At 46.8% G+C, this 71,920-nt stretch overlaps 2 protein-coding genes across 5 annotated transcripts; one reads left to right on the plus strand and one right to left on the minus strand.

Moving 5' to 3' along the window:
- Positions 1-19,488: 19,488 nt before the first annotated feature.
- Positions 19,489-34,194, minus strand: CPSF4 (cleavage and polyadenylation specific factor 4). Its single transcript, XM_040439439.1, has 8 exons — positions 33,964-34,194; positions 32,065-32,115; positions 25,858-26,010; positions 25,591-25,686; positions 25,415-25,508; positions 20,956-21,028; positions 20,663-20,833; positions 19,489-19,822 (listed from the first exon to the last, which is right to left on the minus strand). Exons 1-8 carry the CDS (start codon positions 34,064-34,066, stop codon positions 19,754-19,756), a joined length of 810 nt encoding a protein of 269 aa, XP_040295373.1. The 5' UTR covers positions 34,067-34,194; the 3' UTR covers positions 19,489-19,753.
- PTCD1 (pentatricopeptide repeat domain 1) lies at positions 34,189-57,927 on the plus strand. Of its 4 annotated transcripts, XM_040439436.1 has the most exons (10): positions 34,189-34,229; positions 34,262-34,327; positions 38,185-38,615; positions 40,656-40,796; positions 49,229-49,447; positions 52,841-52,942; positions 53,508-54,188; positions 55,199-55,315; positions 55,413-55,595; positions 57,685-57,927. In XM_040439436.1, exons 3-10 carry the CDS (start codon positions 38,229-38,231, stop codon positions 57,829-57,831), a joined length of 1,977 nt encoding a protein of 658 aa, XP_040295370.1. In that variant the 5' UTR covers positions 34,189-34,229; positions 34,262-34,327; positions 38,185-38,228; the 3' UTR covers positions 57,832-57,927. The 4 variants fall into 4 exon arrangements, with proteins under 4 accessions (XP_040295370.1, XP_040295369.1, XP_040295372.1 ...); XM_040439435.1 differs by having other exon boundaries at positions 34,229-34,327; XM_040439438.1 differs by lacking the exon at positions 34,189-34,229 and having other exon boundaries at positions 34,232-34,312; positions 38,198-38,615.
- Positions 57,928-71,920: the final 13,993 nt, after the last annotated feature.

Consider the following 71,920-nt stretch of genomic DNA (forward strand, 5'->3'; position numbering starts at 1 on the left):
TTTAATGATGTTTCTAGTTCAATGGGGTATTTTTTATCCATAAATTGTGTTTTCATTTTCTCTGCTTCCTCCTCAAAATCGGATTCTGTTGTACAGTTTCTTTTGACCCTGCGGAACTGTCTCTGTGGAATATTTGTGAGCCATGATGGTAAATGGCAACTATCATATTGGATAAAACTATTTTTGGATGTTGGTTTATGGTAAGTAGTACATATAAGTTTGTCCTCTTCTATTGTGATTTGTAAGTCCAGAAATTCTATTTTGGACTTGCTGATAGATGAGGTCAATTTTAAGCCGTATGAGTTTGTGTTGATTGTTGTTAAAAAAAAATGTCCAAATTGTCCCTGCTATCTTGCCATATGAATATGATATCGTCAATATAACGTTGCCAGAGCACCAGATCCGACCCCAGTCTAGGCGCTATGATCTCGTCCTCCCACTGTGCCATAAATAGGTTTGCGTAGCTGGGGGCGAATCTGGTGCCCATGGCCGTCCCTTGAATCTGTAAATAAAAATCTGAGTTCCAATAGAAATAATTGTGGTTAAGTATAAATTCTATACCTCCTATTATATAGTCAATTTGTTCCGGTAATAAAGTGGCTTCTTTGATTAGTTGTTTTTTAACTGCTTCTGTTCCCTGTTGGTGGTTAATGCTGGTGTAAAGTGATAGGAACACTAGATGTACAATGTGCCAATGTGCTTCGAATTTTAGGTTTTCAACTATCTTGATAATTTGTGTAGTATCTTTAATGTATGAGTTAATCTTTTTGACTCTTGGTTGTAAAAGTGTATCTATGTATTGTGATAAATTACTTGTTAGTGATTGTATGCCCGAAATGATGGGGCGGCCAGGCGGATTATCTCTGTTTTTATGTATTTTCGGGAGGCAGTATAATGCTGGTAGTCTTTGAGGCGTATTCACTATGAAGTTGTATTCTGTTTCTGATATGATGCCTTTTTCTTTTCCTTTTTCGCAGTGTTGTACTAATTCTAGATAATATTGTTCCGTTGGATTATTTTTAAATTTTTTGTATGTGCTGATGTCTGCTAATTGTCTCATACACTCATTATTGTAGTCAGAGACATTTTGAATTATGATCACTCCTCCCTTATCTGCGGGATGTATTACTATGTCTTTTTATTTTTGCAATTGTTTTATCTCCTCTGTTTCCTTTCTAGATAGGTTGTTTAATTTTTTTGGGTGTTCTTTCATTTTACGTATGTCTCTCTCTACACATTGTTTGAATGCTGCCAATTCCTGTCCTATCTCTTGTCGCGGATATTTTTTGGAGGTACTTTTTAATGTGGTATGTTCATATGTTTTATTAATCATGCTTTCTTTTATTATGGGATTCTTCATGTGGTATTTCTTCAAGCAGAGTTTACGGATAAATTTTTCTATGCCTATAAAAGTGTCAAACTTATTGAGGGTGTTGGTGGGTGCAAATTTCAAACCTTTATTTAATAGGCTAATTTGGGCCTTATTTAAAGTGACATTACTTAAATTAATAATTGTGTCCTCATGGTGTTCTATCTGTTGTATTTTGGTCTTGTATCCCCTTGCTCTGCGTATCTTTTTCTTTCTCTTGCGTCGTATTGTCTTGTTTGGTATGTTTGGTGATTGTCTTTCCTTTGTGATTCTCTCCTGATTGTTGTTGTGCTCCTTTCCGGTGTTGTGGATTGTGTTGATGGCGTGTTCTGTATTCTAGTTCTTGTGATGGTTGTCTGTATCTTAGATTGTATCTGTGATTTTGAGGAGTGGGTGTTGGGGAGCGTGGTGGTCTCTGTCGAGTGTGGGGTCTGTGGTGTGGGGGGGTTCGGTCTAAAAAATGGTTTTGTTCTTCCAATATTCCAAATCTATTGGTTGTGGTTATTGGGTATTTGTTTATTCTTTGTGGTGCAGACTGTTGCGTGTTATCATTTCTTTCTCTGTGATTGTCATTTCTTTCTCTGTGATTGTCCGTCTCCCTATCTATGGGGTTACTATTTTGTTTTTCTCTCTGACTTTTTTTATTCATGATTTCTTGTTCTGCTTTGTCTAGATTACTACAAAGTTTTTGTTGCCAAGTGATATAGTCATCATTTTTTATGAACTTTTCCATTTTAATTTTAATTTCATCTAATTGTGCTGTGGTTTCTTTAAGTATAGTGGTTCTCCTTTTTATGAGGGGAGGGGGGGGGGGGGGGTAGCTGCCCCCTGCTGCCTGGCAGCCCCTGATCTCTTATAGGGGGCTATGATATGCACCTGAGGGGTAAATTGTGCGGATCACAGCCCCCTGTAAGAGATCAGGTGCTGCCAGGCAGCAGGGGGCAGTCATGTACACAGTTCACAGTTCTGAAAAAGCTTTTATGCAGACGGATCTTCGGCTCCGTCTGTATGAAAGTAACCTACGGCCACGGACGCCAATCTTGTGTGCATCCGTGTTCTTTCACGGACCCATTGACTTGAATGGGTCCGTGAACCGTTGTCCGTCAAAAAAATAGGACAGGTCATTTTTTTTGACGGACAGGAAACACGGATCACGGATGCGGCTGCAAAACGGTGCATTTTCCAATTTTTTCCACGGACCCATTGAAAGTCAATGGGTCCGCGAAAAAAAACGGAAAACGGCACAACGGCCACGGATGCACACAACGGTCGTGTGCATGAGGCCTAAGTATGGTTTCCATTAATTTCCCCACTATTTATGTCAGGCTTACTGGCCTATAGTTGCCCGATTCCTCCCTACTACCTTTCTTGTGAATGGGCACAACATTTGCTAATTTCCAATCTTCTGGGACGACTCCTGTTGCCAGTGATTGGTTAAATAAATCTGTTAATGGTTTTGCTAGTTCACCGCTGAGCTCTTTTAATAGCTTTGGGTGTATCCCATCAGGCCCCTGTGACTTATTTGTATTAATTTTAGACAGCTGACTTAGGGCTCTTTCACACTTGCGTTGTTCTGTTCCGGCATAGAGTTCCGTCGTCGGGGCTCTATGCCGGAAGAATCCTGATCAGGATTACCCCTATGCATTCTGAATGGAGAGAAATCCGTTCAGGATGCATCAGGATGTCTTCAGTTCCGGAACGGAACGTTTTTTGGCCGGAGAAAATACTGCAGCATGCTGCGCTTTTTGCTCCGGTCAAAAATCCTGAACACTTGCTGCAAGGCCGGATCCGGAATTAATGCCCATTGAAAGGCATTAATCCGGATCCGGCCTTAAGCTAAACGTCGTTTCGGCGCATTACCGGATCCGACGTTTAGCTTTTTCTGAATGGTTACCATGGCTCCCAGGACGCTAAAGTCCTGTTTGCCATGGTAAAGGGTAGTGGGGAGCGGGGGAGCAGTATACTTACCGTCCGTGCGGCTCCCGGGGCGCTTCAGAGTGACGTCAGGGCGCCCCACGCGCATGGATCAAGTCATCCATGCGCATGGGGCGCCCTGACATCATTCTGGAGCGCCCCGGGAGCCACACGGACGGTAAGTATACTGCTCCCCCGCTCCCCACTACTACTATGGCAACCAGGACTTTAATAGCATCCTGGGTGCCATAGTAACACTGAACGCATTTTGAAGACGGATCCGTCTTCAAATGCTTTCAGTTCACTTGAGGTGTTACGGATCCGGCTGGCACCTCCGGCAAATGGAGTACACGACGGATCCGGACAACGAAAGTGTGAAAGAGGCCTTAGAACCTCTTCCTCTGTAAAGACACATGCAGCAAAAGATTCATTAGTCTTCTTTCCTAACTGAGGTCCTTTTTCTTCATTTTCCTTTGTAAAAACTGAACAGAAGTATTCATTGAGGCAGTCAGCTAGTTCTTTATCTTCTTCCATATACCTTCCTTCTTTTGTTTTTAATTTAGTAATTCCTTGTTTTAGTTTACTTTTTTCATTTATTCTTATCTGAAGAATGCCTTATCGCCTTTTTTCACTGACTGAGCCAATTTCTCTTCTGCCTGTGCTTTAGAAGCTCTTATAACTCTCTCTGCCTAATCTTATAAATTTGCCTGTCATCCTCTTTTTTTTTTTTTTTTATGATTTTGGCCACTTCTGCTGAGTACCACAGTGGTCTCTTACTTTTTTTTGCTTTTACTGACAAGCCTAATGCAATTTTCTGTTGCCTTAATAGTGCCACTTTTAAGTAGTCCCATTTCTCCTGGACTCCATTGAAACTATTCCAATCTGATAGGGACTCGTACAGTGGCGTTCCCAGGGTGTTTGGCACCCGGGGCGGGTCATTTCTCTGTCACCCCCCCCCAATACTTGACCACATACGTCTTACATCCAGGGACATCTCCTGTCATGTAGACCTTCTCTTTCCTCTTCTCCTCCGTTAGACCGCCATGAGAAATTCTTTCAGCCGCATCTCGTCTCTACAGAGTTTGTAACACAGACGCGTTAGATTTCTAAATTTTTCCATCAACCTCTCCATCCTGGTGTCCCCACAGTGTCATCCTGCTGCCACCCCCAATACCTGTGCCTGTTGTGCCCCCCAATGCCCCAGGTACTATACTGCTGAAAAAATTGTGACCCTAATAGACATTATTGGAGTCCTTTATCAAACTGGTGTAAAGTAGAACTGGATTTCCAAGATTTGTCAAAAATGAAAGGTGGAATCTGATTGGTTGCTATGGGCAACTAAGCCAGTTCTACTTTACACCAGTTTGATAAATGACCCCAAATGTTCCTATAGTGTCTACAGCAGCTATAACGTCCCCAGTAATAATAATAACACCCTATATTGTGCTCCAGGTAATAATCCCTCTATAGTGTCCCCAGATATAATAGACTGGCCTCTACAGTGCCTCCCCAATAGCAGGCCCCCACACAGTAGTGCCCCCCTCACGCATGCCCCCCACACAGTAGTGTCCCCCACGCTGCCCCCCACACAGTAGTGTCCCCCACGCTGCCCCCCCCCCCCCAGTAGTGTCCCCCACACTGCCCCCCCCCACACAGTAGTGTCCCCCCACGCTGCCCCCCCACACAGTAGTGTCCCCCACGCATGCCCCCCACACAGTAGTGTCCCCCACGCATGCCCCCCACACAGTAGTGTCCCCCACGCATGCCCCCCACACAGTAGTGTCCCCCCACGCTGCCCCCTCCCACACAGTAGTGTCCCCCCACGCTGCCCCCTCCCACACAGTAGTGTCCCCCACGCTGCCCCCCCACACAGTAGTGTCCCCCACGCTGCCCCCACACACACACACACAGTAGTGTCCCCCACGCTGCCCCCCCACACAGTAGTGTCCCCCACGCTGCCCCCCCCACACAGTAGTGTCCCCCACGCTGCCCCCCCCACACGGTAGTGTCCCCCCACACAGTAGTGTCCCCCACGCTGCCCCCCCCCACACAGTAGTGTCCCCCCACACAGTAGTGTCCCCCACGCTGCCCCCCCCACACAGTAGTGTCCCCCACGCTGCCCCCCCCACACAGTAGTGTCCCCCCACGCTGCCCCCCCCAGACAGTAGTGTCCCCCCACGCTGCCCCCCCACACAGTATTGTCCCCCACACATGCCCCCCACACAGTAGTGTCCCCCCACGCTGCCCCCCCACACAGTAGTGTCCCCTACGCTGCCCCCCCACACAGTAGTGTCCACCACGCTGCCCCCCCACACAGTAGTGTCCACCACGCTGCCCCCCCACACAGTAGTGTCCCCCACGCTGCCCCCACACACACACACACAGTAGTGTCCCCCACGCTGCCCCCCCACACAGTAGTGTCCCCCACGCTGCCCCCCCCCACACAGTAGTGTCCCCCACGCTGCCCCCCCCCACACGGTAGTGTCCCCCCACACAGTAGTGTCCCCCACGCTGCCCCCCCCCACACAGTAGTGTCCCCCACGCTGCCCCCCCCCCACACAGTAGTGTCCCCCCACGCTGCCCCCCCCACACGGTAGTGTCCCCCCACACAGTAGTGTCCCCCCACGCTGCCCCCCCCACACAGTATTGTCCCCCACGCATGCCCCCCACACAGTAGTGTCCCCCTACGCTGCCCCCCCACACAGTAGTGTCCACCACGCTGCCCCCCCACACAGTAGTGTCCCCCCACGCTGCCCCCCCACACAGTAGTGTCCCCCACCACACAGTAGTGTCCCCCACCCTGCCCCCCCACACAGTAGTGTCCCCCCACGCTGCCCCCCCACACAGTAGACATTATTGGAGTCCTTTATCAAACTGGTGTAAAGTAGAACTGGATTTCCAAAAGAGCTGTCAAAAATTAAAGGTGGAATCTGATTGGTTGCTATGGGCAACTAAGCCAGTTCTACACTAAGCCAGTTCTACTTTACACCAGTTTGATAAATGACCCCAAATGTTCCTATAGTGTCTACAGCAGCTATAACGTCCCCAGTAATAATAATAACACCCTATATTGTGCTCCAGGTAATAATCCCTCTATAGTGTCCCCAGATATAATAGACTGGCCTCTACAGTGCCTCCCCAATAGCAGGCCCCCACACAGTAGTGCCCCCCTCACGCATGCCCCCCACACAGTAGTGTCCCCCACGCTGCCCCCCACACAGTAGTGTCCCCCACGCTGCCCCCCCCCCCCAGTAGTGTCCCCCACACTGCCCCCCCCCCACACAGTAGTGTCCCCCCACACAGTAGTGTCCCCCACGCATGCCCCCCACACGTTTTTTGGCCGGAGAAAATACTGCAGCATGCTGCGCTTTTTGCTCCGGTCAAAAATCCTGAACACTTGCCGCAAGGCCGGATCCGGAATTAATGCCCATTGAAAGGCATTAATCCGGATCCGGCCTTAAGCTAAACGTCGTTTCGGCGCATTACCGGATCCGACGTTTAGCTTTTTCTGAATGGTTACCATGGCTCCCAGGACGCTAAAGTCCTGTTTGCCATGGTAAAGGGTAGTGGGGAGCGGGGGAGCAGTATACTTACCGTCCGTGCGGCTCCCGGGGCGCTTCAGAGTGACGTCAGGGCGCCCCACGCGCATGGATCAAGTCATCCATGCGCATGGGGCGCCCTGACGTCATTCTGGAGCGCCCCGGGAGCCACACGGACGGTAAGTATACTGCTCCCCCGCTCCCCACTACTACTATGGCAACCAGGACTTTAATAGCATCCTGGGTGCCATAGTAACACTGAACGCATTTTGAAGACGGATCCGTCTTCAAATGCTTTCAGTTCACTTGCGGTGTTACGGATCCGGCTGGCACCTCCGGCAAATGGAGTACACGACGGATCCGGACAACGAAAGTGTGAAAGAGGCCTTAGAACCTCTTCCTCTGTAAAGACACATGCAGCAAAAGATTCATTAGTCTTCTTTCCTAACTGAGGTCCTTTTTCTTCATTTTCCTTTGTAAAAACTGAACAGAAGTATTCATTGAGGCAGTCAGCTAGTTCTTTATCTTCTTCCATATACCTTCCTTCTTTTGTTTTTAATTTGGTAATTTCTTGTTTTAGTTTACTTTTTTCATTTATTCTTATCTGAAGAATGCCTTATCGCCTTTTTTCACTGACTGAGCCAATTTCTCTTCTGCCTGTGCTTTAGAAGCTCTTATAACTTGTTTAGCCTCTCTCTGCCTAATCTTATAAATTTGCCTGTCATCCTCTTTTTTTTTTTTTTATGATTTTGGCCACTTCTGCTGAGTACCACAGTGGTCTCTTACTTTTTTTTGCTTTTACTGACAAGCCTAATGCAATTTTCTGTTGCCTTAATAGTGCCACTTTTAAGTAGTCCCATTTCTCCTGGACTCCATTGAAACTATTCCAATCTGATAGGGACTCGTACAGTGGCGTTCCCAGGGTGTTTGGCACCCGGGGCGGGTCATTTCTCTGTCACCCCCCCCCAATACTTGACCACATACGTCTTACATCCAGGGACATCTCCTGTCATGTAGACCTTCTCTTTCCTCTTCTCCTCCGTTAGACCGCCATGAGAAATTCTTTCAGCCGCATCTCGTCTCTACAGAGTTTGTAACACAGACGCGTTAGATTTCTAAATTTTTCCATCAACCTCTCCATCCTGGTGTCCCCACAGTATCATCCTGCTGCCACCCCCAATACCTGTGCCTGTTGTGCCCCCCAATGCCCCAGGTACTATACTGCTGAAAAAAATTGTGACCCTAATAGACATTATTGGAGTCCTTTATCAAACTGGTGTAAAGTAGAACTGGATTTCCAAGATTTGTCAAAAATGAAAGGTGGAATCTGATTGGTTGCTATGGGCAACTAAGCCAGTTCTACTTTACACCAGTTTGATAAATGACCCCAAATGTTCCTATAGTGTCTACAGCAGCTATAACGTCCCCAGTAATAATAATAACACCCTATATTGTGCTCCAGGTAATAATCCCTCTATAGTGTCCCCAGATATAATAGACTGGCCTCTACAGTGCCTCCCCAATAGCAGGCCCCCACACAGTAGTGCCCCCCTCACGCATGCCCCCCACACAGTAGTGTCCCCCACGCTGCCCCCCACACAGTAGTGTCCCCCACGCTGCCCCCCCCCCAGTAGTGTCCCCCACACTGCCCCCCCCCCCCACACAGTAGTGTCCCCCCACGCTGCCCCCCCACACAGTAGTGTCCCCCACGCATGCCCCCCACACAGTAGTGTCCCCCACGCATGCCCCCCACACAGTAGTGTCCCCCACGCATGCCCCCCACACAGTAGTGTCCCCCCACGCTGCCCCCTCCCACACAGTAGTGCCCCCCCACGCTGCCCCCCCCCACACAGTAGTGTCCCCCACGCTGCCCCCCCACACAGTAGTGTCCCCCACGCTGCCCCCACACACACACACACAGTAGTGTCCCCCACGCTGCCCCCCCACACAGTAGTGTCCCCCACGCTGCCCCCCCCACACAGTAGTGTCCCCCACGCTGCCCCCCCCCCCCACACAGTAGTGTCCCCCCACACAGTAGTGTCCCCCACGCTGCCCCCCCCACACAGTAGTGTCCCCCCACGCTGCCCCCCCCACACGGTAGTGTCCCCCCACACAGTAGTGTCCCCCACGCTGCCCCCCCCCCCACACAGTAGTGTCCCCCCACGCTGCCCCCCCCCCAGACAGTAGTGTCCCCCCACGCTGCCCCCCCCACACAGTATTGTCCCCCACGCATGCCCCCCACACAGTAGTGTCCCCCCACGCTGCCCCCCCACACAGTAGTGTCCCCTACGCTGCCCCCCCACACAGTAGTGTCCACCACGCTGCCCCCCCACACAGTAGTGTCCCCCATGCTGCCCCCACACACACACAAACAGTAGTGTCCCCCACGCTGCCCCCCCACACAGTAGTGTCCCCCACGCTGCCCCCCCCACACAGTAGTGTCCCCCACGCTGCCCCCCCACACGGTAGTGTCCCCCCACACAGTAGTGTCCCCCACGCTGCCCCCCCCCACACAGTAGTGTCCCCCCACACAGTAGTGTCCCCCACTCTGCCCCCCCCCCACACAGTAGTGTCCCCCCACGCTGCCCCCCCCACACGGTAGTGTCCCCCCACACAGTAGTGTCCCCCACGCTGCCCCCCCCCACACAGTAGTGTCCCCCCACGCTGCCCCCCCAGACAGTAGTGTCCCCCCACGCTGCCCCCCCCACACAGTATTGTCCCCCACGCATGCCCCCCACACAGTAGTGTCCCCCCACGCTGCCCCCCCACACAGTAGTGTCCCCTACGCTGCCCCCCCACACAGTAGTGTCCACCACGCTGCCCCCCCACACAGTAGTGTCCCCCCACGCTGCCCCCCCACACAGTAGTGTCCCCCACCACACAGTAGTGTCCCCCACCCTGCCCCCCCCCACACAGTAGTGTCCCCCCACGCTGCCCCCCCACACAGTAGACATTATTGGAGTCCTTTATCAAACTGGTGTAAAGTAGAACTGGATTTCCAAAAGAGCTGTCAAAAATTAAAGGTGGAATCTGATTGGTTGCTATGGGCAACTAAGCCAGTTCTACACTAAGCCAGTTCTACTTTACACCAGTTTGATAAATGACCCCAAATGTTCCTATAGTGTCTACAGCAGCTATAACGTCCCCAGTAATAATAATAACACCCTATATTGTGCTCCAGGTAATAATCCCTCTATAGTGTCCCCAGAAATAATAGACTGGCCTCTACAGTGCCTCCCCAATAGCAGGCCCCCATGCTGCCCCCCACACAGTAGTGTCCCCCACGCACAGTAGTGTCCCCCACGCTGTCCCCCCACACACAGTAGTGTCCCCCACGCTGCCCCCCCACACAGTAGTGTCCCCCACGCTGCCCCCCCCCACACACAGTAGTGTCCCCCACGCTGCAGTGTCCCCCACACAGTAGTTCCCCATACAGTAATTTCCCCCACGCTGCCCCCCCACGCAGTAGTGTACCCCACACAGTAGTGTACCCCACATTGCCATCCCTCCCATAATAAATTTCCCCCCCCCCACTGTGCCACACAGTATCCCACCATATTCCCCCCATGTCCTCCTGTGTGCACCACCCTCATGTCCCCCAAAGTTGCCACATTATAAAATAAAAGTTTGCCCCCACACGCCCTCTGTGCACCCCGGCCCCCTCATGTCCCCCCACATAAAAGAAGAAAAAAAGAAGGAAACACTAAAAGCTAAATACTTACCTGCGCTTGCCTGCCGAGTCCCGGCACTGTGCTGCCGAGTCCCGGCACTGTGCTGCCGAGTCCCGGCGGTGATTGGCGGCGGGGCAGGGAACTATGCACTCCGCTCCCTGCCGCAATATGTGGGACTGGTTCACGGGTGTCAGCGCTTCAGTAATGAGCGCTTCCATCTGTATTGATGGAAGTGCTCATTGCTTCTGAGCCGGCACCCGGGGCCGTATATCCTTTCCAAGTGTGTGAAAAGCTTCTTTCACCTTTGAAACCTCATTGCAAGCCAGATCATTTGTCCCAAGATGGACAATAACATCCACCTCCCTTTCCTGCTTTGCTTGCCTAACAATATTAAGGATCCATCGTCTATCCCTGCTAGCGGTAGCACCAGGGAGACATCTCACAACACCATTTTTCTCAAACTTCACACCTCTTATGATGGAATCGCCCACCAACAGCTGCTTACTATCAATCCTCACCTCCTCCTTTTTGTCTTTGGCTGCAGTATTGCATACCTTAGGCATAGATGATTGTTTCTCACCCACTGTGCCTGAGCCATCCTCCATGTTGCTGTTGCACTCTGAAAGTGCTGCAAATGAATTATGGAGAGCCACAGACTGTGGGACATGTCTTCTATCCACAACTCTGAGTCTACCAGAACCTGCAGTAACCCATCTTCCATTTCTAGGGGGGCTCTGTTGCAGGGGCATTGCAACGTTCTCAGCCCGAGTTTGTTTAATGGTTAATTTACAAATCTCATATTTCAAAAATGCCATTTCCTGCTGCATTATGGAGAGCTGTCTACAGATCAGACAGTATCCAAACCTCTGAAGAGTGGAACCTGAAATAAAAGCACAACAATTCCTGCACTGAACCAGGTCTGTCATTTTAAAGAGGGGAAAGATTTTAAACAAACAAATCTTACTTGTTTAGATTGTATCCACCTCCAGATTACATACTGAGTATCTACAATGCACTTATAAAATCAGCACTTGGAAAATTCAGCAAGCTATAATTAGGCAAGCTAATACTATGTTGCTATATATACACACACTCCCACAAAAGCTCCTCCCCCAACAGCACCCCGTGATCTCATTTGCAGAGTGCTGATGGGCTGCTGTGTAACTATTTACATGCGGTGGGCGCCATTGCCTGCAGCACGTAAGAGGTTAAACAGCCTGTATTGGCATTCCTGCTGGTCTAGGCTGTTAAAGCAGGAGCTTGGCTCTCATTAGAGAGCCAAGCCCCTGCTCCCCACGTTTGTGAAAAGGCAGCGGCCCAGCCTAAGGCCCCTTAGTGACCTCTGTAAAAAGGAATATTGGTAAGGGGTTAAAACAGCTAAACAATAGGTTAACAATGCACACTTTCATACCAAGTTTTCAAAACTGAGGTAGTGTAAAAATGCAAAAATGTCAAAAGAAATTTGCGCAAGAAAGCACAAAAAGCCACAAAGGCCTATTTTACAACTTTTTGAAGCTAGAATTATGGAGTGCTGGGTATGAAAAACTCTCCAAAGTAATTATACTGTGTCTCCTAGGCTCCCATATACAGTACATCAAAACTTCTAAGATGGAAAAGTGAAACATATGTCCGCAGTAACATTCAAATTCTAGCTCTCATTTTTAAGCAGTCTCTTAAATGAAAGCTGCTGCCTGATTGGTTGCTATATCTCTTATTTTGTTCTTTCTATGAAATAAAAGTGGAATTGCCTTATGAATCACACTATACAGAAGTTTTGGGTGCTTTTCATTTACAACTTGAAGTCAGGCCTAGTTCACACTTCAATGTTTGGTCAGCGATTTCCATTAGTGATTGTTAGCCAAATCCAGGATTGGAGCCTCCACAGAGAAAGTACACTGCGTGCAGAATTATTAGGCAAATGAGTATTTTGACCACATCATCCTCTTTATGCATGTTGTCTTACTCCAAGCTGTATAGGCTCGAAAGCCTACTACCAATTAAGCATATTAGATGATGTGCATCTCTGTAATGATAAGGGGTGTGGTCTAATGACATCAACACCCTATATTAGGTGTGCATAATTATTAGGCAATTTCCTTTCCTTTGGCAAAATGGGTCAAAAGAAGGACTTGACAGGCTCAGAAAAGTCAAAAATAGTGAGATATCTTGCAGAGGGATGCAGCACTCTTAAAATTGCAAAGCTTCTGAAGCGTGATCATCGAACAATCAAGCGTTTCATTCAAAATAGTCAACAGGGTCGCAAGAAGCGTGTGGAAAAACCAAGGCGCAAAATAACTGCCCATGAACTGAGAAAAGTCAAGCGTGCAGCTGCCAAGATGCCACTTGCCACCATGTTGGCCATATTTCAGAGCTGCAACATCACTGGAGTGCCCAAAAGCACAAGGTGTGCAATACTCAGAGACATGGCCAAGGTAAGAAAGGCTGAAAGACGACCACCACTGAACAAGACACACAAGCTGAAACGTCAAGACTGGGCCAAGAAATATCTCAAGACTGATTTTTCTAAGGTTTTATGGACTGATGAAATGAGAGTGAGTCTTGATGGGCCAGATGGATGGGCCCGTGGCTGGATTGGTAAAGGGCAGAGAGCTCCAGTCCGACTCAGACGCAAGCAAGGTGGAGGTGGAGTACTGGTTTGGGCTGGTATCATCAAAGATGAGCTTGTGGGGCCTTTTCGGGTTGAGGATGGAGTCAAGCTCAACTCCCAGTCCTACTGCCAGTTTCTGGAAGACACCTTCTTCAAGCAGTGGTACAGGAAGAAGTCTGCATCCTTCAAGAAAAACATGATTTTCATGCAGGACAATGCTCCATCACACGCGTCCAAGTACTCCACAGCGTGGCTGGCAAGAAAGGGTATAAAAGAAGAAAATCTAATGACATGGCCTCCTTGTTCACCTGATCTGAACCCCATTGAGAACCTGTGGTCCATCATCAAATGTGAGATTTACAAGGAGGGAAAACAGTACACCTCTCTGAACAGTGTCTGGGAGGCTGTTGTCATGGTCTTACCTTCTTGCTGTTCTCCTTCGTTTGACATGTGCTGGCGGCCATCTTGGTTTCTGGGTTTCTTGTAGCCTCCCACCCTGCGGCTCCTCCTTCCCACTGGGAGGAGCTGGATGCCCAGCTCATATATATAGGAGGTCTGTGGCTTCAGTTCCTTGCTTGGTCCTCCTGTGTTCACATGCTTCTAGACTGCTGCTGCTTCTGGTTCCTGATCCTAGTTTCGTCCGACTACCCTGCTGGTTCCTGATCCTGGTTTCGTCCGACTACCCTGCTGGTTCCTGATCCTGGCTTCGTCTGACTACCCTGCTGGTTCCTGATCCTGGCTTCGTCTGACTACCCTTCTGGTTCCTGACCTCTGGCTTCGCTAAGACTCTGCTTCGGTTTCGCCATCCGTTTGGACTTTTGCTTTACAGCTTTATTTTCAATAAAGCCTTCTTATTTTCACTCATCCCTTGTTGTACGTCTGGTTCATGGTTCCGTGACATTAGGACCAAGCCATGAATTCTGACGGTACAGGGCCATCCTCGCTACCCACGCTGGTTGCCAGACTTGATCAGCAGGATCACCTGTTGGGTCGGTTCGCTGTGGCGTTGCAAACCCTGCTTGAACGCACGGCTCATTTCGCTCCCGTTGCCGATGGGTCGGTTGTCGCTCCTGGGCCCGCTCCTACTGCCGCTCCGGTTGTTGCGCCAGAGTCTACCCCGACACCTGTTGTTGCACCTGCGGTGTTTCGGGGTATGACCGGTTCTGCCCCTCTTCCACAGCGCTTTGGGGGAGAGCCAACTCAGTGCCGAGGTTTCCTTAACCAGGTGGGCATTCATTTTGAGTTGCTGCCACATGCCTTTCCCACTGAGAGATCAAAGGTGGGCTTCTTGATCTCGCTGCTCTCGGACAAGGCCTTAGCCTGGGCCAGCCCTTTATGGGAGAACAACAATCCGGTGGTTGCTGAGTTTTCCGGTTTTGTTGCTTCTCTTCGGAAGGTATTCGATGTGCCGGCTCGTGCTGCCTCTGCTGCGAAGCTCCTTATGTCCATCAGACAGGGTTCACGATCCGTAGCTGAATACGCCATTGAGTTTCGTACCCTGGCAGCAGAGGTGGGCTGGAATAATGAGGCTCTGGTCGCTGCTTTCTCTCATGGTCTCTCGGATGCCTTGAAGGATGAGGTTGCAGCTAAGGACCTACCAGTGGAGCTCGAGTCTCTTATTTCTTTCCTGATTTTGATTGACACCAGACTCAGGGAGAGACCTTCCTTTAAGGAGAGCCTGCGGAGGTTTTCTAACAGATTGGCGCCTACGTTTGCTGTCCCACCCGTGCCTCCCTCTCCTCCCACGCCTCCTGGGGATGACTTGTCTGGGGGTGAACCCATGCAGCTGGGGTTTGCTCGCCTGTCCGAGGGGGAGAGGGTACTCTGGAGACGCGAGGGCCGATGCATGTACTGTGGTCTCGGTGGGCATTTTCGGTTGGCATGTCCGAACCGTCCGGGAAACGCTCGCACCTGAGATCCTGTCGGGGGCAGATCTTGGGTGGAGTCTCCTCGTCCCCGGTTTCCCGTGTTGACAAACCACTGATCACTGTTGTCCTCTCCTGGGTCGGGGGCTCGGTGACGACCCAGGCGTTGGTGGACTCTGGTGCTGGTGGTTTGTTCATTGATAATGGGTTCGCTGCCGCCAATTCCATTCCTCTGCAGGCTCGAGGTTCCCCACTGGCTCTTGAGGCGATAGACGGCAGACCCCTTCTGCCGCCACACGTGACTCATGAGACCCTTCCAGTGGGGATAGCCATTGGTGCCGTTCACAGAGAGTCGGTCTGCCTCCAGGTTATTTCGTCTCCACACTACTCGGTGGTCTTGGGGTACCCCTGGCTCCAGAAGCATAATCCGACTTTCGATTGGAGATCGGCCGAGATCCTCTCGTGGTCACCGCAGTGTGGGGCTAGTTGCATCCATGGGTCTGTCAAGTTGCTGTGTACTTCCTCGGACTCTCTGTTGCCTCCTGAATACGAGGAGTACCGGGATGTATTCGATAAGGTGCGCGCGGTTGCCCTACCTCCGCACCGCCCATACGATTGTGCCATAGAGTTACAATCTGGTGCCGTTCCTCCTCGTGGCAAAGTCTATCCACTGTCGGTAGCGGAGAATGAGGCCATGGAGGAGTACGTGAGGGAGGCGCTTTCACGCGGACACATTCGCAAATCCTCGTCCCCGGCAGGGGCTGGATTTTTCTTTGTGAAAAAGAAGGGCGGTGAGTTGAGGCCTTGCATCGATTACAGGGGTCTCAATCGCATCACGATCAAGAACGCTTACCCGATACCCTTGATTTCCGAGCTGTTCGATCGCCTTAAAGGGGCCACGGTCTTTACCAAACTCGACCTGAGGGCGGCATATAACCTGGTAAGGATCAAGGCGGGCGATGAGTGGAAGACCGCGTTTAACACCAGGACCGGTCATTATGAATCCTTGGTTATGCCCTTTGGGTTGTGCAATGCGCCCGCAGTCTTTCAGGAATTCATCAACGATGTTTTCCGTGACCTGTTGCAGCAGTGTGTGGTGGTCTATTTGGATGACATCTTGGTATATTCTGAATCCATGGAGGCCCACATTCTGGATGTCAGACGAGTGTTGCAACGGTTACGAGAGAACAAGCTGTTCGGTAAGCTTGAGAAATGCGAATTTCACCGATCCCAGGTAACCTTCTTAGGTTACATCATTTCCGCTGAGGGGTTCTCCATGGATCCTGAGAAGGTTTCGGCTGTCTTACAGTGGCCCCAGCCCAGTGGTCTTCGTTCCCTGCAGCGCTTTTTGGGCTTCGCCAATTATTATCGGAAGTTCATCAGGGACTTTTCCATGCTAGCCAAGCCTCTCACGGATCTGACCAGGAAGGGCAGTAATTCCCAGGTCTGGCCGCTCGAGGCCATCCGAGCTTTTGAGGCTCTAAAGTCCGCCTTTGTGTCGGCTCCGATTCTGTCGCATCCCAACCCTGGGTTGCCCTTTGTCCTCGAGGTGGACGCGTCTGAGACGGGAGTAGGCGCCCTTCTGTCTCAGCGTAGAACACCAGAGGGTCCTCTGCTTCCTTGTGGGTTTTACTCCCGGAAACTGTCTTCCGCGGAGTGCAACTATCAGATTGGTGACAGGGAGTTATTGGCCATCGTGCAGGCCCTTAAAGAATGGAGGCACTTGCTCGAGGGTTCGGTGGTTCCGGTCCTCATCCTGACGGACCACAAGAATCTGACCTACCTTTCTGAGGCCAAGAGATTGACACCACGTCAGGCCAGATGGGCTCTGTTCTTGTCACGTTTTAATTACGTGGTCTCCTACCTACCCGGTTCCAAGAACATCAGGGCGGATGCCTTATCACGGCAGTACTCCGAGCTGTCCAGCAAGGAGTCGATTCCGACTTCGGTCATACCTCCGAATCAGATCTTGGCCGCCATTCGCACCAGCCTGACCTCTCCCCTGGGTGAGCAGATTTTGGCGGCTCAATCTGGTGCTCCCTCTGGGAGACCCAACGGCAGATGTTTTGTGCCTGAGGAGTTGCGCACTCGGTTGTTGCGAACCTACCATAACTCCAAGACCGCGGGGCATCCTGGAAAGAATCAGCTGTCCTGGGCTGTTTCACGTCTGTTCTGGTGGCCTTCCCTACGTTCCGACATCGCCGCATATGTAGCGGCATGCTCCGTTTGTGCCCAGAGTAAGTCCCCTCGGCACCTTCCGTTGGGCCTTCTGCAACCCATAGCCACCGGGGAGCGCCCATGGTCACACCTGGGGATGGATTTCATTGTGGACCTCCCTGCATCCCGAGGCCATACGGTCATTCTCATGATTGTGGATCGGTTTTCCAAAATGTGCCACTGTGTTCCTCTCAAGAAGTTACCCTCTGCACAAGAGTTGGCCACGATTTTTGCCAGGGAGGTCTTCCGGTTGCACGGTTTGCCCAAGGAGATTGTGTCGGATCGGGGGAGTCAGTTTGTGTCCAGGTTCTGGCACGCCTTTTGCTCCCAGTTGGGGATTCATCTCTCCTTCTCCTCGGCCTACCACCCTCAGTCCAATGGGGCCGCAGAACGATCCAATCAGGCCTTGGAGCAATTCCTTCGTTGCTATGTCTCCGATCACCAAGACAATTGGGTTGACCTCCTGCCTTGGGCTGAGTTTGCCAGGAACACGGCGGTGAACTCTTCCTCTGGGACGTCTCCCTTCATGGCCAATTATGGGTTCCAACCTGCCGTGTTACCGGAGGTATTCTCTCCCCAGGATATTCCGGCTGTGGAGGATCACCTTTCCGTCCTACGTGCTTCTTGGGTACTGATCCAGAAGTCCCTTGAGGTCTCTGCGCAGCGCCAGAGACTCCAGGCTGATCGCAGACGAGCGCCTGCTCCTTCCTACCAGGTCGGAGACCGTGTATGGTTGTCCACCCGCAACCTCAACCTTCGAGTGCCCACTCCCAAGCTGGTGCCTCGCTTTGTTGGTCCCTTCCGAGTGCTTCGCAGGGTAAACCCGGTAGCCTATGCCCTTGCGCTTCCTCCTGGCATGCGGGTCTCCAACGTGTTTCATGTCTCCCTGTTGAAGCCACTGGTGTGTAATCGTTTCACTTCCTCGGCCTCGTCCGGTCCAAGTGGGTAATCGTGAGGAGTATGAGGTGAGCAATATCCTGGACTCACGCCTGGTCCGCGGTCGGGTGCAGTTTTTGGTCCATTGGCGTGGTTATGGTCCAGAGGAGCGTTCCTGGGTTCCCTCCGCAGATGTCCATGCTCCTGCCTTGCTCCGAGCCTTCCACGCACGCTTCCCTCAGAAACCGTTCTTTACTCCGCGGAGGAGGGGCCCTTGAGGGGGAGGTACTGTCATGGTCTTACCTTCTTGCTGTTCTCCTTTGTTTGACATGTGCTGGCGGCCATCTTGGTTTCTGGGTTTCTTGTAGCCTCCCACCCTGCGGCTCCTCCTTCCCACTGGGAGGAGCTGGATGCCCAGCTCATATATATAGGAGGTCTGTGGCTTCAGTTCCTTGCTTGGTCCTCCTGTGTTCACATGCTTCTAGACTGCTGCTGCTTCTGGTTCCTGATCCTAGTTTCGTCCGACTACCCTGCTGGTTCCTGATCCTGGTTTCGTCCGACTACCCTGCTGGTTCCTGATCCTGGCTTCGTCTGACTACCCTGCTGGTTCCTGATCCTGGCTTCGTCTGACTACCCTTCTGGTTCCTGACCTCTGGCTTCGCTAAGACTCTGCTTCGGTTTCGCCATCCGTTTGGACTTTTGCTTTACAGCTTTATTTTCAATAAAGCCTTCTTATTTTCACTCATCCCTTGTTGTACGTCTGGTTCATGGTTCCGTGACAGCTGTGGTTGCTGCTGCACGCAATGTTGATGGTGAACAGATCAAAACACTGACAGAATCCATGGATGGCAGGCTTTTGAGTGTCCTTGCAAAGAAAGGTGGCTATATTGGTCACTGATTTGTTTTTGTATGTCAGAAATGTATATTTGTGAATGTTGAGATGTTATATTGGTTTCACTGGTAAAAATAAATAATTGAACTGGGTATATATTTGTTTTTTGTTAAGTTGCCTAATAATTATGCACGGTAATAGTCACCTGCACACACAGATATCCCCCTAAAATAGCTAAAACTAAAAACAAACTAAAAACTACTTCCAAAAATATTCAGCTTTGATATTAATGAGTTTTTTGGGTTCATTGAGAACATGGTTGTTGTTCAATAATAAAATTAATCCTCAAAAATACAACTTGCCTAATAATTCTGCACTCCCTGTATAATGGAAAAATTTTCTCCTGTTCTGTGTTGTTGAGCAGCACCTGGTTTTGGATCAATAAATAATAAAATAAAAACTGATAAAAATCACTGAAGTGTGAACTAAGCCTCATGGTGGGACCCTCTGCGATCGCCTAGCAGATTTATCAGATGGTCTTGTAAACTGTATGTGACATTATATAAACTGGCACTGATATACAAATGAATGCAGTAGAACAGTACAAATAAATGTACACTTTTTATTAAAAAAAATTAATTGCCAAAATATAATTTTGGGAAGTGACTGAAACAAGGGAAATGTTTCTTTAGAAATGGCAAACAAAATTTTAAGTTTGCCCAGTTATTTACAGAAGCGAAGAAACCTGACATTTGAAAAAGTTAAAATTATATATATAAAAAATAAAGCCCAGTGTCCTTTCATTTCTCCACCAAAAAACGTCTTTCATTTCACCGGATCCTCCACACACGTAGGGCTTCAGTCACTGTCCGCTCAGGAATGCCAAATGACCCTTTGTACATCTGTTGGCATAATGTCCCTTCTCACCGCACTGCAGACAAAATGTAGAACATTAATAGCATTCTTAGAACAGTAAAGAGGCCAGAAGTGTCAGAAAACGGTCCCATGTGGTAAAAGCCATGTTGAGCTGACGTGTGCCATGTTTTTGTATGTCAGGAGACATCATACAATGATTAGGATCGGAACCAAAAATATGGACCTGCCTACAACACAGGGCCAATTTTATATTTTTCACCCCATTTCAAGTTCCCAGTCGGTCCCTGCCCCCAGGATTAGGAAGTGGCTTAGTTCTGTGATCGCTGCAGCCAATCACAGGCCTCAGATGTCACCTCTGCTTGAACAGCATGTTGTCATGACATGGTGTTCAAGCACGTTACAGCTGAAGCTCATGAATGGCTGCAGCGGTCACAGGACTAAGCCATTTCCCGATCCTGCGGGGAATAGGGCAGCAGCGGCACAGTAGGACCAAGGACACATGACTTTTTTTTTGTTTTTCTAATGGAGCACAGGTGAGAACCATTTGGGGTAGTCGGCTCCTAGGCTGGACAACCCCTTTAATTAGACCCATCAGGCATATGAAATTTTAGTCGAGTACATGGGAGGGACAGGCTTGGTTGACTCCCACGATGTCCCCCTATTAAGGAAGGAAGGGGTGGCGGGTACCATCATTAGCTGTGGAAGGAATAGGATAGGTACACCAGGAAGGGCTGTGGCGATTAGTGCAGACCTGTCACTACTATAGGGGTCTGGAAACCATTGTATTTAATGAGCAGAGCTCCTATGCACTAACGTTCTCATCTAAGCTGTGCAGTATTAAGCACAATACAGAGTATAGGCCTAGTAGGAACACATCATGCACATAACAGCTTACCTTATAACAGGTGACCTGTTCGAGTGGTCGGGGCCCCCGATTTCCTATATTATTGTTTTGTGATTGCATGACACCGATAGTCTGTGGAGACCGTTGCTGGCCTAAAGGTGAACTCTGGCTTGTTAACTGGATGAGGGAGGACGATCTCTGTGACGACTGGCTGTTATTTTGCTGCAGGCATAAAAGAAAAAGTCATTTCACAGACCACAGCAAGTGCCATTATTAATACATCATGTCAGCCAATGGCATGCCACTTCACATTTACACCAAATTCTCATTACAAAGCTAATTACCTTTTGCTGGTTCTGGGTCTGTTGAGGTAGAGGAGGTTGTTCAGTAGCACCCATAGGCAATTCAAATCGGGGGCTGCAAAATTAACCAGAATTAATTCCACACTGCAAGAACCTTAGAAAATACAACATTACTCTCCTGTTTAATCCCTGGCTCTTCCAGTGGTTACCACTGCTCTTTGTCCATGTTCCTGGAGAAGTAACATGCAATGGATCCATCTGGCCGCTGCAGCCCAACCACAATGTCAGCATGGATGACACATGACTGAGGATGTACAGCATGTCTCCACACCAGGAATACACAAAGAGGGACTGATGAGGACCCCCAATATGTCAGTGCTGGAGCAGGAGCGGAATTAGCAGGTGAGTAAACTTTGTTTCTATATAACATTTAGTGCAGTTATTTTAATGTATTAAAAAGGCTATGGACATCTTTGCTGGCAATCTTTTTATCATTGCATTTTACTCCTTTGGGGCTAAAAATTTCTTTCAATTGGTCTGCATTTCAACAGTGTTTATAGCTTTCAGTTTTAGTGCATCTGCAGACTATTGCTCTCGAAATCCATCAGGGAGCTGCTCTGATGGCTTGATTTGTAGCCCTTATCTCTGAACTCCTGACAGCTCATAAACACTCTTTATAGCTACATTTTTATCAAACTTATAGGAATTTAATGCTGTAGAAGGGAAAAAAATAAAAATAATTATATATATATATTTTAGCCCAAAATGAACAGAATGCTATGATACAAAATAGTCCCCAAAGGTGTCCATAGCCTTTAAACTCTGGGGCAATTTCAGGGCCATTCAGTAATCCAATTTAACACCCTGCAGGTTCAGTCACTGCCAAATTAAAGAAATTTTACTGTAATTGCCAAATGCTTAAAGATTATCAATGATGCCCATAAACGCTGGACAAGAAAAGAAAAATGCTCAGCCAGTGAACAGAACCCATGTGCCAGAGTGGGCCTGATTCTGGGAGATAAAATGTTGTTATAATTCCAGAAAACCACTTTAGTGGTCAATTAAATCCCATAAAATATCATAAGCATGGCTGAGGAGACAGAACTATCAGTATTACTATAGGCAGCAGTCTTCTCTGTGCTTTATCTTACATATATATGTATATTAAGAAATGGAAGGATAAGCAGGCACACTCTTATTTCGGTCAATCTATTTTGATTTATTTATAATATTAAAAAATTGTTGTAGTTGTGGAGTCTTTTTTAATAGAAAATTATATATTAAAATATAAGATGAGTGCTAGTAGTAAAAGTCTTAGGATCAATGGTTCAAGGTTATGAGTCTATGAAAAAATGTCCTTTTTGATGAATAATAAAAATGTAGAAAAAATATAAATAAATTGTAATAGATGGGTGATCGCCACTGAATAGAGGATAATTAATCGCCACTGGATAGAGGATAAATGATGCCTCTATTTGTGGAATAGTCTTTCATAAGTCAATAGCGATACACATTGGAAATCTTTAAATCAAGACTTCAAGGTATGTGACAATATGTCTGTGGAACAAATCGCTGTATTCTTTGTACAATGCTGTGGGAAGAAGGGATGCTCTGTGCCTGAGTGCGGCGTCCCGCACTGTGTCTGGCTAGAGGTCACTTACCCTTCACCCGGCGCTGTTGTATCAGGTCCTCCAATGACGGTCGGCTGTTCCTGGGAGATTGTCTGGAGTCCAGCGCAGTTTGGAGAAGTCGTCAGCGTGCCTCGTGTTGCCTGGGACGTGTGGTTCGCGCGTCTGGAGTATGACGCGGGCGGTCACGTGATCGCGATCTTCTCAATGTTTTTCAGAGCGATCCTTTTGCTCTAGTCAGAATGATGCGCTGTAATTAGTGTTCTAGATAAGAAGCCGCGGATTGTTAGAACACTAATTACAGCGCATCATTCTGACTAGAGCAAAAGGATCGCTCTGAAAAACATTGAGAAGATCGCGATCACGTGACCGCCCGCGTCATACTCCAGACGCGCGAACCACACGTCCCAGGCAACACGAGGCACGCTGACGACTTCTCCAAACTGCGCTGGACTCCAGACACTCTCCCAGGAACAGCCGACCGTCATTGGAGGACCTGATACAACAGCACCGGGTGAAGGGTAAGTGACCTCTAGCCAGACACAGTGCGGGACGCCGCACTCAGGCACAGAGCATCCCTTCTTCCCACAGCATTGTACAAAGAATACAGCGATTTGTTCCACAGACATATTGTCACATACCTTGAAGTCTTGATTTAAAGATTTCCAATGTATATCACTATTGACTTATGAAAGACTATTCCACAAATAGAGGCATCATTTATCCTCTATCCAGTGGCGATTAATTATCCTCTATTCAGTGGCGATCACCCATCTATTACAATTTATTTTATTTTTTTTTAATTTTCTACATTTTTATTATTCATCAAAAAGGACATTTTTTCATAGACTCATAACCTTGAACCATTGATCCTATGACTTTTACTACTAGCACTCATTTTATATTTTAATATACACTGCTCAAAAAAATAAAGGGAACACAAAAATAACATCCTAGATCTGAATTAATAAAATATTTTTCTGAAATACTTTGTTCTTTACATAGTTGAATGTGCTGACAACAAAATCACAAAAATTAAAAAAATGGAAATCACATTTTTTAACCCATGGAGGTCTGGATTTGGAGTCACACTCAAAATTAAAGTGGAAAAACACACTACAGGCTGATCCAACTTTGATGTAATGTCCTTAAAACAAGTCAAAATGAGGCTCAGTAGTGAGGCTCAGTAGTGTGTGTGGCCTCCACGTGCCTGTATGACCTCCCTACAACGCCTGTGCATGCTCCTGATGAGGTGGCGGACGGTCTCCTGAGGGATCTCCTCCCAGACCTGGACTAAAGCATCTGCCAACTCCTGGACAGTCTGTGGTGCAACGTGACGTTGGTGGATAGAGCGAGACATGATGTCCCAGATGTGCTCAATTGGATTCAGGTCTGGGGAACGGGCGGGCCAGTCCATAGCATCAATGCCTTCGTCTTGCAGGAACTGCTAACACACTCCAGCCACATGAGGTCTAGCATTGTCTTGCATTAGGAGGAACCCAGGGCCAACCGCACCAACATATGGTCTCACAAGGGGTCTGAGGATCTCATCTCGGTACCTAATGGCAGTCAGGCTACCTCTGGCAAGCACATGGAGGGCTGTGCGGCCCTCCAAAGAAATGCCACCTCACACCATTACTGACCCAATGCCAAACCGGTCATGCTGGAGGATGTTGCAGGCAGCAGAATGTTCTCCACGGCGTCTCCAGACTCTGTCACATGTGCTCAGTGTGAACCTGCTTTCATCTGTGAAGAGCACAGGGCGCCAGTAGCGAATTTGCCAATCTTGGTGTTCTCTGGCAAATGCCAAACGTCCTGCACGGTGTTGGGCTGTAAGCACAACCCCCACCTGTGGAAATCAGGCCCTCATATCACCCTCATGGAGTCTGTTTCTGACCGTTTGAGCAGACACATGCACATTTGTGGCCTGCTGGAGGTCATTTTGCAGAGCTCTGGCAGTGTTCCTCCTTGCACAAAGGCGGAGGTAGTGGTCCTGCTGCTGGGTTGTTGCCCTCCTACGGCCTCCTCCATGTCTCCTGATGTACTGGCCTGTCTCCTGGTAGCGCCTCCATGCTCTGGACACTACGCTGACAGACACAGAAAACCTTCTTGCCACAGCTCGCATTGATGTGCCATCCTGGAAAAGCTGCACTACCTGAGCCACTTGTGTGGGTTGTAGACTCCGTCTCATGCTACCACTAGAGTGAAAGCACCGCCAGCATTCAAAAGTGACCAAAACATCAGCCAAGAAGCATAGGAACTGAGAAGTGGTCTGTGGTTACCACCTGCAGAACCACTCCTTTATTGGGGGTGTCTTGCTAATTGCCTATAATTTCCACCTGTTGTCTATCCCATTTGCACAACAGCATGTGAAATTGATTGTCACTCAGTGTTGCTTCCTAAGTGGACAGTTTGATTTCACAGAAGTGTGATTGACTTGGAGTTACATTGTGTTGTTTAAGTGTTCCCTTTATTTTTTTGAGCAGTGTATAATTTTCTATTAAAAAAGACTCTATAAATAAATCAAAATAGATTGACCCAAATAAGAGTGTGCCTGCTTATCTTTCCATTTCTTAATTTTACTCTTCTGACTGGGTGAGTCAGGCTTAGCAGTCTCTGCACCTCTACCATTTGCTTGAATAGTAGAGCCGTCTATCCCATTTATCTCTCCATATATATATATATATTCAGGGCTGTGGAGTCGATGCATTTATCTACCGACTCCACAGCCCTGTATATGTTGCAGGAAACCCTCAATCGCTTTGGTTTTAAGGTCTGTTGAATTGTAAGCTGCAGATAAAAGCTTTCTACCCAAAGTGTGAACATCCCTTGATAGTGGAGAGCAGAATACAGGACACTGAGATGATACTCACTGCATGAATTTACAGTTCGGGCCTTCAGGACAAAATCCAACTAGATAGTTGACACAAATGACTCTACGTGTATGCCGATGCCTGCATAGGGGACCTACAAGAAAAGCAAAGCTTTCAGACATCTACATCTGTGGCAGGCTCCAGGTTATCAGATTTCTATGATTTATATACCTTACCATGTTTACAGAAGCCTCTATCATACCAAGGACAGTCCTTTATCTTGGATTCTGGGTCAATATGTAAAAATGGGCACTCCTTGTTACTGCACTCGCCTACAAAAAGGGCAAAGGCGACATACAATGTAAATCTAAAAAGCCTATACTTTTAATGGGACACTTCTATCAACATTTTCAGTTGCAGAAATGGTTGCAAATTAATTAAATCTGCTGCAGGAAAATTCACCCCTCATATAGCAAACCATTGTAAAGAATAAAAGAACTCACCAAACTTTGAGTAGAAGTAGCACTCTGGCATTTTGGTCATGTCATATTCATGCAGGAACTCACACTGGTCCCCTTTCTTACAAAGCCCTCGTAACCAGTGCTTACAGACCACAGTCTTCTCCCCACTAATATGACGAAAAGGGCACATGCCCCCTAAAATCAAATCAAAAGAATCTTAAGCCACACAGTATAATGACAAGGAAAATATAAACTAGTATTGTATTTACGACGATTAGGTTATCCCGGGACCGCTTCTATATATTTCCTGCCACTACACACTGAGCCCTTATGACTCCTGAAGTGACCATGCTTCTTCTCTATGCTGGAGCAGCCACACTCAGGATCTTGCTTCAGTAGCTGGAACCAAAGCAGTCGTGTGGGGGAGGCAGGGGGTGCTGGGAAGACCAAAAAGTCCTACCTCTAAGGCTACTTTCACACTAGCGTTCGGGTGTCCGCTCGTGCGCTCCGTTTGAAGGGGCTCACGAGCGGCCCCGAACGCATCCGTCTGGCCCCAATGCATTCTCAGTGGAGGCGGATCCACTGAGAATGCATCCGCCTGCCAGCGTTCAGCCTCCGCTCAGTGAGCGGACACCTGAACGCTGCTTGCAGCGTTCGGGTGTCCGCCTGGCCGTGCGGAGGCGAGCGGATCCGTCCAGACTTACAATGTAAGTCAATGGGGACGGATCCGCTTGAAGATGACACTATATGGCTCAATCTTCAAGCGGATCCGTTCCCCATTGACTTACAATGTAAAGTCTGAACGGATCCGCTCAGGCTACTTTCATACTTAGAAAATTTTCTAAGTTTTAATGCAGACGGATCCGTTCTGAACGGATGCAAACGTCTGCATTATAGGAGCGGATCCGTCTGATGAAACATCAGACGGATCCGCTCCGAACGCTAGTGTGAAAGTAGCCTTACCCGGAAGTTGGGGAGAGCAATAGATCGCAGAGTGGGGTCATGTAGGAGATAATGTACGCAGGAAATATGATAAAAAATGTTATAAAACTATTGCTAACAATGCAGTGAAGGGACTGGAAGCTTTCCCCCCCCCCCCCCTCCTCCTTCCTTCCCCCGGATAACACCTTTAAAGAGGACTTTTCACCATGAAATGCAGTGTAATCTGGAGACGGCATGTTATAGAGCAGGAGATGCTGCGCAGATTAATACAGTGTATACGGTAGTTTTTTGGGAAAAGATTATTTTTACATTTATCTCTCTGCTATTTCTGACTTCAGTTATACACGGGGAGGTATGATTAGTGACTGACAGCTATCTCTGTACACAGTTACACAGGGAATACTACCAATCACTGGTAACACTTCCTCTGTGTACAGATATCAGTGACTGACGGCCATATCTGTATACACGATTAGGGCTGTTTCACACGAACGGATGCAGTGCGTTTCATCCGCAGCGTGAATGACAACAGAGACATGATTGATAATGCTCCGTGCCTCTCTGATCTTTTTACTACAAAATCACGGTGACAACTTTATCTCACTGTAAATTTGTAGTAAAAAGATCACAGAGAGGCACGGAGCATTATCAATGATGTTACTGCTCTGTCTCTGCTGTCCAGTGCGGGGCTTGGCTGTCATTCATGCTGCGGATGACACATGAAACAGCCCTTACACAGAGAATGCTGTCAATCACTGATAACACCTCCCCTGTGTACAGATATCAGTGACTGACAGCTATCTCTGTATACACAGTTAGGGCTCATGCACACGACCGTATATATTTTGAGGTCCACAAAAAATACAGATGACATCTTTGTGCATTCTGTATTTTGCGGAACGGAACAGCTGGCCCCTAATAGAACAGTCCTATCCTTGTCCATAATGCGCACAATAATAGGACATGTTCTATTTTTTTGTCGAACGGAAATACGGACATACGGAAATGGAATGGACATGGAGTAACTTCAGTTTTTCTGCGGACCCATTGAAATGAATGGTTCCGCATACGGTCCGCAAAAACCCCCAGAACGGACATGGAAAGAAAATACGTTTGTGTGTATGAACCCTTACACAGAGAATGCTATGAATCACTGATAACACCTCCCCGTGTACAATGAAAATCAGAAAGAGGAGAGATTTAAATACATAAATTACACGTTTTACTGAATATTTTCTCACAAAACTGTATATCATTCTGCTCAGCTCCTCCTGCTCTATAACATGCTGCCTGCATATTGCACTGCATTTTGTGCTGACAGGTCCTCCTTAACCACTTCACATCCGGGCCATTTGCCCCCTTCCTGACTAGGCCTAATTTTGCAAATCTGACACGCGTCACTTTATGTGGTAATAACTTTGGAACGCTTTTACTTATCCAAGCCATTCTGAGATTGTTTTCTCGTGACACATTGTACTTCATGACAGTGGTAAATTTGAGTTGATATATTTCACCTTTATTTATAAAATAATCCCAAATTTACCAAAAATTAGCAATTTTCTAAATTTACATTTCTCTGCTTTAAAAATAGAAAGTGATACCTCATAAAATATTTATTACTTAAAGAGGACCTTTCACTTGTAAAAACTATGTGAACTAAGTATGCTGCCATGTAGAGCGGCGCCCGGGGATCTCACTGCACTTACTATTATCCCCGGGCGCCGCTCCGTTCTCCCGTTATGCCCTCCGGTACCTTTGCTCCTTAAGTTATAGTAGGCGGATCTTCCCTTGTCCTGTGGGCGTCTCCTTCTCCTAGGCTGCAGCGCTGGCCAATCGCAGCGCACAGCTCACAGCCTGAGAGAAAAAAACCTCCCAGGCTGTGAGCTGTGCGCTGTGATTGGCCAGCGCTACAGCCTAGGAGAAGGAGACGCCCACAGGACAAGTGAAAGGTCCTCTTTAACATTCCCCATATGTCTACTTTATGTTGGCATCATTTTGTAAATGTCATTTTATTTTTTTACGACGTTAGAAGGCTTAGAATTTTGGAAGCAATTCTTTAAATTTTTAAGAAAATTTCCAAAACCCACTTTTTAAAGGACCAGTTCAGGTCTGAAGTCACTGTGGGGCTTACATAGTGGATACCCCGATAAATGACCCCATTGTAGAAACTACACCCCTCAAGCTACTGAAAACGGATTTTACAAACTTTGTTAACCCTTTAGGTATTCCACAAAAATTAAAGGAAAATGGAGATGAAATTTCTAAATTTCACTTTTTTGGCAGATTTTCCATTTTAATCAATTTTTTTTCTTTAACACATCGAGGGTTAACAGCCAAACAAAACTCAATATTTATTACCCTGATTCTGCGGTTTACAGAAACACCCCACATGTGGACATAAACTGATGTAAGGGCACATGGCAGGGCGCAGAAGAAAAGGAGTGCCGTATGGTTTTTGGAAGGTAGATTTTGCTGAACTGGTTTTAAAGACACCATGTCCCACTTAAAGCCCCCCTGATGCACCCTTAGGGTACTTTCATAGGGCTTTTCTTTTCCGGCACTGAGTTCCGTCAAAAGGGCTCAATGCCGGAAAATAACTGATCAGTTATATCCCCATGCATTCTGAATGGAGAGTAATCCGTTCAGGATGTCTTCAGTTCAGTCTTTTTGACTGATCAGGCAAAAGATAAAACCACAGCATGCTACGGTTTTATCTCCGGCCAAAAAAACTGAAGACTTGCCTGAAAGCCGGATCCGGATTTTTTTTCCTTAGGAATGTATTAGTGCCGGATCGGCATTCAAAATACCGGAATGCCGTCTCCGTCCTTCCGGTCTGCGCATGCGCAGACCAAAAAAAAAAAAAAGAAAAGGAAAAGAAATAAAAACATGCTGGATCCGTTTTGCCGGATGACACCGGCTTGCCAGATCACTCTGCCGTAAGTGTGAAAGTACCCTTACAGTAGAAACTCCCCAAAAGTGACCCCATTTTGGAAACTAGGGGATAAGGTGCCAGTTTTATTGGTACTATTTTGGAGTACATATGATTTTTAATTGCTCTATATTACGTTTTTTGTGAGGCAGGGTAACCAAAAAAATTGGCTGTTTTGGCACTGTTTATTTTTTACAACATTTATCTGACAGGGTAAATCATGTGCTATTTTTATAGAGCAGGTTGTTACGGACGCAATAATAACAAATATGTCTACTTTCTTTGTTTCAGTTTTACATAATAAAGCATTTTTGAAAAACAAATTATGTTTTTGTGTCTCCATTTTCTGAACGCCATAGTTTTCTGACAATAAACTTAAATAAATAAGAAAAAGTACAAATATTAGGTATTACCACGTCCGTAACGATCTACTCTATAAAAATGTCACATGACCTAACCCCTCAGGTGAACGCTGTAAAAATAAATAAATAAAAACTGTGCTAAAACAACCAATTTTTTGGTCACCTTGCCCATAAAGTGTAATAATGAATGATCAAAAAATCATATGTACCCAAAAATGGTACCAATAAAAACGTCAATTCTTCCTGAAAAAACGAGCCACTGCACAAGACGTGCAGTGGCTCGTTTTATCAGGAAGACTTTACGTGGGTCCCACACCTACAAGGAGAACAGAGCGGGGAGAGCTGTGGCTGGAGGACCCCGGGTTCCCTCCACCACCAAGCGCTGCTCCCATACAAGTGAATGGGAGCGCACCGCGCATGCGTGGCCCCTGCTCCCATTCATTTCTATGGGGCAGACGGAAAGAGCTGAGCCAGCGCTCGGCTTTTTTCGAAGTGCTCACTACACAACTTGAAATATTCCTTGAGGGGTGTAGTTTTCAGAATGGGGTAACTTTTTGGGGGTTTCCACTCTAGGGTGTCATCATATGCGACATAGCTCCCAATTACCATTCCAGCTAAATCCTCTCTCCTAACCGCCATAGAATGTGTCGGCAGATAAGAACCATTTGGCCCATCTAGTCTGCCCAAAAGGAGCCATATGGTGCTCCTTCCACTCTGAAGCATGCCGTGCGACCATACATCATTTTTTGAGCACATATGGGGTGTTGGCGTATTTGAGGGGAAATGGGGAACAAAATGTGGGGTGCACTTTGTTCTGTTTTCCCTTGTGAAAGTGTAAAATGTGGGTGTAAAGCAACTTTTTCTGGAGAAAATTTAAATTTTTCATTTTCACAGCCAAGCTGTTCCTAATTCTGTGAAACGCCTGATGGGTCAAAGTGCTCACTACACACCTTGAGGGGTGTAGTTTCCGGAATAGGGTGACTTTTTTGACTTTTCATATGCGACATAACTCCTAATTACCATTCCAGCTAAATCCGCTCTCCAAAAGCCATAAGGTGCTCCTTCCACTCTGAAGGCTGCTGTGAGCACACATGGGGTGTTTCTGTAAACTCCAGATTCAGGGTAATAGATTTTTAGTTTTGCTTGGCTGTTAACCCTTGATATGTTGCAGAAAAATTGAAATTAAAAATCTGCTAAAAAAAAAATTGAAATTTTCAAATGTCATTCCCATTTAATTCTCGTGGGGCACCTAAAGGGTTAACAAAGTTTGTAAAATCAGTTTTGAATAGCTTGAGGGGTGTAGTTTTTAAAATGGGGTGATTTATGGGTGGTTTCTAATATGTAAGCCCCAGAAAGTGACTTCATAACTGAACTGGTCATGAAAAAAATTGGGGTTTGGAAATGTTCTTAAAAGTTTAAAGAGGACCTTTCACTAGAATAAAAAATGTAAACTAAGTATACAGACATGGAGAGCGGCGCCCAGGGATCCCCCTGCACTTACTATTATCCCTGGGCGCCACTCCATTCTCCCGGTATAGGCTTCGGTATCTCCAGATTTTCGGCGCGCTTCTCTAGTCGGGCTGGAAGTCACGGCGGCAGCGGCCTGCTTGCTTCAAGTCACGGTAACCACGCCCCCTTCGCTGTGACTGACAGTCGGCAGTTCGGCAAAGCCAGCCAAACTGCCGTGCATAAGCGGTCAATCACAGGGAAGGGGGCGTGGTTACCGTGACTTGAAGCAAGGAGGCCGCTGCCTCCATGACTTCCAGCCCGACTAGAGAAGCGCGTCGGCAGGGGATTAAAGAACGTTTTTACAGCTTTTGCTTCATCTGCCTGAAGGAAGAAAATGATCGTTACAAACATGCTGCTCGCTACTCAGGTACTGCTGCCGGCTTGGGATGTTTGTTGGAGGTGACAGGTTCCCTTTAGGGTAAAAATGGCAGGGTCCTTCAGGGGTTAACAGCATAAACATCACACTGCATGTCTGCGTATGGGACTGGTAAGACAAACGCTCCTGACCTTTGCTGCAGGCGGACTTCAAAAAGAATTCGCAAACAGCTGCCCCGGATTCTAGAAAAACAAACAAAACAGTCAATATAAATGTGTGCACAAACTGGAAAAAATGTACTTTTTCCACCATTCAATTTCATAAACAGTGATATTCCCATCATCCGGCATCTGATAATCCAGCACTTCAATATCAGAAACACTAACGGTGGATTCGCATCACGTTTTTGTCATATGTTTAACAAACACAAAAAACGTATGCGTTGACGGATGCCTCAGACAGATGCCATCCGTCTCCATAGAATTCCATTATAAAAAAAAAAAAAAAAGAAGTATACATGAACATTTTTTTTTAACAATGGGACTCTATGGTGATGGATGCCAGAGTACGGCATCCGTTAACGTATACGTTTTTTTGTGTATGTTAAACATATGACTCAAACGTTTTGTGCACCCAACCTTAGCAGAAGGAACTGAAGACGTGCTCCAGTCTCTGCATTGTGCGGCCCCCAGTTATCCCTCCTATTCCCGCTGACCTTGCGGAATGAGAACACCCAGTTGTCACCTGAGAAGAATGACAAGGCAGTGGCCCAGTTACTGACGCATCAGGCTTTGACCCTAGTAATGAAGTGCGTGAGGCCTAACTCGACTGTTTCAATTTTGAAGCGCAACAATGGGTTGAAGTTTAGCGGTAAGGGCCGAGATGCAGCGATATAAGCAAGAAACCAGCCATGTTTCTCTGAATGACCTCAAAGGTCGGAGGGGAAACGGTTCACACTGTAAGTTATTAACTATTAGCTGACTGCAGCCACAAGAACCAGCACCTGAGAATGTGGTTAGGCAGATCATCCTTCACAGGAGCCAACCGACTAGGCAATTATCGGGAACAGAGCGATCGCCTCCATTGTATGGGGCTGAGTGATCCCTACATCTATTACTCGCCCTCATGCAGATTCATTGCTCCCGGTTACACAGCACAATCTGCTGCTCAGAACCCATGATTTTGGTGTCCCCATCAGTGATGCCGTCACCCCATGAATGACCATTTGCAGGTTCATTGGGCGATTGGTGGCACCTTTAAAATGAGCATTCCTAGGAACGCTTCCTCCAGATAACTGTCCGGCTCGTCGGCCATGTAGAGGGGCCTTAGGGCTCATTCACACGATCATATGGTTGCCGTACCCGTGCTGCAGACAGCGCTCCACAATACATGGGCACTGGCCGTGTGAATCCCGTATTGCAATGCGGACCCATTGACTTGAATGGGGTTGCAATCCACAAGATACAACAAAGATAGGACACAGATTTTCTTTTGCAGAGCGGAGGCCCCGATCAGAAGCCCTTCCATGGGTTTCCAATTCGTGCCTATGCTCCACAAAAGATAGGACATATCACGGACCCATTCAAGTCAATGGGTCTGCACCACAATCCGGGTTTCACACGGCCAGTGCCCGTGTGTTGAGGACCTCAATACGGGCACCACGGCCATACGTTCGTGTGAATGAGCCCTTAGAGGCACAGACTTCTAGGATCATTCTTTTTTGTCAAGAAAAACACACAGATCTTGTCAATCTGACTGAAGTCCCCAGAGTCTAAGGCCACATCACTGTGCGGCTGATCTGCCAGGTTATATGCCACCCAATGTTGTGCTGCTCCTATAACCTCGTGTGAACACAGCCTAAGCCCCATACAGTCACCCAGTCTACCATGTGGCACATGTTTTATTTTGTGGGCCCTTTTTTCACGATGGCATTCAAAAAACGACAACTAGGTCTAGTATACCCTGTGCTAGGGATGGCATCAGACAGTGTAACCGGGGTCCACAGCATGCAGACCCCCAGCACAGGAGAGAGCATGGAGTGCTGCTCTGGGTGACAGAGTGCCCTGCCCCATCGGCCCCTCATCACTTACTGTCCATGCCCGGGAAGGGCAGAGGTTGTGCCCCCAGCTGCTGCTCCACAGCCAGCTCCAGGTCGAAGCGAATGTGATCCACACAAGCGATGAGCTCCTGCATGGTGACCGGAGCGCAGATCTACCCTCACACCGGGAACCAGCATCAGCCCCGACAGGGTCTCCGCAGATAATCGCCGTGCAGCGGCTGAACGGGCTACCGCAAGGCACTGTGGGAAGAGGGAAGCCGCGGCGGTGCATGCTGGGTAACGTGACCTGTGACGGAGGACACAACGTGGGCGAGCGGCTGCAGGTCCAGGACACATGTGTGTGAATGGTGTTAGCTGCTCATCTATGAAGAAGTCATCTGGTGTGTATACCTGCAGGACATCCATACACAGTGGGTCGTGTGCATCTCTACTTCTATACGGTATTCTCATAGACTAGGAAGGCGTATCCTGTATATGTGTACACCCTCATAGACAAGGGTCCTGTATATGTGTACACCCTCATAGACAAGGGTCCTATATATGTGTACACCATCATAGACAAGGGTCCTGTATATGTGTACACCCTCATAGACAAGGGTCCTGTATATGTGTACACCCTCATAGACAAGGGTCCTGTATATGTGTACACCCTCATAGACAAGGGTCCTATATATGTGTACACCATCATAGACAAGGGTCCTGTATATGTGTACACCCTCATAGACAAGGATCCTGTATATGTGTACACCCTCATAGACAAGGGTCCTATATATGTGTACACCATCATAGACAAGGGTCCTGTATATGTGTACACCCTCATAGACAAGGGTCCTGTATATGTGTACACCCTCATAGACAAGGGTCCTATATATGTGTACACCATCATAGACAAGGGTCCTGTATATGTGTACACCCTCATAGACAAGGGTCCTGTATATGTGTACACCCTCATAGACAAGGGTCCTGTATATGTGTACACCCTCATAGACAAGGGTCCTGTATATGTGTACACCCTCATAGACAAGGGTCCTATATATGTGTACACCATCATAGACAAGGGTCCTGTATATGTGTACACCCTCATAGACAAGGATCCTGTATATGTGTACACCCTCATAGACAAGGGTCCTATATATGTGTACACCATCATAGACAAGGGTCCTGTATATGTGTACACCCTCATAGACAAGGGTCCTGTATATGTGTACACCCTCATAGACAAGGGTCCTATATATGTGTACACCATCATAGACAAGGGTCCTGTATATGTGTACACCCTCATAGACAAGGGTCCTGTATATGTGTACACCCTCATAGACAAGGGTCCTATATATGTGTACACCATCATAGACAAGGGTCCTGTATATGTGTACACCCTCATAGACAGGGGTCCTGTATATGTGTACACCCTCATAGACAAGGGTCCTATATATGTGTACACCATCATAGACAAGGGTCCTGTATATGTGTACACCATCATAGACAAGGGTCCTGTATATGTGTACACCCTCATAGACAAGGGTCCTGTATATGTGTACACCCTCATAGACAAGGGTCCTGTATATGTGTACACCCTCATAGACAAGGGTCCTGTATATGTGTACACCCTCATAGACAAGGGTCCTGTATATGTGTACACCCTCATAGACAAGGGTCCTGTATATGTGTACACCCTCATAGACAAGGGTCCTATATATGTGTACACCATCATAGACAAGGGTCCTGTATATGTGTACACCCTCATAGACAAGGGTCCTGTATATGTGTACACCCTCATAGACAAGGGTCCTATATATGTGTACACCATCATAGACAAGGGTCCTGTATATGTGTACACCCTCATAGACAAGGGTCCTATATATGTGTACACCATCATAGACAAGGGTCCTGTATATGTGTACACCCTCATAGACAAGGGTCCTGTATATGTGTACACCCTCATAGACAAGGGTCCTATATATGTGTACACCATCATAGACAAGGGTCCTGTATATGTGTACACCCTCATAGACAAGGATCCTGTATATGTGTACACCCTCATAGACAAGGGTCCTATATATGTGTACACCATCATAGACAAGGGTCCTGTATATGTGTACACCCTCATAGACAAGGGTCCTGTATATGTGTACACCCTCATAGACAAGGGTCCTATATATGTGTACACCATCATAGACAAGGGTCCTGTATATGTGTACACCCTCATAGACAAGGGTCCTGTATATGTGTACACCCTCATAGACAAGGGTCCTATATATGTGTACACCATCATAGACAAGGGTCCTGTATATGTGTACACCCTCATAGACAGGGGTCCTGTATATGTGTACACCCTCATAGACAAGGGTCCTATATATGTGTACACCATCATAGACAAGGGTCCTGTATATGTGTACACCATCATAGACAAGGGTCCTGTATATGTGTACACCCTCATAGACAAGGGTCCTGTATATGTGTACACCCTCATAGACAAGGGTCCTGTATATGTGTACACCCTCATAGACAAGGGTCCTGTATATGTGTACACCCTCATAGACAAGGGTCCTGTATATGTGTACACCCTCATAGACAAGGGTCCTGTATATGTGTACACCCTCATAGACAAGGGTCCTGTATATGTGTACACCCTCATAGACAAGGGTCCTGTATATGTGTACACCCTCATAGACAAGGGTCCTGTATATGTGTACACCATCATAGACAAGGGTCCTATATATGTGTACACCATCATAGACAAGGGTCCTATATATGTGTACACCCTCATAGACAAGGGTCCTATATATGTGTACACCATTATAAACAAGGAAGGTGTATCCTATATATGTGTACACCATCATAGACAAGGGTCCTATATATGTGTACACCATTATAAACAAGGAAGGTGTATCCTATATATGTGTACACCATCATAGACAAGGGTCCTATATATGTGTACACCCTCATAGACAAGGGTCCTGTATATGTGTACACCCTCATAGACAAGGGTCCTGTATATGTGTACACCCTCATAGACAAGGGTCCTATATATGTGTACACCATCATAGACAAGGGTCCTGTATATGTGTACACCATCATAGACAAGGAAGGTGTATCCTATATATGTGATCCTGTATATGTGTACACCATCATAGACAACAAATATGTATCCAGATCCTATATATGTGTACACTATCATAGACCATTTTGGGCCCCAAAGATCTGGGTGGAAAAAAAAACATTTGAAGTTGCCTTTGGAGCCAATAACTTGCCACTAGGGCCTGTTTTTGTAAGTCACAATCTATTAGACTTTATTGATGGTAGGGGGTTTGGGTCCCCCCAAGAATAATTTCCTCTGGCGGGCCCAAGGAACAGTAGCCCGACCCAGTATATATGGATACATGGTCCATGCACAAGGCATACAGTATGTTTTTAGATCCTATATATGTACACACAGACAAGGAATACGGGGGCCAATTTTTAGCGTATATCTGTCGCAAATTCGGTCGCAAAGGGTATTTGTTGCCGAATCTGCAACTTATCCCCGGTCACGCCAGGTCTAAAAAAGGGGGAGTGGTGTGGTCCCACTCCCATCTCATTTATCATTTTCTACGCCTGGTATCTAAATCTATGCTAGCAAGGGAGCTGGCGTAGATTTAGGCCGGCAGTGGATGCGCCTAATATGTAGAGGCTGGTGCAACTTAGGCGCATCATGAGCCAGAGCAAGGGGTATTGAAGGGGTTATCCAATTTCACAAACAGCCCCCCCCCCCCCCCCATGTGTCGGGCCCCTCACAGGTAATATACTTACTCCGCTCCCTGCGCCGCTTCTGGTCCCCACACCACCACCACCGCTGCTTCTCCCTGTACATGGATGAGAGGAGTGACGCTAGGGAGGCTCGTCCCCGTCTTCGCCTGCCATTGGCTGCTCCCCCGACACCGGATGTTTTCATCCGTGTACAGGGAGAAGCAGCGTCGGCGGTGTGGGGTAAATATATTACCTGTGAGGTGCCCGGCACATGGGGGGGCTGTTTGTGAAATTGGATAACCCCTTTAAGACCAATGTCTAAACTGTTGCTTTTAATAAATGACCCCATATATTCCCAGATCTTATATGTGCCCATCATCCATAGACAAGGAATATATTCATAGATCTCCTTTACATACATGTATCTCATCCGTGCATCTGTATCCCATTGCTTGGTCTGTGAGGTGGGCTCCTGGGCACTGACCTGTGCCGCACCGTTCAGTCCTTTGCTGATAGATGGATTCTTTGTATTCTTTTAGGCTGCATGAAGACCAGTGATTGTCAGCCACCATGGGCATGCTGCAGATCCTCTCTAGGTTACCAGCATCCTACTCTCTGGCATCAGGATGGCTAGTAAAAGTACAACCTGTGTGCAGACAGACTAGTGTCGTTCATTACCGGACTCTAGTAAAGCACAGGATGTTCTCCCTGCCATTCAGGACTATTTCTGACTATGCAGGGTCTGGCCATAATCCAGAGCTTCCAGAGGAGGACAACTTTGGGACATTGTCTGACAAACATTCCTCAAGAACTATGTTCTGGAAAACCTCTCCAGAGCTCCAGGACATGCGTTATGAAGAGGACGAGGACGTTGCTGATCATAAGAGGTACAGGGGAAGAAGAAACACGCCGTACTGGTACTTCCTACAGTGTAAGGCCAAAATAAAAGAAGGCAAGGTAAGAAGGTACTCCCTGTACCAGTGCTCCAGACAAAAAAAAATAACCAGCAGCCATTGGCTCCTAAACTAAAAAATTTAGGAGCCACATTTGATTTTTTAGTCGCCAAATTTAAAATGCATATAATAAAAAAAAAAGGACTTGACGGAGAGATGAGACGCAGGTCACAGTAGTGAGCCAGCACTACATATAGGAGTGCGCCACCAATGAATGTAATTAAAGAGGACCTTTCATGGGTCCAAAAAATAGGAACTTAGTAGCAGGCTACATAGAGCGGCGCCCAGGGATCTAAGTGCACTTACTATTTTTCCTGGGCGTCGCGGCATTCGCCCGCTGTGGCCTCCGGTATTTTCAACATTCAGAGCAAGGAGGAGGAGTCGCCAGTGTCTCTCCTTCTCCCTGACGGCAGCGCTGTCCAATCGCAGCTTAGAGCCAGGGAGAAAAAAAAACTCCCTGGCTCTGAGCTGCGATTGGACAGCGCTGCTGTCAGGGAGAAAGAGAGACACTGGTGACCCCTCCTCTTTGCTCTGAATGTTGAAAATACCGGGGGCCACAGCGGGCGAACCGAGCGGCGCCCAGGATTAATAGTAAGTGCACTTAGATCCCTGGGCGCCGCTCTATGTAGCCTGCTACTAAGTTCATATTCTGTGGACCCATGAAAGGTCCTCTTTAAGTCATTTATACAAGTGTCGGCAGCGGTATCACAGACCCGGCCTCAATAACAGAGCATGTGATCCGCGGCAATTAACCCCTCAGATCTGGCACCTGAGGGGCTAATTGCAGCGTATTGCATGCCCTGTTATTGAGGCCGGGTCTGTGATACTGCTGCCTATAATTGTATTAATATGTTTTACATTCATTAGTGGCGTAGTGGCCACAGCTCCTCCCCTTCTCCTCCCTGCTATCTCCCCATTGGTGGCAGTGGCGGCCATGCCATGTTCTTTAATTGATACTAGGCTGCGCATCTTGTCGCCATCTGCAAATTTTAAGGTGCATTGGCGACCGTTTTGGTCGCCATCTGGAGCCCGTGTACGCGGTCTGCAGTGGGACAGAGAATATCTGAACAGCAGGTCTGCAAGGGGGCAAACATGAAAATAGATTTCCTACTCTATATACAATTATTTTTAGCAATAGTTTGAATGTGGCAAAGAATGTGCAGTTGTATTGTCCAAATGTAATTTTTTGGGGGGACAATAGTAAACTCAAAGGGGTTATCGCAGGAATATGTCACAGCATGGAATAATACACTTTTTATTGACACGCTATTAAACATTCCATGGGCACATTTACTAATCATATCTAATCAGGTATTTATGAATCTCCTGTTTCCGGGCCCATGCTGTTGGCACTTGATAAAAACATTTTTTTTAGTGGAAAACCCCTTTAAGGGTTTGGCCCACAAGTGACATACATCACTTATACACAGGACAGGTGAAAATGTATGATCATGCCTGGTCTGATCGCAAGGATGGGGATCCCTGAAAACCCTGTGTGAATGTAGCGGTACTGCACCTGTATGACCACTGCTCTATTCACGTCTTGACTTCACTGCTAGACACATAGAGGATGTTATGTAATGCACTTTAGGAAATGTTGACCTTTGCTTAATTCCATTATCCAACACTGAACAACCCCCCTACAATACCCGGAACGGCGATACTAATAATACATGGTTCCCAACCCCAGTTTCCTTCCAGATCGCTCCACGGCTGTCTTTGCATCTCTCCTGCATGCAGATAACATCCATCAACGGTGCTGACCTGCTCCCTCTGCTTCTTGAGTGACGTCTCTGTTTCTGGATGTCATAACAACCCCATCACTTCTTATTCCTTTCTTCTGTGGGATAATATAAAAAAATGTTGAGACTTTTTTTTTGAGAACTTTGTACATATGGGGACTGCCCGACAGTCCCCGTTCTAATTCATAGGAAAAGAGGGTCCAGGTATACTTTTGCTTATTGTATGTTTTACACAGCTTATAACACTGGATGTAGGTCTACCTTGTGTACTCCTCTAAAGAGATCTAATCTCTTGTCTACAGCTAGCAGAGGCCTTAGAGCTCTTTGAGGTAAACATGCTGAAAGAAGAACGACTACCGCCTGCAGAAAGCAACTACACGGTTCTTATGGGAGGATGCGGGAGAGCTGGATATGTTAAGAAGGCTTTCAAGCTGTATTCAGATGTACGTATTGCAGGCCCCTATATCACATTCTCGTGTCCCTGTAATTTTATTGCAATTAGTGTTATTTATTGGTTTCTATTTCCTTGTAATTGTCTAGAGAACCGTCGCTCAAAAAGAAGCTGCCTGGCAATCAGATGATTGTCATAGGTCCAGCCTCTAAAAAGGAATCAGCGAACGTCCACATATTGCACAGCATGTGTAGTATTAGGCTACTTTCGCACTCGCGTTTTTGGCGGATCCGTTGTGGATCTGCAAAAACGTATCCGTTACAATAATACAACCGCATGCATCTGTCATGAACGGATCAGTTTGTGTTATATGTAACATAGCCTAGACGGATCAGTCATGAACTCCATTGAAAGTCAATGGGAGACGGATCCTTTTTCTATTGTCAGAGAAAACGGATCCGTACCCATTGACTTACATTGTGTGCCAGGACGGACTGTTTGGCTCAGTTTCATCAAGCAGACAGCAAAACGCTGCAGGCATGCTCCTCTGCTTCCCTCCAATACATTCCAGAACAGTAAGGGTTACATAGCATCATAAATCATTGTAATCCTATGCGACCCACAGCAGTGCTCCGGAGTTCAGTACGGGTGCTCTCCATGACACACTGCGTGGAACTCGCTTGTGTGAAAGGAACCTTAATGGCTTAAAGGGTTTGTCCGGGTTCAGAGCTGAACCCGGACATACCCTTTTTTTCACCCAGGCAGCCCCCCTGAGGCTAGCATCGGAGCATCTCATGCTGCGATGTGCTCCCTTGCCCTGTGCTAGATCGCGCAGGGCAAGGGCTCTTTTGTTTATCATAACACACTGCCGGGTGGAAACTTCCGCCCGGCAGTGTGTTCGGTGATGTCACCGGGCTTCCTGGCATCCCCATGGAGAGCCCCGGTACATCACCGGAACTCCTAAAAATGCCTTTGCCCTGCATGATTTAGCGCAGGGCAATGGAGAGCATCGGAGCATTAACTGCTCCGATGCTCAAGTCAGGGGGGCTGCCGGGGTGAAGATGGAGGGATCTCCGGGTTCAGCTCTGAACCCGGACAACCCCTTTAAGGACAAAACATAATAATATTTTATCATGGAAAACCCTTAAATTACTGGTGTATAAATAAGTCATTATGACATTATAATAGCATAATGCAGTAAAGGTAAGTAAGTTTACATGCCTTGTATACTGTGCTCATTTATTATTAACTCCTTAAGGACACAGCCCTATTTCACCTTAAGGACCAGGCCATTTTTTGCAAATCTGACCAGTGTCACTTTAAGTGGTGATAACTTTAAAACGCTTTGACTTATCCAGGCCATACTTCTATAATACATAGTAATACCTACAAAAATGGTTATTACTTTACATTCCCCATATGTCTACTTCATGTTTGGATCATTTTGGGAATGATATTTTATATTTTGGGGATGTTATTTACAAGGCTTAGAAGTTTAGAAGCAAATCTGGAAATTTTTCTGAAATTTTCAAAAACCCAATTTTTGGGGACCAGTTCAGGTCTGAAGTCACTTTGTGAGGCTTATATAATAGAAACCACCCAAAAATTACCCTATTCTAGAAACTACACCCCTCAAGCTATTCAAAACAGATTTTACAAACGTCGTTAACCCTTTAGGTGTTCCACAAGAGTTAATGGCAAATGGAGATAAAATTTCAGAATTTAGATTTTTGGGCAAATTTTCCATTTTAATCTATTTTTTCCAGTAACAAAGCAAGGGTTAACAGCCAAACAGAACTCCAATATTTATTACTCCGATTCTGTAGTTTGCAGAAACACCCCATATGTGGCTGTAAACTACTGTATGGGCACACAGTAGGGCGTAGAGGGAAAGGTGCGCCATATTGGTTTTTGGAAGGCAGATTTTGCTGGACTGGTTTATTTACACCATGTACCATTTGAAGCCCCCCTGATGCACCCTAGAGTAGAAACTCCATAAAAGTGACCCCATCTAAGAAACTACACCCCTAAAGGTATTCAAAACTGATTTTACGAACTTTGTTAACCCTTCAGGTGTTGCACAAGAGTTATTGGCAAATGGGGATGAAATTTGAGAATTTAATTTTTTTGCCAAATTTTCCCTTTTAACCCATTTTTCCACTAACAAAGCAAGGGTTAACAGCCAAACAAGACTGTATCTTTATTGCCCTGACTCTGCTGTTTACAGAAACACCCCATATGTGGCCGTACACTACTGTACGGCCACACGGCGGGGCGTAGAGGTAAAGGAGCGCCGTTTGGTTTTTGGAGGGCTGATTTTTATGGACCGGTTTATTTACACCGTGTCCTGTTTCAACCCCCCTGATTTCAACCCCCCCTCAAGGTATTCAAAACTGATTTTACAAACTTTGTTAAAGGGACACGGTGTCAATAAAAAAGGCCATCAAAATCGGCCTTCCAGAAACCATGTCGGTCCTTTCCTTTTGCCCCCTGCCTTTTAGTGATACAGCAGTTTACGACCACAAATGTGGCGTTTCTGTAAACTGCAGTATCAGGGTAATAAATATTAAGTTTTGTTTGGTTGTTAACCCTTGCTTTGTTACCGGAAAAAACGTATTGAAATGGAAAAGTGCCACAAATAGCTGTTTTGGCTTTACCGTGTTAATCTGGGGGGTTAGGTCATGGGGTATTTTTATAGAGGAGATTCTTACGGACTCGGCGATACCTAATAAGTCTACTTTTTTACAATTATTTAGGTTTTAGACTGTATTATCCTTTTTGATACCAAAAATTTTTTTTGGATCTCTAAAGTCTAAGGCCCCTTTTACACGGGCGAGTATTCCACGCGGATGCGATGCGTGAGTTGAACGCATTGCACTCGCACTGAATCATGACCCATTCATTTCTATGGGGCTGTGCACACGAGCGGTGATTTTCACGCATCACTTGTGCGTTGCGTGAAAATCGCAGCATGCTCCTCTTTGTGCGTTTTTCACGTAACGCAGGCCCCATAGAAATGAATGGGGTTGCGTGAAAATCGCAAGCAAGCGCGGATGCGGTGCGATTTTCACGCACGGTTCTAGGAGACGATCGGGATGGAGACCCGATCATTATTATTTTCCCTTATAACATGGTTATAAGGGGAAATAATAGCATTCTGAATATAGAATGCATAGTAAAATAGGGCTGGAGGGGTTAAAAATAAATAAATAATTAAACTTACCTTAGTCCACTTGATCGCGCAGCTCGGCTTCTCTTCTGTCTCCTTCTTTGCTGATTGCAGGAAAAGGACCTGTGACGACGTCACTCCGGTCATCACATGATCTTTTACCATGGTGATGTGTGGAAGTGTGGTACTCCCTGAAGCAACCGTCAATGCAGAGGCCCGAATGATCGGGGCACGTGTCGCACTGAGTAGTGGTGTCCTTCCGTATTCCCCTCCTGCGACACACTCTGCACTTTTTTTGGGTTCGTCCCTTCTTTCCAGTATGGGGGACCACACCTGGAAAGTGTTGGCCAGGGATGATCCGGGCGCCTCCAGTTCCCGAGGTACTCCGGCCTGCTCTTTCCCGGTCCGAAAAGATCAGGGCCTTGAGGACTGCCTCATAGAACTGAAGGAATGTCCCTGTGTTGCCAGCGATCCGGGACAGCACAAAAGAGTTGTACAAGGCAACCTGCACCAAGTAGACCGCAACTTTTTTGTACCATGCCCGGGTTTTGTGCATGGCGTTATATGGCTTGAGGACTTGATCAGAGAGATCAACTCCTCCCATATACCGATTGTAGTCGACGATACAATCGGGCTTGAGGACCGTTGCCGCGGTACCTCGCACAGGGACAGGGGTGATGCCGTTACCATGAATTGTGGACAGTACAAGGACATCCCTCTTGTCCTTATATCTGACCAGCAACAGGTTTTCACTGGTAAGGGCACGGGTCTCACCCCTGGGGATAGGTACCTGGAGGGGGTGGGCAGGGAGTCCGCGTTGATTTTTCCGCACGGTCCCACAAGCGGATGTGGATCTGGCGACGAGGGACTGGAACAAGGGGATACTAGTATAAAAGTTATCCACGTACAGGTGATAACCTTTATCTAGCAGTGGGTACATAAGGTCCCACACAAGTTTCCCGCTAACACCCAGAGTGGGGGGACATTCTGGGGGTTGAATACGGGAATCTCGCCCCTCGTACACACGAAACTTGTAAGTGTACCCTGAGGTACTCACATAAAGTTTGTACAGCTTCACGCCATACCTCGCCCGCTTTGAGGGAACATACTGGCGGAAAATGAGTCTCCCCTTGAACGCAATGAGAGACTCATCAACCGCGACCTCCCTTCCAGGTACATAGGCCTGTACAAATTTGTCCCCAAAGTGATCGATGACCGGCCGTATCTTATACAGACGGTCATAGGCAGGATCACCTTGGGGGGGGACATACTGCATTATCTGAATAATGCAGGCATTTCCGGATGGCCTCAAACCGGGTACGTGTCATGGCCGTACTGTAAAGTGGGGTCTGGTAGAGGACGTCCCCACTCCAGTAATGCCTGACACTAGGTTTCTTGACTAGGCCCATGTGCAGCACGAGGCCCCAAAATGTCCTCATCTCGGCTGCACTGACCGGGGTCCAGCCACCGGACCTAGCCAAAAAGGAGCCCGGGTGTTGAGCAACGAACTGTTGGGCGTACAGGTTCGTCTGCTCCACCATTAGATTTACCAGTTGGTCACTGAAAAAAAGACTAAAAAAGTCATATTCAGTGAAGCCCACTGTGGAAATCTGGATTCCTGATTGGCCTACAAACTCAGGAATCACGGGCTCAAATCGCTCTGGGGTACACCAGACAAGTTCACCGGCAGGGGGCTCCAGTGGATTTAACTGGTGGGCCGGAAAACTAGTACGAGCCCCAGAGCTTCTCGTACTAGGGTGGGCCACAGGGTCCCTAGCATGGTGGTCCCCTTGCTCCGCCTGGCGGCGTCTCCGCCACCTTGGGGGCTCATCATCATCGCTAGATGATAAGGAGGACGCGGATGACAACAGGAAAGTGGGGTCATCCATGTCCTCACTAGGACTCTCGGACTCAGAGGCAAGCTGTGCGTATGCCTCCTCGGCCGAGAACATCCGGCGGGCCATAGGGGAGTGTGCGTGCGTGTAAATCTTTATTCAGTGTGCGTGTGTGTAGGGGCACGGGTGTTCACGTACTTATCCCTAAAACTAACTGAAAAAAAAAGAAAGACTAACAAAAAAAAAAAGGGGAAAATGTGAAAAAACATTTTTTTAAAAATTCAAAACCGCTGATCAACCGTCCGAAGTTGATCAGCGGTGGGGTGTGCGATGTGCTAACAGTGGCCGGATGCTAAGAGTGCCGGCCACAGTCAGCGTACGCACACAAAAAAATAAAAATAAAATGCCTGCGCCACAAAAAAGTTGGGGGGGGGGGGGCAAGCGGCAGCACCCCTAGGGGGTCTAGGGTCACACAGCTGTGCTGTGGACCCCAGACACCTTACTTAGGATGATGCAAGAAAACTTTTTTTTACCACTAACTTTCCCTTTATTTTCCCTGCCTAGCCCAACCTTTCCCTAGACTTTCCCTAATTACCTGCAGATAAGATGGGGGGTGCTGGGGCACAGATCGGGTCCTGGGGGCAAGGAAGGGTGCTGGGGCACAGATGGGGTGATCCTCCACACGTGCAGGCAGCGCTCCTCTCTCCTCGGGCTCGGGACACAAAAGGAGGAGGAGAGGAGCGCTGCTATGATTTGAATCTCCCGCCGGCCCGCCCTCCTACCAATCAGAGGCGATCCTGAGAGGTGATGTCACCATCACCACTCAGGATCTAAGGATGGTGATTGGTGGAGTAAAATCACACCACCGATCACCATCCTGTTCCGGGTTATCGGGTCCTCAGAGACCCGAATAACCCGGAAACGCAGCAAACCGCAGGTCTGAATTGACCTGCGGTTTGCTGCGATCGCCTACACGGGGGGGACACAGGACCCCCTGGCACATTTGCCCCAGGTGCCTGCTCAATGATTTGAGCAGGCACCGGGTTCCGATCACCGCCCGCCGCGTGGCGGTGATCGAAAATACACAAGGGCGTACAGGTAAAGCCCTGTGTCCTTAAGTACCAGGACATAAGGGCGTACTTGTATGCCCTGTGTCCGGAAGAGGTTAAAGGGTAACTCATATTTTTTTTAATGTAATTGGATTGGTCTGACTAAGTTTACCTTATTTGTATCGGTATTAAATTACCTAGTAATTGCAGCATTTTCTTTCCTCCCCCAGGCATTTCAGTGGTGCGGCTAAAACAGCGTTGCTAGGTGTCCTTCGTCTCCTATCTTCTATATACAGAAGACGGAGGACTTAGTAGTGGGCAGTCCCGAACGCTGCGTGCGCGCTACCGTCGGACCGGGATAGTGCCGATATTCGCGATAAAAATTCGCGATTAGAATATTCGCAATAGAAATTTGCGATTACTCAGGAGGAGTTGGGCGTGTTCAAGTCTGGAGAAAGCCGATTGGTTGGGGTGAGGCTGCGTGTTTCCGAGATGAGCCGAATTAATTCTGGGTAGTTAGGGAGAGAGGTCTTAGCCTCAGGGTAAGGGCATCGGCGGACATTTTAAGAAGATAGTCATTTATCACAGATTGAACATAATCCTGTTCAGGGAATTCTATAGTAGAACGTGATCAAAGACACAAGAATTCACAGTAGTATCATCATTCTAAAATATAACTTTTAATATTAACGTATAATAAGATCAATACACCCTTCATATATAATAGATAATAAATGATGAAAAAGAAAATAAAATAATAACCTCGGGGCAGGTAAGATGTTAATTAGTGCAATGTTAGTAATCCGGTTAGTAGATGTAAATAAACCTGCTAGGGGCAGTAGCCCTAGTCCTAGCCCTGATTGTAGTAGCCCTGCCTAATTACGGAATAGCCGCCCCGATAGGGGCGATCCCGTCTCTCGTACCTCCTGGTGTCCCTAATAGACCCTGGAACGGGAATGACTATCTAATAGGGAACCCTGAGTGAACGCCTGGGCTAATCTACAACAAAGAAAATAATAAATGTATAGAAATACCAAAAATAGGTGACAATGACACCCAGTTACCATATGTGATATACAAAAATAATAAATCAAAACAGTCAATTGTCCAATAGCGTCCCTACGCGTTTCGCCTGGTTGGTGTCAGGCTCATCAGGGGACATATTTGACAGACAGTACCTATCACCGTGAAATACTACAATTATTATTAAACATATATAAATTTATTTTCTTTTTGATATATTTTATATATTTCTCTGTAGATATTCCGAGAAATCTAGAAACATATAATAAAACCGGCCAATAGCTAAAGGGTGCTGGTCAATCAATTTGATACAATGATCCAGACAGTTAATATTAGCAAGAAGATAATGAATAAATGAATGAATGGAGTAGGTCACAATATTATTATAGGAGACCAAAACACCCCTCACATCTCCTGCTAATACACTATGGCCAATGCTGAAGTATACCACACCATATATTCAGGTATATAACCTTCAGTCAAATTTTAGTGCAACAATGCCTCAATAATCAAACCAGGCCAAGTAAATGACATATAAAGCGCAGGTCCATATTAATGATATAGCAATATGGACTATTTAAGTCATAACTATCACTCCACATCACTCTGATATAGCGTCACTGATGAATGTGTGATACTGTATAGTATCAGATAGTTTTTGTCATTACTACTTGCGTGCCCCTTTGAGATGAAAACGGCTGGTAGTGGTCCCCATGGGTCAAGATGTTTGTGGCACAAGCAGCGTCCTCTGTGACCGGCGTTCGGTGGTAAAGAGGAGGATAATAAGAAAAAAATATTTTCCATTACACCTCAGGTCAAACCAGCAATCAGACCCCCAATGTTAATCAGACCTCAGCTCACAGCCCCAATCAGACCCCCCAATAGTAATCAGACCTCAGATCAGACCAACAATGCCTCAGATCAGCCCCCCATGTCAGCCAAGCCTTCATGCCCACATTGTCAGCTATCATGCCCCCATTGTCAGCCATCATGCCCCCATTGTCAGCCATCATGCCCCCATTGTCAGCCATCAAGCCCCCCGTGTCAGCCATCAGCCCCCCATTTCAGCCATCAGCGCAAATAAAATAAAATAACTTACCTCTCCTGCTCCTGGACGCCGCTCCTCACCACCAGCGTTCTCTCTCTCTTCTTCCTGGTTCTCTGCTGTCAGCTGTGAAGGCTGCGCATGGCGTGAGGTCACATGGTGCGCAGCCCTGCACAGCAGACAGCCGAGCGGAGGACCAGGAAGCGGTGATTACAGATCCTTCACCTCTTCCCGGTCCTCCGGTACTAATGAAGCGCTTCCAAAATGGAAGCGCTTCATTAGTATTCGCCCCATAAGACTGCGTCTTATGGAGCGAAGAATACAGTACATATAGTACATACTGATTCAATGTCCGAATTTTAGATGAAAAAGAGAGGTCTGGTACCCACAGATGCCACGTATACTGCTCTCTTCAATGCCTGCGCTGAGTCACCATGGAAAGACTCTGGTCTACAACATGCCCTGAAACTGCGAAAGGAATTGATGGATAAGAACATCCAACTTAACCCCATCACTTATCGAAGTTTGCTTAAAGTTTGCGCCCTGAATTCAGGACTACAAGATTGCTTTGAGATATTCAAGGTGAGTGGAGTTCAGAGTCCTATTCAGCCATAATATATTCCCTTTCTAGTCATGTATAGGATAATGTCTGAGAAGTAGTAGGACAGGGTCACAGTAATATTTCACCCAGTTAAGCCAGTTCTCTCTGCTCTGCAGTGATGAGGGGCAATCACCCCGAAATAGCTGTCTGCAGATGAGGTACCTGCTTATTTAATATCTGATTCATGTCTCAAGGCCTATTTAAAAAGTCAAACTTTGACTTGTAGGACAGCTGCCTTACATCTGGTGGCATTAGAGGCAGAGCTTGTTAAGACCTCATTTGCATCCCTTTCTTCCCAGGAGCATGTATGGCCTATAAGTCTCCTCATGCTGATTAAGGCACTCTTCCCAAGGAGAGATAGTACCCCCCAAATGCAGTTATCTCAGAACAGGAAGACAGCGTTAAAGGGGTTGTCTGGGAATAAGTAACTATTAACTAGTGCCCGCAGCCTGACTCTGCTCTGGAAAGAGTCATACCAGACTGGTCCTGCATGCTGGCTCCCATGTGCCCATCTTCTGGTCCATGGCTTGTTTAATTTGTCCCTGGCACCATCATGATCATCTGCGCTCCTGCGGCCAATAACTGGCTTCAGCAGTCATGTGTCTCTCGTGGACACCAGTCATTGATCATACCCATGCCAGAGAGTTAGTAAACAAGCCGCGGACCGGAAAAGAGAAACACGGGAGCCAGTGCACAGGACCGGAGCTGCGGAAAGTAGGTAAGTATGAATCTTTCCATAGCTGAGGCGGGCTGTGGGATTTATTCCCAGATAACCCTTTCATGGCAAGCTATGAATATAGCTGCTCCACTCCTTACATGTTTCTTCTATTCCCATTTAGACTTGCACATGATTCTCTGCATTTCTATGACATACATACAGTCAGGTCCATAAATATTGGGACATCGACACAATTCTAACATTTTTGGCTCTATACACCACCACAATGGATTTGAAATGAAACGAACAAGATGTGCTTTAACTGCAGACTGTCAGCTTTAGGCCTCCTGCTCATGACCGTATGGCTTTTTCAGTGTTTTGCGGTCAATTTTCACGGATCCGTTGTTCCGTTTTTTGTTTCCGTTGTGTTTCCGTTTCTGTTCCGTTTTTCCGTTCCGTTTTTCCGTATGGCATATACAGTATACAGTAATTACATAGATAAAATTGGGCTGGGCATAACATTTTCAATAGACGGTTCCTCACGGAACGGAAACGGAAGACATACGGATGCATTTCCGTTTTTTTGCGGACCCATTGACTTGACTCGGAACGTGATTTGCGGGCAATAATAGGACATGTTCTATCTTTAAACGGAACAGAAAAACCGTATACGGAACGCAAAAAACGGCCAGTAAACGGGGGGAAAAAACGGTTGTGTGCAGGAGGCCTTAATTTGAGGGTATTTACATCCAAAACAGGTGAACGGTGTAGGAATTGCAACAGTTTGCATATGTGCCTCCTACTTGTTAAGGGATCAAAAGTAATGGGACAATTGGCTTCTCAGCTGTTCCATGGCCAGGTGTGTGTTATTCCCTCATTATCCCAATTACAATGAGCAGATAAAAGGTCCAGAGTTCATTTCAAGTGTGCTATTTGCATTTGGAATCTGTTGCTGTCAATTCTCAAGATGAGATCCAAAGAGCTGTCACTATCAGTGAAGCAAGCCATCATTAGGCTGAAAAAACAAAACAAACCCATCAGAGAGATAGCAAAAACATTAGGCATGGCCAAAGCAACTGTTTGGAACATTCTTAAAAAGAAGGGATGCTCTGGTGAGCTCAGCAACACCGGAAGACCATGGAAAACAACTGTGGTGGATGACTGAAGAATTCTTTCCCTGGTGAAGAAAACACCCTTCACAGCAGTTGGCCAGATCAAGAACACTCTCCAGGAGGTAGGTGTATGTGTGTCAAAGTCAACAATCAAGAGAAGACTTCACCAGAGTGAATACAGAGGGTTCACCACAACATGTAAACCATTGGTGAGCCTCAAAAACAGGAAGGCCAGATTAGAGTTTGCCAAATGACATCTAAAAAAGCCTTCACAGTTCTGGAACAACATCCTATGGACAGATGAGACCAGGATCAACTTGTACCAGAGTGATGGGAAGAGAAGAATATGGAGAAGGAAAGGAACTGCTCATGATCCTAAGCATATCACCTCATCGGTGAAGCATGATCGTGGTAGTGTCATGGCATGGGCATGTATGGCTGCCAATAGAACTGGTTCTCTTGTAATTATTGATGATGTGACTGCTGACAAAAGAAGCAGGATGAATTCTGAAGTGTTTCGGGCAATTTTATTTGCTCATATTCAGCCAAATGCTTCAGAACTCATTAGACGGCGCTTCACAGTGCAGATGGACAATGACCCAAAGCATACTGCAAAAGCAACCAAAGAGTTTTTTAAGGGAAAGAAGTGGAATGTTATGCAATGGCCAAGTCAATCACCTGACCTAAATCCGATTGAGCATGCATTTCACTTGCTGAAGACAAAACTGAAGGGAAAATGCCCCAAGAACAAGCAGGAACTGAAGACAGTTGCAGTAGATGCCTGGCAGAGCATCACTAGGGATGAAACCCAGCGTCTGGTGATGTCTATGCGTTCCAGACTTCAGGCTGTAATTGACTACAAAGGATTTGCAACCAAGTATTAAAAAGTGAAAGTTTGATTTATGATTATTATTCTGTCCCATTACTTTTGGTCCCTTAACAAGTGGAAGGCACGTATGCAAACTGTTGTAATTCCTACACCGTTCACCTGATTTGGATGTAATTACCCTCAAATTAAAGCTGACAGTCTGCAGTTAAAGCACATCTTGTTCGTTTCATTTCAAATCCACTGTTATGGTGGTGTATAGAACCAAAAATGTTAGAATTGTGGCGATGTCCCAATATTTATGGACCTGACTGTATATAGCTTTTCTAACTTTTTTCTGAGGATAATTTCATAGATTTGTTTACATTATTCAGTGTATAACAGTGTTTTAAATGCATAGTACATTACATATTTCCTTCCCGGAATTTAGAAAATGCCAGGAAATTCAGAAATGGTATTCTATTAAATATGGTTTAAGTTCCATTTAAGTAGCCTGATTACTTACATGATAGTAAGAAAAAGCCAATGTTACCATTTTACTACAGGAAATTTGTTATTACTAAATTATTGGCCATTTAAGAAGGATTCAGAGTGTGATAAAATGCAGGAGTCAGAGTCTGAACTTTGGCTTACCGACTCTGGAGCCGTGAAGTTCCACTATTATGGTCATTTGTGTACTGCTCAGGTAGAGATCCACATATTTGAATCTTAGCACTCTCACTAAATCGTATTGCTGAATCAATTGTGAACCTGATTCAAACCCTTCTCTGACTTTAAGGAAATGGCCCAAAAGCTCTGTGTCACCGGTCCCGAAACATTCAATGTTCTGTTTATGGGATGCATAAAGGATGAAGAGCTGGGCTTCCTCTATGCTCTGCAGGTATGTATCAAAGCAACACACCCTTGCACCATGCATGGACCAGATTATATCCATAATGTGTAGGCTTACCTGTAAATACCCCTGGATACGTAAACATTGAAAAAATAGTGAGCAAGTGTTCTACACCGTATGTGGTGGCTACAGATAGTATACAAGGTTCTGAGACTACAGTAGACTGGTTAGGAATGTAATTAAGAGAAATTCATCTCAATTGCATATAAGTGTGCTGAGTCTTCTCTCTAGATTGATTGAGTTTGTAACCTACAGAACTCCAGGCGTCTCACAATATTTCCTTAGTATCTTTAGTATCCTTGCACATTAAATCCTTGGATCAACATCCTATCCTCATAACCTTAATACCCATGTCTTGGAATATTATATTTTTCGAGGGCGCTGTTGAACTTGTGTAATGAATGAACCATCATAATATCTTGTAGCAGAGAGTTCATAGTCTCACTGCTCTTACAGTAAAGAATCTCTGATGACCTGGTGAAGACATTTTTGCATTTTATTTAGTTGACAGGTATGTGTTACGTGTGTTTGTATATCACATTTTGTGTTTCAGCTTTGGAGGCAGATGCTACATATGGGTGTAAAACCAGATATCAACACTTATAACTTACTTATTCGTGCCACCAGAGATTGTGGCATTGGTGATGCTGCTGAAGCTCTACATTTACTCACCCAGTCCAAGGATCTGGTACCATTGAGTTTAGGTGCAGGCAAAGAGGAGCAAGGCAGAAAAAGCCATGGGATCAAGAAAAGAAAAGAAGGCCGTCAAGGGTCAGGGAGGCAGCAGCTGCTCTTGGACAGTTCCTCATCCGTTAGTGGTGTTACTGGCAGTGATGGTGCCGCTATGGAATTAGCAGGTTCACAGGAACTTGCTGAGATGAGTAGGGATCATCATTTTCCCAGTGTGCCATCTTTTGATTCCAGTAATTTGCCAAACCTCTTGGACCTGTCTATAAATACAGATAACATGGTGTCACTTGCAAATGTCCATACCCCATTTGACAGACTTGCACTGATTGGTGACTTAGGGGGCATTCTTCATAAAATGAAAGAAGACAAAGTATGTCCTACAATAAAGACCTTTACACTCTTGGCTGAAGTAGTGAAACCAGATGTGGAGTCAGAAGCTACACTACTGGACATTATTGGTACATATGGAATACAGCCTGATCTAACCTTTTTTAACACTTTGGTGTTGAAGCGAAGTAAAACTATGAAACTAAAGTCCGCTTTGGTAAGTGCATATCTAGTGAATTTTTTAAATATTCAAAATACAACATAAACTGTTTAAAACCACTTTTTACAGAATACACTGTTATACTGCCAGCCTTGATTGGTAGCAACAGGGTTTAGCTTTAGTAGTAAAAGAAGTTATAACATATTAGGATTGTGCTCGCTATATGGGACCCACACAGATCTGGAAACAGGGTTCCCATGTCTCCCATTCCTCCTCACTGCAACCCTCCAGGGAGGAGCTTGAATAGAGCGGCGGTCAAGAATGTGCACTGCCACTTCATTCCAAGTCTATGGGACTGATGGAGGTTACCGAGAGCTGTATGCTGCCATCCTTGTCAGTCCCATAGACTTTAAATGAAGAGGCAGCACATAAGCTTAACTGCCATCCTTTTACTATCTCATGAGTCTATATAATAATGGGAGAGGTTAATCTGTTACTGAGCCGTGCCCCCACTGTTTGCAGCACAACAGCTGGAGAGGTAGACACTGGGCAACGCTGCATTAGAGCAGGTCGTTCCTAATAGGATGACTAAAATATAGGGGGTATTTATGAAAAGCTGTACGCCAGTTTTCTCTCTGTTTGCTCAAACATGTGACTTTTACTCTAATTTTGCCACTTCTAGAAAAGTTGGTGGGGTTTAGTGTGACATGGTCTCCCACCACATGATGCCTCTTAGGCCTCATGCACTTGACCGTAGCAGGTTCGTGCCCCTATTTGTGGCCCGCAAACAGCAGGTCCACAATATACGGGCACCGGCCGTGTGAATACCGTTTCACGGGTGCGGACCCATTCACTTGAATAGGTCCGCAGTCTGGAAGGTGTGGTGCAGAACGGATCCTTCATGGCTATTTTAAAGATAATACAACCGGGTCCGTGCAGATGGTTGTATTATCGCGATGGAAGCGTTTTTGCTGATCCATGAAGGATCCAGCAAAAACACTGGTGTGAAAGTAGCCTTACTGCTGTGCATGCTTCTTACTTATGGTCTGAATGTTTTTTTTTTACAGGAGCTGCTGCCTACAATGGCACAAAGAGGAATTGCACCCAACATGCATACCTTTTGCAATCTTGCAAGGGCATGCCTTAAGAAAGAAGAAGGTTTACAGCTCCTAGAAGACATTATGGTATTGACATACGTTTTCTGTTTATGGTGCATATTTAGCGTCTGATTATTTTGTCAAGAGGATTTTTGGCATGTCTGATTGGTAACTTGTTCTACAGATTGCGGGATTCCACCCAAATAACAATGTATACAGCACGCTGATTAATGCTGCCATCAAACGGTTAGACTATGACTATCTAATCAATATTCTGAGGGACATGAGGAGCAGAAATGTTAAACCTAATGAGGTGGTGATCCGTCAGTTGGAATTTGCAGCGCAGTACCCACCAAACTTTGATCGAGTAAGTACATGAACCATTAAAGTCAATAGCATTCTTAATAGGTGAATAATCCTTCTATAGGATTTACAAGTGGCTGAAAACCTTCAGTCCATTCCTGGTTGCAGTCATCAAGACCTGCAGTAAGGGGTTGTCTGAGGCTGCTGACTTTAAAGAGAATCTGTCATCACGATTTTGGACTATTAACTGTAGTAATACATGAGCAGTACTGCAGATATGGAGTCCAGATCATTATTTATTTTCCTACTGCCCCCCATTCTTCTACTATCAGCAATCAGAAGCTGCATTGAATTACATTGTCAGGATTGCTCTGAATGGACACAGGAGTCCAGATTAAGTATTTCAGCGCAGCTTTAAGTGCTGACAGTGGGGGAACAGGGGGCAGTAGGAAAATTTTAAAAAATGTCGATCTGGACTCCTTATGTGCAGTACTAGGCCATAAGTATTTTGCAGCCTGCAAATTGCGGATACACAAAACACGGATCTGGGCCAATAGTATACTACCTGTAACGGATCTCCTAGCACCCCGACTGGGTACCTCTGTTGATAGATGCTCCTAATGCTTCCCGAGGTCCCCAAGCACTCCACTTGAAACCGTAAGCGCTGCAGACCCCACGAACCGCCGAAGCTTGGTTGAGGTCTCACCGTCTCCTACCCACCTTGGACCTACGACAAGGCTCCAGGCTCCAGTGGGTGAACCTCTCCCAAATCCCGAGAGCAGGAACAGCTCTTACAAGAGCTAGTAGTTATGCCAGGGGAGTATAGCAAATCTTCAGCGTATAGCAATCCCCCAGTGTCGATCAGTTACCCAAACACCAGCCTCAACATGGTAAAGGGTAAAACAGGAACTCTTTATTTGAACACACAAGCATTGATTTATACACATTTTCCAACAAGGTTACCACCCACAGGGTTTTGTAAAAACAGGCAATAACCACATACAATACACTCAGAAACTCCCACACAAAATCCTCCCCTCTGCCCGCGATACAATTACCTCACTCTGGGTTGATGCAATCATCACAGGCAGGAGAATACACAGTGTCCTCTGTCCTGGAGACAACCGAGACGTAATTCAATTATCTCTCAGGACAAAGGACATCGCCAATACACACAGAGAGACAATGGAACAGACCTCACTACTCAACGTATACAATGTCCCACCCTTTTCAATACACATAGTCATGTAACCTCCCAAAAATGGCACGAATTAGACCAGGGGTTCAAGTTAGTACAAGTCCTTTGTGAACAAAGGAAGCCTGGCTGATGAGAAGGCCCATAATCATGGGGCAAGAGGCTGGTAGCCAGGCCCCTCCAAAACCCAGTGGCGAGGTTGGTTTCGCCACACTACCATTTTTTTTTTTTAACTACTGTAGAAATGTCCTATCCTTGTCCACAAAATGGACAAGAATAGGACATCTTCTATTTTTTTTTTTTCGGGGCTGCAGATTGGACATACAAAGCTGTCCGCATCTTTTGCAACCCCATTGAAATGAATCGGTCCGCATCCGATCCACAAAGAATGTGGATCGGATGCGGACAGAAACTACAGCCATGAGCCGTGGTGACAGATTCCTTTTAATGAGACCAATGTTTAACGAAATGAGGGATTCAGAATTACTGAAGACAGCACAGCCGCTTTAATGGTATATGAGCTTGGCTTGCTTTGGATTGTGATAGTGGAGCACTTTTTTACATCACATTGTGAATTTTACTATGTTTACCAATTCTTTTCTTCTTGATTCTTGAAAAGTCACCACCACTACTATATTGTGTAATGTTAGTCTAATTGCTGGTTGCCTCCACCCCTGCGAGTTTCCGCAGCTCCATCTCTATGCCACTGAAGGCAGGATAGATTAGAGGCCTGATAATGTTTATATTGTTCTCTATGATTTACTCAGAATCCTGTTTAGACGCTTTTTGAATAAAAAATAATGAAGTAAATCATCGACAACCAAATGTCACAGAGTTCAGGATCCCCTTCCATGTGACCCTTGGATAGGGAAGAATAGTAGACGTGACAGAGCTGCGTTAACCAATCGGGTAATCATTGTGGGTTGTCGTAACTAAGCTTTGGTTATTTCCATTCCAGTACCTGAAGAAGAATGTGTTCTTAGAGAAGATAGATGGCTTCCGTGGCTACTACACCCGTTGGCTGGAATGGATGGATGCTGAAGAAACCGAACACCCATGGCAGAAATATCGGACTAAAGCACAGAGTGATTCCGAAACCAATTAATACTTTGAGTAAATGATAAACGTTTCACTTGTATGAGTTTGTATATTCTGTACTATAGATCAGATTTAATGTATATGCTTGCTGAATAAAAGGAAACCTTTTACAAAAATCCAGTGTTCTTATAAACACTAATAGGGTCATTTATGAACAGATATACGCCACTTTTGTGCTGCAGCAGAATCTGCAACTTCTTCCCCACTTACGCCAGGTTTTAAAAAAAGGGGGCATAGCTTGCGGTGGGGAAAGGGATGGGTCGGTTGGACCCTCTCATCCATCATTTTCTACACATGGTTTAGGTATAGAAAATGGTCTAAATGTAAGACAGCAAGGAAGCTGTATTACATATAGAATCAGTGGTGGATATGCCTAAGCTATGTAGAGGACGGCGCCTCTACATAACTTCGGCCATCGGCAGCTGAAGGCGTCTGTGTTGGTCCCATGTTCATATGAGACCCCCATTAGACTTCCAGACCTCAGAGCAGACCCTCATTAGACCTCCAGACCCCCATTAGACTTCCAGGCCACCATTATACCTTCAGACCCCCATATGAGACCCCCCATTAGACCTCTCAGATCAGACTTTAAACTAAGTAAATTAACTTATTAAGTGAAATATACAGCACCACTGTCTTAGGCCTCATACACACGACCGTTGTTGTGTTCCGTTCCGCGAAATGGGGTTCCGTTATCCGTTTTTGGAGGATCACCAGACATAAAGGAAAGTAAAAAAAAATCTAAGACAGGTTTGCCATGCAAATGATAGGAAAAAAATGGATGCGGATGACAATCTTGTGTCCCTCCGTTTTTTTTTAGCGGTCCCATTGACTTGAATGGGTCCGCGAACAGTTTTCCGTGAAAATAATAGGACAGGTTATATTTTTTTGACGGACTGGAACCACGGATCACGGACGACAAACGGTGCATTAGCCGAGTTTTCAACGGACCCATTGAAAGTCAATGGGTCTGCAGAAAATCACGAAAAACTGAACAACGGACACGGAATAAAACAAGGGTCGTGTGCATGAGGCCTTAGGCCGATGGCACACAGTGCAGTTCTGACATGCATTCAGGATGCAGTTTTCAATTTAGCCAGTTTAGCAGCCTCGTTAAACCCTGGTGTTCTGCATAGTGAGAATGTTTTAGATAATATCAGCTAAATACAATAAAAAAAACCTTAAATGCATGTCAGAGGAGAGGGGCCGTGAGCACTTTGACAGTTTGCAGGAAGAAGTGGAGGATGAGTGCAGCTGGGACCTGGATCCCTGATTGTCCGGCTGCTGGGGTTTCCACTGGTGGTGCTGGTGCCCCCCCCCCCCCCCCTTACTACTATTATAACTTTCTGTACTTTGTGCCCATTCTACCCTTATTTGTGGACTATTATCATCATCATCTAGTGGACAGACACAGTGCTGCACCTGCTCTAAATGCAGGTTCTGGAGGGCCCTCTCTTTGTTAGGAGATCCTCTGACCACCTCATGATGCTCTGAATGGAGTGTGCTATACCCCTCCACATGGAGTTTTAACATTTCTGACAGCTCTCCTATGCTACTACCGCTGCTCCGGCCTAACTTTCTGTCTACTTTCTATTGATTGACTTATCTTCTGCCTTGCTCATACTTGTTCATGGATAATTATGGCTCCTCCCAAGCAAAATAAAGTTGGCAATAAAATTAAGCAATATGTGTGGCCTGCTGTACATCCTGACCCTACGCCTCGGTCATCAGAGGACTCTCCTGCAGCTGCCGCTGAGACCTCAGAGCACCATCCTGAACATGAGAGTGGCCCTACTCTTGCGGATCGATTTATACAGAAAAAAATATATATAAAAAATTGTTTTGTTTTTTTTTTGGTCTCCATATTCTGTCCCCTTTAACTTTTTGATGACTCTTTATTTAATTTTTTTGTGGGAGGAGAAGAAATCGAAAAACAACAAATCGTATGGGATTATATTTTTAGAATTTATTAGAACGGGCATTTTTGCACGCCGGGATGCCTAAGATGTGTATTTGAATTTTTAAATTTTTTATTTTTAATTTATATAAACATTTTTTTCACTTTTTTTTTTTTAATAGTTCCCTTAGGGAACTATAGCAAACAATCATTGGATTGCTTTTTTCATAGACTCCATGCATTAGTATTGGAGTCTATGAGGATCTTACTGTATTTCTATGGAGCCCTGCTATAGGCAGGGGCTCCATAGAAATTACTAAACAGAAGCCTCCTGTCACACAGGAGGACAGGGGTTGCTGATAACCAGCTCTTGCTCCCCCGATCCCTGCAAGGGGGAGCCAGAGCACACCCGGAGGCGCGCGCTTCTGGGTTTTCAGCATTCTATTCCATTCCCAACACTTTCTCAAACCAGTAGGGACTATTTAGAAGCCCCTATTACTGAAAAAGAAATAATAGAGGCAATTTGTTCTTTCCCAAATAGGAAGTCACCAGGTGCTGTTGGGTTCCCTATCGAGTGGTATAAGCAAATGGCTGACTTCTTGGCACCCAAACTTCTTAATCTTTATAATGCAACTCTCCAGAACAGGGTTCTCCCTCACAGTATGGTTGGTTGGTGTCTGCCTCCAAAGCGGAACGGAGTCAAACTGAGGCAAATTGATACATTCTGAGCGGATCCTTTTCCATTCAGAATGCATTAGGTCAAAACTGATCCGTTTTGGACCGCTTGTTAGAGCCCTGAACGGATCTCACAAACGGAAAGCTAAAATGCCAGTGTGAAAGTAGCCTTAGTCATGAAAATTTGGATATGCGAACCTTGGTTTATTTTTAACCAAGCTAAAGTCTTTGATTCGATGGAGTGGAGGTACTTGTGGGTCGTAATGGGGCGCTTTGGGTTTGGCTAATTTTTTCTTAAATGGCTACAGCTCCTTTATTCTACTCCTAATAGATCCAAAAAAAGGGACGGCTCGAGGTCTGACAATATATGGATGTAGGTGCAACCAACCAACCTGGATCACCCTGCCAGTATAAATAATGTTAAGAACAAAAGAATTGTGGGTGGGCACTCAAACTACGGACTAGGCAGAAAGCAATTTATTATGAGGTCAATAAAATATAAAATGTTACAATAAAATACAAACAAACAGTCCTAGTATTGATGGACAAATAGCATGTATATTGCATATAAAATCCTAGTATGCTAGGCAAAATGTATATCAAGACCTGCAACATGTACAGTCGTGGCCAAATGTTTTGAGAATGACAAAAATATTAGTTTTCACAAAGTTTGCTGCTAAACTGCTTTTAGATCTTTGTTTCGGTTGTTTCTGTGATGTAGTGAAATATAATTACACGCACTTCATACGTTTCAAAGACTTTTATCGACAATTACATGACATTTATGCAAAGAGTGAGTATTTGCAGTGTTGGCCCTTCTTTTTCAGGACCTCTGCAATTCGACTGGGCATGCTCTCAATTAACTTCTGGGCCAATTCCTGACTGACAGCAACCCATTCTTTCATAATCACTTCTTGGAGTTTCAGAATTAGTGGGTTTTTGTTTGGGATTAAGATCTGGGGAGTTTCCAGGCCATGGACCCAAAATGTCAACGTTTTGGTCCCCGAGCCACTTAGTTATCACTTTTGCCTTATGGCACGGTGCTCCATCGTGCTGGAAAATGCATTGTTCTTCACCAAACTGTTGTTGGATTGTTGGAAGAAGTTGCTGTTGGAGGGTGTTTTGGTACCATTCTTTATTCATGGCTGTGTTTTTGGGCAAAATTGTGAGTGAGCCCACTCCCTTGGATGAGAAGCAACCCCACACATGAATGGTCTCAGGATGCTTTACTGTTGGCATGACACAGGACTGATGGTAGCGCTCACCTTTTCTTCTCCGGACAAGCCTTTTTCCAGATGCCCCAAACAATCGGAAAGAGGCTTCATCGGAGAATATGACTTTGCCCAGGTCCTCAGCAGTCCATTCACCATACTTTCTGCAGAAGATCAATCTGTCCCTGATGTTTTTTTGGGAGAGAAGTGGCTTCTTTGCTGCCCTTCTTGACACCAGGCCATCTTCCAAAAGTCTTTGCCTCACTGTGCGTGCAGATGCGCTCACACCTGCCTGCTGCCATTCCTGAGCAAGCTCTGCACTGGTGGCACTCCGATCCCGCAGCTGAATCCTCTTTAGGAGACAATCCTGGTGCTTGCTGGACTTTCTTGGACACCCTGAAGCCTTCTTAGAATTGAACCTCTTTCCTTGAAGTTCTTGATGATCCTATAAATTGTTGATTGAGGTGCAATCTTAGTAGCCACAATATCCTTGCCTGTGAAGCCATTTTTATGCAACGCAATGATGGCTGCACGCGTTTCTTTGCAGGTCACCATGGTTAACAATGGAAGAACAATGATTTCAAGCATCACCCTCCTTTTAACATGTCAAGTCTGCCATTTTAACCCAATCAGCCTGACATAATGATCTCCAGCCTTGTGCTCGTCAACATTCTCACCTGAGTTAACAAGACGATTACTGAAATCATCTCAGCAGGTCCTTTAATGACAGCAATGAAATGCAGTGGAAAGTTTTTTTTGGGATTAAGTTAATTTTCATGGCAAAGAAGGACTATGCAATTCATCTGATCACTCTTCATAACATTCTGGAGTATATGCAAATTGCTATTATAAAAACTTAAGCAGCAACTTTTCCAATTTCCAATATTTATGTAATTCTCAAAACTTTTGGCCACGACTGTACAATCCTAAAGTTGCAGGCAATGTAGATCAAAATGTGTGTACTAAGACCTGCAACAGTATAGCAATAGGACTGAAACTTGCAGCAATGTGAAGACTAAGTTGCTTGAGACATCCAAAAAGTCAGTGAGGACCAATCTTAGTGAATGCTAACACAATGGGCCAGATTTATCATTGGCTCGGGTCAGAATAATGGAGTGAAAAAGTCCCAAAAAAAGTCCCAAACGCTAAAACTGCGCACAAATTTGCAACTTTTTTCTGCTCTGCACTATGCTCGCCAGTTTTCTGAAAGTGGGCGTGTTTTCTTATGTAAATTAATCTCTAGACAGATTTACTATTGGGACTATTTAAAAAGTCGCAAAAAAGTCGCAATTTCACTCCAGTGAGGACCATGCTTATCTTATGAGACTTTTTAATAGAACATGCAACTTTTTCATAAAAACTTGCCACTTTTTCGTAAAGATGTGCGACTTTTGTAAAGCTGCTTACTGACGGATAAACTGCTACCGTCAAACCACATTTATTACAGTCTTAAAGGGCCGATCATAAATCTGACTTGGCTAAAACTGACTTTAGCCATATGTGAAAGTGGAGTGAGCTGTCAGAGTAATGATAAATCTGGCCCAATGTCTCTAGTCATGGAGTTCAGCAGTAGTATATTATGGCCCAATGTCTCTGGTAACATGTGCAAGGCTAAACAGCCTCAAAGGAATTCCTTCTGGATGAAATCCTGTATGGATAAAATAGCCAGCCTATATGTAGGTAGATATAAGAGGGAGTATAACAACTTACGTACCGATATCTTCCTGTGTGGCGTCCCGCATCAACGGTGCAGTGGACTCACCTCTATGTCCGTATATTAGATATTGGAAGCTGCCCTCCTCTCCGCCGAAAGTTCAGCAGTTTCACTTGTCAGTGGTGGCGGGGGAGCAGACTACAATCACTGTTCAGCTGGTTAATTTTCATGCACCAGTCTCACAATATTTTGCAGTGTTGGTTTCGGCTATATTGCCGCTCCAGCTGGAAAATTTCTTCAAACAAATTCCATCGACTGTGTACAGCTTGGTAATTCCTACAGCATATATTTCCACGCCAAACGCGTTTCGAAACGACTAGTTTCTTCCTCAGTGGCTTTATTCTACTCCTGTAGCCAGTGTCCAAACTAACACTCATATCTTTGATACATTTACCCTGAATAGAGACACGAGGCAGGGTTGCCCCCTGTCCCCAGCACTATTTGCGATTGCCATAAAACCACTATCCATCCAAGTTCGTGCATTGCCTATAATAGTGGGCCTTAAACTGTGAAATCATCAAAAACAAATTGCCCTTTATGCAGATGATCCCCTTTTGTTTTTACAAAACTCCCCGGAGTCTCTTTGTGAAGTTCTCTGTCACGGATGAGGTATAGGAGGAAACACCACACTGACAACCAGGAAGGAAAGGGAAAGCCACTAGGCCTCAACGCTAGGGAACAGAAAAGGTCACCTCCTAGAGAACCCTACTCCTGGCCCTGACTCCTAACCGTATGGGCACCCCTTGAAGGTAGGAATGCCAATACCCTGGGACCGTGGAGACCGTAAAGAGTCCTATGGATATTGGCAGGGCTGAGATAACCCCTTCCTTCCTAGATGAAGAAACAAGCGTCTCCCTGAGGCCTAGTAACAACCAATAAGGAAGGAAAAACACAAATGCGACACTTAACTTCTGTAGTGAGATGGACGAGCAGGAACTCCAAAGAGGACAACACACCAGCTCTTCCAAAACCAAATGAAGCTATCTTACCGCACAGTCAGAAGGGTGGGGTAAGACTAAATAGGGTAGAAGTAATGACTACTAAGCTACACCTGAAACAAGGGATGTGGTCATTAACAACAACACGGAATCGAGAGTAATCAAAGAGGTTGTTAGATTCCTCCTTGCTCCGCCAGTCTCCTTGATCTCCTGACATCTGTCACTGGAGGGACCGTGACATTCTCATGCTTTTTGAGTTTTTCGGGTCCTTCTCGGGGGTGCGGGTTAACTAGGATAAAACCCATCTTCTGGATTTAAATGTACAAGCGAGAGATGTAATACTCCCACCTCCATTGCGCTGGATAGACCACACAGATTATTTGGGTGTACAAGTGACTAGGCAAGTAAGCACCTATTATGTAGATAATATTTTTCCTCTATTGCAATTAGAGCGGTATACGGCCCAGAAATGGAAGTCTCTTCACCTTACCCTACTGGACAGAATAAATTAACTAAAGATAAAAAGGCAACCCAAATTTCTGTACCTTCTTTATGGCTGTCCCACCTTGATTCCCCGCAGTTTTTTTCACTCTCTTCGTAAATATCTGCTTGAAATTCTGTGGTCGGGTTCTGCTCATAGGATTAAAGGAGATGTCTGGGCTTTTAATATTGATGAACTATCCTCAGGATAGGTCATCAATATCCAACCAGTGGGGGTTCGACACCCAGTACCCCCACCGATCAGCTGAATGAAGGAAAGCAGCAGCAAGCAGGAAGAGTGAGAAGGAAGATGGCAAGTGCTTACTGCTTTATTCAGCTGATCGGCGGTGATGCCGGGTGTCGGACCCCCCGCCGATCTGATATTGATGACCTATTCTGAGGATAGGTCATCAATATTAAAAGCCCGGACAATCCCTTTAAATTAGAGACTCTGTCTTCCTGCCGTTTGAAGGGGGGGGGGGGGGGGGGGGGGGGGATTGGCACTGCCTCATTTTTACAACTACTACTTGGCCAGACAGTTTGTTTATGACCACTGGTGGCTAACGGCCACTGATTACAATCCAGCTGTTCCATTTGGAATGTGTGGTACTTAGGCCAACTAGATCCTTCCAGATGGTTCTTCTGAGGGAAGTTGCGGTGGACCGTCTCTCTCTTCCAAAGCCTATGCTGGTCAGTCTTAAAGTGTGGGATATATAGTTTAAGCTGGTTGCGGAGGAAGCGACACGGTGGTCTCCACATAGTCCTCTTTGGCTCAACTCCCGACTTCCTAACTTTTTTGTCATTTCCTAATAGGCAAATTTGAAAACTATATGGTGTTAATACAATATGTGAGAGAGAATCTAAATCGCACATCCTCATTACTATGCTTTTGATACAACTGTTTTAAATTTCAGCATGATAAAACATGGCTATACAGCACTATTATCAATCTATTGCTATTTTAGAGTAGGTCCCCACTTGAAGAGGCAACCTTGTCGTGGTAAGTGAGCCTATGCTCTTTGATTAAACTGTATACTAAGGCCTCCTAATAGTGCATAGCAATAGATTGATAATAGTGCTGTATAGCCATGTTTTATCATGCTGAAATTTAAAAAAGTTGTTGTATCAAAAGCATAGTAATGAGGATGTGCGATTTAGATTCTCTCTCACATATTGAATATATTGTATAGCCTTTCCTCCCCCCCCCTCTGGATCAGCACTCCTCCCCATTCGGCTCAGGTGCTTTTAATTAGCTGAAGTCTGCAAAGGGTTTGTAAATTCCTACCACCTCTCAGTTGGTGTTCCTGAGAGGCTGTGAACAGGTGAGCTCTTTGCACCTGTTCACATTATGTGGTGCTGGACGGTGGCCGTCGCTGCTTTTGTGCTGTGCTGGTGGAGTGATGGGGCCCAGGGCCTAGGTGGCTTTGCCGCACAGTGATGGCACTGTGTGGCTGCTGGGTCCCATTGCATGCTGGAGCGGTGTGGGGGCACGATAGTCGCCGCACAGTGCCGCACCAAATTTAGAGTAGGTCCCCATTTGAAGAGGCAACCTTGTTGTGGTAAGTGGGCCTATGCTCTTTGATCAAACTGTATACTAATGCCTCCTAATAGTGCATAGCAATAGACTGATAATAGTGCTGTATAGCCATGTTTTATCATGCTGAAATTTAAAACAGTTGTATCAAAAGCATAGTAATGAGGATGTGCGATTTAGATTCTCTCTCACATATTGAATATATGGTATTAATACTTTAGCACATATTCTAGACAGAGGGTCCCTATGTTCCTTTCAGCACCTGCAGATCGCTCATAATTTCCTCAGTAATTGTCATGGTCTTACCTGCTTGCTGCTCTCCTTCGTTTGACATGTGCTGGCGGCCATCTTGGTTTCTGGGTTTCTTGTAGCCTTCCACCCTGCGGCTCCTCCTTCCCCTGGGAGGAGCTGGATGCCTAGCTCATATATATAGAAGGTCTGTGGCTTCAGTTCCTTGCTTGGTCCTCTTGTGTTCACATGCTTCTAAGACTGCTGCTGCTTCTGGTTCCTGATCCTGGCTTCGTCTGACTACCCTGCTGGTTCCTGATCCTGGCCTCGTCTGACTACCCTGCTGGTTCCTGATCCTGGCTTCGTCTGACTACCCTGCTGGTTCCTGATCCTGGCTTCGTCTGACTACCCTTCTGGTTCCTGACCTCTGGCTTCGCAAAGACTCTGCTCGGTTTCACCATCCGTTTGGACTTTTGCTTTACAGCTTTATTTTCAATAAAGCCTTCTTATTTTCACTTATCTCTTGTTGTACGTCTGGTTCATGGTTCCGTGACATTAGGACCAAGCCATGAATTCTGACGGTACAGGGCCATCCTCGCTACCCACGCTGGTTGCCAGACTTGATCAGCAGGATCACCTGTTGGGTCGGTTCGCTGTGGCGTTGCAAACCCTGCTTGAACGCACGGCTCATTTCGCTCCCGTTGCCGATGGGTCGGTTGTCGCTCCTGGGCTCGCTCCTACTGCCGCTCCGGTTGTTGCGCCAGAGTCTACCCCGACACCTGTTGTTGCGCCTGCGGTGTTTCGGGGTATGACCGGTTCTGCCCCTCTTCCACAGCGCTTTGGGGGAGAGCCAACTCAGTGCCGAGGTTTCCTTAACCAGGTGGGCATTTATTTCGAGTTGCTGCCACATGCCTTTCCTACTGAGAGATCAAAGGTGGGCTTCTTGATCTCGCTGCTCTCGGACAAGGCCTTGGCCTGGGCCAGCCCTTTATGGGAGAACAACAATCCGGTGGTTGCCGAGTTTTCCGGTTTTGTTGCTTCTCTTCGGAAGGTATTCGATGTTGCGAAGCTGCTGCGAAGCTGCGAAGCTCCTTATGTCCATCAGACAGGGTTCACGATCCGTAGCTGAATACGCCATTGAGTTTCGTACCCTGGCAGCAGAGGTGGGCTGGAATAATGAGGCTCTGGTCGCTGCTTTCTCTCATGGTCTCTCGGATGCCTTGAAGGATGAGGTTGCAGCTAAGGACCTACCAGTTGAGCTCGAGTCTCTTATTTCTTTCCTGATTTTGATTGACACCAGACTCAGGGAGAGACCTTCCTTTAAGGAGAACCTGCGGAGGTCTTCTAACAGATTGGTGCCTACGTTTGCTGTCCCACCCGTGCCTCCCTCTCCTCCCACGCCTCCTGGGGATGACTTGTCTGGGGGTGAACCCATGCAGCTGGGGTTTGCTCGCCTGTCCGAGGGGGAGAGGGCACTCCGGAGACGCGAGGGCCGATGCATGTACTGTGGTCTCGGTGGGCATTTTCGGTTGGCATGTCCGAACCGTCCGGGAAACGCTCGTACCCTGAGATCCTGTCGGGGGCAGATCTTGGGTGGAGTCTCCTCGTCCCCGGTTTTCCGTGTTGACAAACCACTGATCACTGTTGTCCTCTCCTGGGTCGGGGGCTCGGTGACGACCCAGGCGTTGGTGGACTCTGGTGCTGGTGGTTTGTTCATTGATAGTGTGTTCGCTGCCGCCAATTCCATTCCTCTGCAGGCTCGAGGTTCCCCACTGGCTCTTGAGGCGATAGACGGCAGACCCCTTCTGCCGCCACACGTGACTCATGAGACCCTTCCAGTGGGGATAGCCATTGGTGCCGTTCACAGAGAGTCGGTCTGCCTCCAGGTTATTTCGTCTCCACACTACTCGGTGGTCTTGGGGTACCCCTGGCTCCAGAAGCATAATCCGACTTTTGATTGGAGATCGGTCGAGATCCTCTCGTGGTCACCGCAGTGTGGGGCTAGTTGCATCCATGGGTCTGTCAAGTTGCTGTGTACTTCCTCGGACTCTCTGTTGCCTCCTGAATACGAGGAGTACCGGGATGTATTCGATAAGGTGCGCGCGGTTGCCCTACCTCCGCACCGCCCATACGATTGTGCCATAGAGTTACAATCTGGTGCCGTTCCTCCTCGTGGCAAAGTCTATCCACTGTCGGTAGCGGAGAATGAGGCCATGGAGGAGTACGTGAGGGAGGCGCTTTCACGCGGACACATTCGCAAATCTTCGTCCCCGGCAGGGGCTGGATTTTACTTTGTGAAAAAGAAGGGCGGTGAGTTGAGGCCTTGCATCGATTACAGGGGTCTCAATCGCATCACGATCAAGAACGCTTACCCGATACCCTTGATTTCCGAGCTGTTCGATCGCCTTAAAGGGGCCACGGTCTTTACCAAACTCGACCTGAGGGCGGCATATAACCTGGTAAGGATCAAGGCGGGCGATGAGTGGAAGACCGCGTTTAACACCAGGACCGGTCATTACGAATCCTTGGTTATGCCCTTTGGGTTGTGCAATGCGCCCGCAGTCTTTCAGGAATTCATCAACGATGTTTTCCGTGACCTGTTGCAGCAGTGTGTGGTAGTCTATTTGGATGACATCTTGGTATATTCTGAATCCATGGAGGCCCACATTCTGGATGTCAGACGAGTGTTGCAACGGTTACGAGAGAACAAGCTGTTCGGTAAGCTTGAGAAATGCGAATTTCACCGATCCCAGGTAACCTTCTTAGGTTACATCATTTCCGCTGAGGGGTTCTCCATGGATCCTGAGAAGGTTTCGGCTGTCTTACAGTGGCCCCAGCCCAGTGGTCTTCGTTCCCTGCAGCGCTTTTTGGGCTTCGCCAATTATTATCGGAAGTTCATCAGGGACTTTTCCATGCTGGCCAAGCCTCTCACGGATCTGACCAGGAAGGGCAGTAATTCCCAGGTCTGGCCGCTCGAGGCCATCCGAGCTTTTGAGGCCCTAAAGTCCGCCTTTGTGTCGGCTCCGATTCTGTCGCATCCCAACCCTGGGTTGCCCTTTGTCCTCGAGGTGGACGCGTCTGAGACGGGAGTAGGCGCCCTTCTGTCTCAGCGTAGAACACCAGAGGGTCCTCTGCTTCCTTGTGGGTTTTACTCCCGGAAACTGTCTTCCGCGGAGTGCAACTATCAGATTGGTGACAGGGAGTTATTGGCCATCGTGCAGGCCCTTAAAGAATGGAGGCACTTGCTCGAGGGTTCGGTGGTTCCGGTTCTCATCCTGACGGACCACAAGAATCTGACCTACCTTTCTGAGGCCAAGAGATTGACACCACGTCAGGCCAGATGGGCTCTGTTCTTGTCACGTTTTAATTACGTGGTCTCCTACCTACCCGGTTCCAAGAACATCAGGGCGGATGCCTTATCACGGCAGTACTCCGAGCTGTCCAGGGAGGAGTCGATTCCGACTTCGGTCATACCTCCGAATCAGATCCTGGCCGCCATTCGCACCAGCCTGACCTCTCCCCTGGGTGAGCAGATTTTGGCGGCTCAATCTGGTGCTCCCTCTGGGAGACCCAACGGCAGATGTTTTGTGCCTGAGGAGTTGCGCACTCGGTTGTTGCGAACCTACCATAACTCCAAGACCGCGGGGCATCCTGGAAAGAATCAGCTGTCCTGGGCTGTTTCACGTCTGTTCTGGTGGCCTTCCCTACGTTCCGACATCGCCGCATATGTAGCGGCATGCTCCGTTTGTGCCCAGAGTAAGTCCCCTCGGCACCTTCCGTTGGGCCTTCTGCAACCCATAGCCACCGGGGAGCGCCCATGGTCACACCTGGGGATGGATTTCATTGTGGACCTCCCTGCATCCCGAGGCCATACGGTCATTCTCATGATTGTGGATCGGTTTTCCAAAATGTGCCACTGTGTTCCTCTCAAGAAGTTACCCTCTGCACAAGAGTTGGCCACGATTTTTGCCAGGGAGGTCTTCCGGTTGCACGGTTTGCCTAAGGAGATTGTGTCGGATCGGGGGAGTCAGTTTGTGTCCAGGTTCTGGCGCGCCTTTTGCTCCCAGTTGGGGATTCATCTCTCCTTCTCCTCGGCCTACCACCCTCAGTCCAATGGGGCCGCAGAACGATCCAATCAGGCCTTGGAGCAATTCCTTCGTTGCTATGTCTCCGATCACCAAGACAATTGGGTTGACCTCCTGCCTTGGGCTGAGTTTGCCAGGAACACGGCGGTGAACTCTTCCTCTGGGACGTCTCCCTTCATGGCCAATTATGGGTTCCAACCTGCCGTGTTACCGGAGGTATTCTCTCCCCAGGATATTCCGGCTGTGGAGGATCACCTTTCCGTCCTACGTGCTTCTTGGGTACAGATCCAGAAGTCCCTTGAGGTCTCTGCGCAGCGCCAGAGACTCCAGGCTGATCGCAGACGAGCGCCTGCTCCTTCCTACCAGGTCGGAGACCGTGTATGGTTGTCCACCCGCAACCTCAACCTTCGAGTGCCCACTCCCAAGCTGGCGCCTCGCTTTGTTGGTCCCTTCCGAGTGCTTCGCAGGGTAAACCCGGTAGCCTATGCCCTTGCGCTTCCTCCTGGCATGCGGATCTCCAACGTGTTTCATGTCTCCCTGTTGAAGCCACTGGTGTGTAATCGTTTCACTTCCTCGGTTCCTCGGCCTCGTCCGGTCCAAGTGGGCAATCGTGAGGAATATGAGGTGAGCAATATCCTGGACTCACGCCTGGTCCGCGGTCGGTTGCAGTTTTTGGTCCATTGGCGTGGTTATGGTCCAGAGGAGCGTTCCTGGGTTCCCTCCGCAGATGTCCATGCTCCTGCCTTGCTCCGAGCCTTCCACGCACGCTTCCCTCAGAAACCGTTTTGTGCTCCGCGGAGGAGGGGCCCTTGAGGGGGAGGTACTGTCATGGTCTTACCTGCTTGCTGCTCTCCTTCGTTTGACATGTGCTGGCGGCCATCTTGGTTTCTGGGTTTCTTGTAGCCTTCCACCCTGCGGCTCCTCCTTCCCCTGGGAGGAGCTGGATGCCTAGCTCATATATATAGAAGGTCTGTGGCTTCAGTTCCTTGCTTGGTCCTCTTGTGTTCACATGCTTCTAAGACTGCTGCTGCTTCTGGTTCCTGATCCTGGCTTCGTCTGACTACCCTGCTGGTTCCTGATCCTGGCCTCGTCTGACTACCCTGCTGGTTCCTGATCCTGGCTTCGTCTGACTACCCTGCTGGTTCCTGATCCTGGCTTCGTCTGACTACCCTTCTGGTTCCTGACCTCTGGCTTCGCAAAGACTCTGCTCGGTTTCACCATCCGTTTGGACTTTTGCTTTACAGCTTTATTTTCAATAAAGCCTTCTTATTTTCACTTATCTCTTGTTGTACGTCTGGTTCATGGTTCCGTGACAGTAATGTGCTGTATAATTA

The sequence above is a fragment of the Bufo bufo genome, chromosome 7 (assembly GCF_905171765.1).
Source record: "Bufo bufo chromosome 7, aBufBuf1.1, whole genome shotgun sequence".
Taxonomy (NCBI): Eukaryota; Metazoa; Chordata; class Amphibia; order Anura; family Bufonidae; genus Bufo; species Bufo bufo.

What these genes read in the sequence shown, in the direction of transcription:
- CPSF4 (XM_040439439.1), bottom strand. Translation starts at nt 34,066, where the DNA reads ATGCAGGAGCTCATCGCTTGTGTGGATCACATTCGCTTCGACCTGGAG. An exon ending in GAAGTCCGCCTGCAGCAAAG is followed by an intron (nt 26,011 to 32,064) that starts GTCAGGAGCGTT and finishes ATTTGATTTTAG; the next exon opens with GGGGCATGTGCCCTTTTCGT. An exon ending in TAGAGGCTTCTGTAAACATG is followed by an intron (nt 25,509 to 25,590) that starts GTAAGGTATATA and finishes CTTTTCTTGTAG; the next exon opens with GTCCCCTATGCAGGCATCGG.
- PTCD1 (XM_040439436.1), top strand. Translation starts at nt 38,229, where the DNA reads ATGGGCATGCTGCAGATCCTCTCTAGGTTACCAGCATCCTACTCTCTG. An exon ending in ATTGCTTTGAGATATTCAAG is followed by an intron (nt 49,448 to 52,840) that starts GTGAGTGGAGTT and finishes TCTGACTTTAAG; the next exon opens with GAAATGGCCCAAAAGCTCTG. An exon ending in TGAAACTAAAGTCCGCTTTG is followed by an intron (nt 54,189 to 55,198) that starts GTAAGTGCATAT and finishes TTTTTTTTACAG; the next exon opens with GAGCTGCTGCCTACAATGGC.